The sequence below is a fragment of the Hordeum vulgare genome, chromosome 1H (assembly GCF_904849725.1).
Source record: "Hordeum vulgare subsp. vulgare chromosome 1H, MorexV3_pseudomolecules_assembly, whole genome shotgun sequence".
NCBI classification, from domain to species: Eukaryota; Viridiplantae; Streptophyta; class Magnoliopsida; order Poales; family Poaceae; genus Hordeum; species Hordeum vulgare.
The window spans coordinates 11,372,918-11,441,093 of record NC_058518.1 but is presented as its reverse complement, the minus strand read 5'-3'; the positions used below and the strand labels follow the sequence as shown (position 1 = coordinate 11,441,093).

Genomic DNA, 68,176 nt, shown 5'->3' with positions numbered 1-68,176 from the left:
AATTCCATGATGCTCACCACAGGGAGTGAGTAATTCCTTTGTAGGCTTGCTGGTCGGTGATGGGTGTGGACGGAAATGATCATGTAATCGAGTTAATTTGATAGGGCTTGATCCCTAGTATCCACTATGTTATGAGATTTATGTTGCTATGACTTTGCTATGCTTAATGCTTGTCACTAAGGCCTGAGTGCCATGATTTCAGATCTGAACCTATTATGTTTTCATGAATATAAGAGTGATTCAGATCCTATCTTGCAAGTTGTATGCATCTATTATGTGTCTTGATCCGCATACCCCAAGGTGACAATAATTGGATTCTTTCTTGTGATTGCCGTAGTTTGAGGAATTCATGTATTCACCATGTGGTAATGATTTGTTCCATTTATCTATCAAAAGGATGCCTAATATCCCTTGGTTTCCAATAGGACCCCGCTGCCATGAGAGGGTAGGACAAAATATTATGCAAGTTCTTATCGCAAGCACGTATGACTATATATGGAATACATGCCTACATCATACACTAGTGGAAAAGGGGTATTAGAACCGGTTGGTAAGGGCCTTTGGACCCGGATACACATCCGGTGCTACGTATCCGGGACTAAAGGCCCCCCCCCTTTAGCACCGGTCTCTTACAAACCGGTGCTAAAGGCCTCCACGTGGGCGCCGAAGAGTGCGCGCAGGCGGAGGACCTTTAGAACCGGTTGGTAACACCAACCGGTCCTAATGCTTTTTTTTATTTTTTTTTCCTTTTCTTTTCAGGGTTTCCGATTCTGTATTTCGGTGTTTCCGTGTTCCGTATTTTCAGGGTTTCCATTTACGTGTTTCCGGTTCCGTATTTCCCTGTTTTTCCCTATTTCCCAAGGGGAATGTCAAATTGTGTGGTTTCAAAGTCTTATGAGACAGAAAGTTTTGGAAAATGGAGCTGCCGTCTTTCCGATTCCGTATTTCCGATTCCGTGTTTCCGATTCCGTGTGTCCGTGTTCCGTTTTTTACGAACACGGAATCGGAAACACGTAATCGGAAACATGTATCCGGAAACACCGACTCCGTGTTTGCGGTTAAGTGTTTCCGATTCCGTGTTTGCGGTTAAATGTTGATGCACCAAATAAAAGTACATATATACATGTAACACGAAGTACTCGACCGATTATCATTACATAATTTGAAGTTCGTTTCCTATAGCTGTATACTTGCATAGAGAAGGGAGCTGGCTATTGGTTCATAGGATGGAAAAATTATCCGCCTTCATCTATGACTTGCGTGAGGGGAAATCCTGCCAATTCCTCTGCAACTGCCTTGCAACGTTGGATTGGTCTGAGCATCGCCCGCTTTCGTTGCAGCTTTAAAAGAAGTAGATGAAAACAATTAAGTTATGAACAAAACTAAACATAATTGATGGCAACATAAATAAAGTTGTGAAGATCCGGTTACGTACCTCTAGATTTCTGGAAGTACGGGATTTCTCATTGATAATCCTGTGAATGTACTCGCAAACGTAGTATCCACAATAATCAGTGCCCGGTGGTTGTTGCGGGACGCCCTATATACGAGAACATAATTAAGTCAAATTAATAATAATCAAAAGAATGGTAATGGTATTGAAACCAGGGTACGTAGTACTACTTACTTTGTTAATCTGAAAGTGGAGCTTGTCTGCCCATGTACCGGGTTCTTCCTTGATGAACATTTGCCAAACCCTGGCCGACAAAGAAAAATGAATAGAAGAGTTAATTATTACTTACTTGATATCAGGAAATGAACGAAAAAGAGGCCGATGAACGAAAGAGGCCGATATATATATACCTTTGAAGCATCTGACGCGCGCTCTTCCATGTGTCAGCGTCCCAGGTTAACGGGTCCCAGACTTCAACTTGTCCTTGATCGATTCTAATGATGAACAATATGAAGTGGGACCTGCGCACGTGTACACACGCAGTCATGCATACTCATTAATTACACTTAACATCAGGTAAGCAAAATGGAATGTGTACAAGACAGTAACACTCACTTGAATCCGTAGGGCCAAAGTATTTCTTTTTTGGTACTTTGTCGCTTCAAAAACCTTAGCAAATCATCCGGTGTATCCTTGTTGAACTTTTCTATTGTCTCTTGATGAAACGAATACGGGTCAATGAAACCAAAGTCCCAGATTCCTGCCAGCCTGCATTCACGAATCTTCATTCTGCATAGTAGCGTACAAAAAGAATGTCTCGTGAGTGATAATTATACGGGCAGTGAACGCGAGCTTAACTAAATAATTAAATTACACAAATAAATCACTTACAAACAGTAGCAGCTGACGATAGCTTTGTCGAGGGCACGTTGATTGTACATCTGGAAAAAATCATCGAACCCAACCTCCACACCGTACTCTCCGAAGTAGTGTTGATCCTGAACTGCCGCCATGATACATTCTCTCTTTTGCCTTGCGGCCTCCAAGTACCAAACATGTAAATTCCATAGTTGGGTTGTTAGAGCACTAGGATTTTCGACCAGAGGGTGCTCGGGCTTATATTTATATACCACATCAGCAATAGCGTAACCTACGTCGCCCATGTGTGGACCGGACACTGAAGCCTGGTCAGATAACACCTTGAGCGGGGCAATTGACTGTGCTTCTTGTTGTCCGAGCTGGGGAACTTGTTTCCCGCATTTCGTCTGCTCCGCCTGCTTCATCTGCTCCGCCTGCTTCATCTGTGCGGTGTGCATCTTTTCAATGTATCGTTCATAGTCTGAAAGGGGCGGCGGTGGCGGCGGTTCAGGATAATATAAGTTGTCGATGGTGCGCTCAATTTTCCACTTTGGTATGTTCTTCAGAGTTTCCTTCCAGATGTCTGGAGGGGGCTTCAGGGGAAACCGTTGGAACCATGCTTTGTTTTTGGCTTTCACGGCCTTGTCTAGTTCCTCCGGAGTCATCAGGCCTGGTAACTTTGGGGGAGTCTTGACTTTCTTGGGTTTCCTTTCTATCTTCTTGGGAGGAGTCACGTTTCTTCTGAACTGCAGCTTCTGCTTTGCCGTACCCGTAGTGGGCGCATCCGTCGGCTCACTAGAGTGCACGGGCGATGGACTCTCGGCCTCGGGCTCCCAATCTTTGTTGTGGGGTGGACTTGGAGGTGCGTTGGGGGGTGGACTTGGAGGTCGTGCATTCTCTGTACGAAAGTGAAAAAACTATTCAAAATAGGCTTACATGTGGTGCAACATTGAGTAATTTTTGGAGGTGGTGCATTTGTACCTGGAGGAGTCGGTGGCCTTGGCGCCGCGTTAGGAAACACGATGTGTTTCGTCTTCCACAAGATGATACCAAGCTCCATTTCTCCCAGTGTCTTCTCGCCTTCACCTCCAGGAATATCAAGCTCAATTGACTGGCATCCCGGCGTAATTGTTGACAACCCGACATGAGCATGGGATGCTGGAATCTGACCACCATGGTAGGTTGCTCCAGGTTGATTCGGTAAAGCATAGCCTGACGCCACCATGAAGGATATGTTCCCCATTGGCATATGTATCTCACAGTTTTTCTTCTCTGTGATATCATCCACGGGGTAGTGAGGCGCCGACGGTTCGACTGCAGGACCGTCTTCTAGCTGCAGCTGCGTGGAACCCACGCTGCTTCTATGCTGAGATGGGACAGCATCTGCTACAGGATCGTCTTCTAATTGCTGCTGATCAGCGTCAGGTCCAGGATCTTCTTCCTCCTCTTCAGTGTCAGGTACAGGGTGTCCCCCTTTCTTCAAGAGAAACGCCACCTTTTCTTCTAATGTTGATATCCGTTCCAGCGCGTTCCTCTTGCTTCTACCACGGCTTCTGTAAGTGCCAAGGTCCGCCGGAAACCCTTGGTTCCACGGGGTAGTGGCTCCAAAGCCTCGTGTTCGTCCCCACTTTTCGGGGTTCCCGAGTGCCTTCCTCAGCTCATCGTTCTCTCTATCGGGAACAAAAGTTCCTTTTCGAACAGCTTCTATTGCCTTCTCTAGATCTGATACGACTTGTGTTATTTTTTCCGACCATGGTCCCTCCGCAACAATCATCCCAGTCTCAGCGTCCAACGTTGCCCCATGCGCGAACAACCAGAACTTGGCTATCGGGCCAGTCATGTGTCTGTGGAATGATATTTCTTTTCAGAAGCGCATCTTCATAGCGTCGCCACCTAGGCAGGGCAGTCATGTAGCCACCTGACCCCAAAATATGGTGATATTTCTTCTTCTTCGCATTCTCCATATTTGTGGCTGATCGGGATGTAAAGACACCCGATTTCTTGTACGCCTTAAAATCAGGCCAAGCGTCTCTTATCTTCACTAGGTGCCCAGTGAAAACTGGATCTTCGTCCTTATATTTCTTCCACAAGTCTTTCTTCCACCTCTGGAATTGTGTGGCCATCTTCTTCAAAGCCCACTCCTCGACTTTCTTCTTCTTATCTTCCGCTACGCTGAAATTTAGCCAGACCATGTCGCAAAGCACTCTTTTCAATCTGTCATCGACATAAGTAGCTCCAACGTTGGCGCCGGTCTTCGGCTTATTCCATTCTATTAAGTTGATTGGGACCAGGTCTCTTACAACAACTCCGCACTGATTTACAAATTTGCGATAAGTTTCTGGGGGTTCCAGTGGTTTGCCATCAGCAGCAACTTTATCGATCGAGTACCTTGCAGTATCTTTCAACCTTGCGGCCGGGCCTCGTTTCGACTTTGTCTCAGTACTTGCGCTAGCTGTTCCGGAGGGCGCCTAAACGGGAAAATAATGATTCGTTAGTAAGTGCAATACAAATTAATTGTTGCGTCAACAGTGACTTGAGATATACATTGGCAGAGTTTGTTCCGGAGGGCACTTCTGCATCTACTACATCTTCAATATTCTCAGCTCCGTCACCGGAGTCGTTCAAAAATTGATTGCTAAACGCATGTCCACCGTCGTCATCATGATATATGGCCGTTGCATCTTCAAAAATCATCTCGCACATGTATCTTTCCTTCTCCGCCTCACCCATTTCCGCGAGCTGATCAGCGTGCGGATCATGTGGTTCTTGGGGATCCATAGCTCAACACCCTGCTAGTAACAAGAATTTAACTTAGCAAAATTATTTACGGAAAAGTTTTACGAAACCGGAAAATTTACGGAAAAGTTTTACGGAATCGTCGGAGTCGTAATCGTCGGAAAGTTTACGGAAAAGTTTTACGGAATCGTCGGAGTCGGAATCGTCGGAAAGTTTCCGACGATTCCGTAAAACTTTCCGATGATTCCGACGATTCCGTAAAACTTTCCGACGATTCCGACGATTCACTTCCCGACGATTCCGTAAAACTTTCCGACGATTCCGACGATTTACTTTCCGACGATTCCGTAAAACTTTCCGACGATTCCGACTCCGACGATTCCGTAAAACTTTCCGATTAACTTAGCAAAAAATTTCTAACTAATAATTTTCCGATTAACTTAGCAAAACTTTCTGACGATTCCGACTCCGACGATTCCGTAAAACTTTCCGATTAACTTAGCAAAAAATTTCTAACTTTCCGATTAACTTAGCAAAAAATTTCTAACTAATAATTTTCCAATTAACTTAGCAAAACTTTCCGACGATTCCGTAAAACTTTCCGATTAACTTAGCAAAAAATTTCTAACTTTCCGACGATTAACTTAGCGACGGCGGCGTGGAGGCGTCGGGGCGGTGGACGACGACGTGGGGGCGGCGGAGGCAGACGGCGTCGGGGCGGCGGACGGCGTGGGAAGGCGACGGCATGGGGCGGCGAGGAGGCGTGGGGCGGCGGACGGCATGGGACGGCGACGACGTGGGACGGCGACGGCGTGGGACGGCGACGGCGTGGGACGGCGAGGAGGCGTGGGGCGGCGGACGGCGTGGGACGGCGACGGCGGCGAGGAGGCGACGACGTGGGGCGGCGAGGAGGCGGCGCGCGGCGAGGGTCGACTCGGCGAGGAGAGAAGGAGAGAAGACGCGCGGAAAAGAGAGAAGACGACGGCACCGGGAAACAAAAAAGAAAAGTACAAGCCTTTAGCACCGGTTGGTGTTGACAACCGGTCCTATAGACCCTTTACACCGGTTGTTAACACAAACCGGTACTAAAGGTCCAAAAATTGGGCGCGCGAGCGAACCCACCTTTAGGACCGGTTGTTGTTAAAAACCGGTCCTAAAGGTTTTTTTCCTTTTTATTTTTTCCTTTTTTCTGTTTCCTGTTTTCTTTTTCTTTTTGTTTCCTTTTTCTTTTTCCTGTTTCTTCTTTTATTTTTCTTTTTTGTTTCCCTTTTCTTTTTTGTTTGACATTTATTTATAAAATCAAAGTAGACTCAAAAAGCTTTTGTAAAATCAAATATTATAACAACATATTTATATTTTCTGATAGTTTGTTTACAAATTGTCTAAATGTCATTTTAACAGTTAAAAAATAAAAATGATATTTATCAAAATGGTCAAATTTAGTGGAAATTGGTTAAATTTTTGATATTTATCAAAATGGTCAACACAATTACATAAAAGGTTTAATACATTATTACACATCACCAACAACACCCCCTATCTATTTTTCTTCTTGCCTTTCTTCTGATTGCGCCGTAACCATGGAGTATCTTCATTCGGAACAGATTGTGCGCCAGGACCCTTACCAAAGATTACTTTTATATCTTTGACCATGTCATATATATCAGTACCTTTAGGGAGGGTTGGCTTCCTCCGTGTATCTGCCTCGCCTTTGAAATGCTTTCCTTTCTTTCTTACGGGATGCCTGTCTGGAAGAAATCGACGATGCCCCGGGTACACATTCTTGCCTATATGTATACTTTCAGTCTCGCCTAAACAGTGTGTGCATGCGCTGTATCCCTTGTTTGACTGTCCTGAGATGTTACTAAGAGTGGGCCAATCATTGATGGTTACAAACAGCAACCCTCGTAGGTCAAATTCCTCCTGTTTGTACTCGTCCCACACACGTACACCTTCGTCAGCCCACAACTCTAAAAGTTCATCAACCAGTGGCCTCAGGTACACATCAATGTTGTTGCCGGGTTGCGACGGGCTTGGGATGAGCACTGGCATCATAATGAACTTACGCTTCATGCATAACCAAGGAGGAAGGTTATAGATACATAGAGTCACGGGCCAGGTGCTATGACTGCTACTCTGCTCCCCAAACGGATTCAGGCCATCTGTACTTAGACCAAACCTTAAGTTTCTTGGGTCACGTGCAAAGTCCTCGTACTTATCGTCGATGTTTCTCCACTGCGACCCATCAGCGGGTTGTCTCAGCATATCGTCTTCCTTACGGTCTTCTTTGTGCCATGGCAGCAACTTGGCATGCTCTTTGTTTCGGAACAAACGTTTCAACCGTGGTATTATAGGAGCATGCCACATCACCTTGGCAGGAACCCTCTTCCTGGGGCGATCGTCGCCCTCAACATCACTAGGGTCATCTCGCCTGATCTTATACCGAAATGCACCGCATACCGGGCAGGCATTTAAATTCTCGTGCTGACCGCGGTAGAGGATGCAGTCACTGATGCATGCATGTATCTTATGCACTTCCAATCCTAGAGGGCAGACAACCTTCTTTGCTTCGTACGTACTGCAGGGCAGCACGTTATCTCTTGGAAGCATCTTCTTCATTATTTTCAGCAACTTTTCAAATCCCTTGTCAGATATTCCATTCTCTGCCTTCCATTGTAGCAATTCCAGGGTGGTGCCCAACTTTTTCTGGCCATCTTCGCAATTTGGGTACAACAATTTTTTGTGATCTTCTAACATGGGCTCCAACTTCAACCTCTCGTTTTCACTTGCGCAGTTTATCTGTTCTTCACGAATGACCTGACGAAGATCATCATCAGACTCATCAACAATGTCCTCAAGTTCAAGCTCGTCTTCCCCCATTTCAGTATCACCGTGTTCACCGAACATAGGATAGTTATCATTATTCTCTTCTTCTTCATTGTCTTCCATTACAACCCCTCTTTCTCCGTGCTTGGTCCAACAAAAATAACTGGGCATGAAGCCTTCTTGCAACAGGTGGGTGCGTATGGTTCTTGAGTTAGGGAAATTCCTCTTATTCTGGCATTTTTTACATGGACAAAAAATAAATCCATTCTGCCTGCCAGCCACATTGAGAAAACTATGCATGCCATTAAGGAATTCGGGACGACGTCGATCACTGTACATCCATTGCCGGTTCATCTGCATTATATAAATTTATCAAAAACCATTATGCTAAATCATCATGACTAAATTAATTAATTAATACAAAAAGTTCATCACGCGTTAAAACCAAAGTATCGTAGTGACCATACATATATAGTTCTCATAAAAATACACACTAAAACCAACCATAAAAACTCTCTCTAATTAATGCATTTAAAAACAACAACAAATGCGATCAAAATCACAACAAAGGTAACAATTGACCCGACGTCATAATGATACCAAGCCTCTTTACTAATTGCATATTTTCTAATCTTTCTAATCTTCAGGCGCATTGCGTCCATCTCGCTCTTGTGACCATCGACGACACCGGCAAGAACCTTTTCCAAGGTCATCTTCTCTCTTTCAGTTTTTTTCAACCTTTCTACAGGTTTTTTCAATCTTTCTTTCAGGCCAACATTTTCTTGTTCAACTAAGTGTAACTTCTCAACAATAGGGTCGATTGGCATTTCCGGTTCCACGACCTCCTAGATAAAATAATCTATGTCAAGTTGGTCGGCGTAATTAATTGTCATATATATAATCAGGAAATGAAAATATGTAGTTATAAAAGATAATATACCACATCCGAATCATAGACTGGACGAGGGCCAACGGGGACGGATATCAAAACCATGGCGCTATACATATAAAAAAAATCTTACACAATAAGAAAATTATATACAAGTAAATATGTAAATCATACAAATCAAAATTTGTTTTGGTAAATAAAAACAATAGGCTCACCAAGGTTGTGTCGGTGACGGGGCGATCGACGGCGGTGAGGAAGGGGACAAGGCGCGCGACACTAAAAAAAACCACAAATCATAATTAAATTTGAGCTCAAATTGCATATGTATACATAACAAATGATGAACTCTCTCTAGCTTAGGCATTTCATCAAACACCTAGCTAGCACAATAAAAATGAAATGAGCAAGAAAACGAGCAAAACTTGCAATGCCGGAAGAGGGAATGTTGATGCTAACCATAGGACCGATGGGTGCCAACAATCTTGACAAATGGTGGAGAAAAATGGGGATGGATTAGAGCTCCCAAGAGGAAGGAGAGAGCAAAAATGGAGTTGAGCTCGAGCTGGAAAAAATGGAGCTGAGCTCGGGGTGGAATATAGGGGTGCTCGGGGAGGAAGGAGAGGAGGGCTTTAGGACCGGTTTGTGTTAAAAACCGGTGCTAAAGGGTCTGACAGCGGGGCCCCGCAGTTGCTGCAAAAATGAGAAAACCTTTAGCACCGGTTTGTGATACAAACCGGTTCTAAAGGGTCTGTCCATTGGGCCCCCCTCCCTGCAGCAAACGGTCCAAAAACCTTTAGGACCGGTTTGTGTTACAAACCGGTTCTAAAGGCCTTGCGGCCATTTGCTGCAGGGAGGGGGCCCAGCGGATGCCCTGTTTTCTACTAGTGATATTGATCAATTGGAGCTAGTTCTGTGTTGCTCTAGTGTGTAACTACTACATGATTGATGTCATCCATATCTTTTCATCACCGCATCATGGCCTAGGCTTTCCATATCTTTCCATCACTCCACCCGCTGTGTCCCAGGAGGCATTTTTTCGGCCTCCTCGGGTTGCCCCGACGGAATTTTTTCATTTGGGATGAGAACTTTTCCAGCCGCCCCCACCCAGCCGGACACGTGGCACTGTGCGAGGAGATGCGCGGCAAGAGTCTCCCGTACGCAACCCATACATGGCCTGTACATTAGTCGGACACAATTCAGACTATGCCCACACACGAGTCGGACACATGCAGTGGCGGAGCCAGAAATTGAATATAGAAGGGGACAAAATATGTCGTATAATGATAGAGGGGCCCAAATCACCTAAACCTAGCTAACTGTGTTTCACAAATGGAGGATTAGGACTACATATAGGTGTATTTGTGAGAGCATAGTGGGAGCCACGACCCTTGCGAGCACCCCTGCCTCCGCCACTGGTCACAGGTCAAGCCTCGGCGATGAAGACCTATGCTCATGCACACCCTGCGCATCCGCAAGGACTTCCCCGTACACGCAGTCACACACGCACAAACGCACCTGACACGCCCGAGTCACCTACCATGGCCGCACTCGATTCAGCCTCGCGCGCTCAGGCACACGCGCCCGAGCCGGCCTGGTCGTGGCTTACAAGTTTTTCCAACACCCCCCTAAGCTACGGCCTAGAGGAGCCCCAGCCCGCCGAAGTCGTCGCCGACATCTGCCTGCAACGCCTGCTCCGTTGCCGGCACCTACCACGGTTTGGGACAGTCGCGCTCGAAGTGGCCCCGCTGCCCGCAGTTGTAGTTGCGCGTGCGACTCTTCTTCTAGCTGCCCGAAGACGTGCTCGATGCCCCGTAGTCGTCGGAGCCGTCGTCCTTCTGTCGCCGCCGCGCCTCCATTGGGCTGTCGTGAGCATCAGCTGCCCGCTTGCCGCCGGCGTGTGTGCGTTGCTACCTCCTCTCCTCGAACGCTTTCAACCGCCCGAGCACCTGAACGAACGCATGAGTGTCGCAGAACTTCTCGATGGCGGCCACCGTGGTGTATAGTCGGTCTGGCACGGTGTCGAGCTGTTTCTTCACCATGGCTGCATCGTCAAGGGTCGCCCCGAGTCCCGTGTACCTTGCTGCCTCGCTGTGGCTTACAAGCTTATTCCCAATAATGCACATAGCCCTTCTCAGAATCTACTTCGACAACCAAGAAACTTCTTGGTTTATTCATTTGTATTCATAAGTTTTTCTCTAAAGCAACATGATTAGTCTCCTTTCCTCAAAGAAAACATGAATAGTCTCATACATGCAGCAGTACATGATTGGTGGTTGAAGATTGCTAAATATACAACAACCCAAAAAATGCATTCACAAATTTGGCGTACATTTTGAAGATTATATAGCTATCATAATTTCTAGAGTTGCATAAAATGCGAAGCAGACACTGTCCCAAAGAGACCATGCGAAACTCAACATAGATGCATCGTTTGATCCTTGACTCATATCAAGGTGTTTTTGGAGCGGTGATAAAGGTTAACAATGTAAAATTCATTGCAGATACAAATGGGAAGGTTGATTATAGTTATAATGCTTTTATAGTAGAGGCCCTATCCTGAAGGTTTGGTCTAAATCTTGCACATATGAGCGGATGCAATAAATTTGAGATCAATGAGGATAATATAGAAGTGATCACTACCATCAAAGAGGTGAGCTTGTCGTTCATTGCAAGTGCTATTTTTGATGACTGATATTTTACGCCCTTAGACTTTAACTCATATAATTTATGAACCCCGTTATATGGAAACCAACCATCTTTGTACATGAATTGGCTAGACTGGATATATATTCCCGTCCTAATCTTTTCTTACAGTCTACCCTTGAGGAAATTGTCCCCATGGTTGTAAAAATGCGATGATTCTTATGAATGAATAAAGGAGATTGAAGTTTCAAAAAACATCCTACATCCAACACCCATAATATATTAATTTTAGTGTGACCAACACTAATTTTAAAAAAAGCTTCCGACCATTGGGTAGCTGTACTAGGTGGACATAATTAGTCTATGGAACTTCTGTAAGTAACTTGTAATGCCACCATATTCAATCTCAAGTTTCATGTCCAAGAGAAATAGAAGGCATAAATTCAATCATCCCTTCATCTTGTCCATTTCCAAAAACTCGATATGGCGCAAGCCCATATTTTCTAATATGAGCAACCGGTCCATTTTAGAAACTATTTAAATAACTACAAAATTCAACACGAAGTCATCATCATCTCACTCCCTTCGATATAAAGCTGCTACTGAGATTTACACCGAGACCAGCGGTCGGTCACCATATGTTGCTTCATATGTCGCTCAACAATTAGAAAAATGTATATGTACAATCTAGAATCATTACAAACGATAAGGTCACACAATTCATATGGCTAGACATCGAAGGGATAATTTGCAATTATTCCTTACTCCTTATTTGCTAATAATTCAATTCAAACCAAGCTATCAACCGTTAATTATGTTAGGCTCATAGGACTTCACTTCATAAATAGGCAGATAATGGATATCACTCAAGTTGTAGTTAGGGATGAAAATCTAAATATGGCACGAATTTAATAATTACCAGCACTGTCCTTGTGACAAGAACTTTCTTTGTCTTTTATTCTCATTTGAACTAGTATAGGCCGGGGTTACACATGATGGTGCACATCACTTTATTTATCATCATTACATTAAACACTCCGTTGACTAAAGGATGATGATCCACCCATTTAGTATTACAACTTGTCGCTTCATAGGCCCCTGATGACTAGACCATACTCCAGATGGTTTGTTGTGTATATGGTTGGTGTGGCTGCAGAGGCAATGGTTGTTGAGGTTGCTGGGGAATTATTAGTTCTGCTTGTTGGCGGAATGGTTGTTGGGGCTGGGGCAATGGTTGTTGTGGTTGTTGGGGGAATGGTTGTGGTTGCAGAGGGAATGGTTGTTGGGGAATTATTTGTTCTGATCCCTGGGGAAATGGTTGTTGCGGTTGTAGGGGGGATGCTTGTTGGGGTCGCTGCTGGGGGACTGGTTGAGGTTGAGGAAATGGCTGTTGAGGTTGCACAGGGTATGATTGTTGGGGTTGCTGGAAAATTATTTGTTGTGGTTGTTGGGGAAATGGTTGTTGTGGTTGTTGGGGGAATGATTGTTGCGGTTGCAGAGGGAATGGTTGTTGTGGTTGCTGCGAGAACGAGAATGGTTGTTGTGGTTGGTGTGCAATTGGTTGTTGGGGCTGCGGAAATGGTTGTTGTGGTTGCCAGGGGAATGGTTGTTGTGGTTGCAGGGGAAATGGTTGTTGAGGCTGGGGAAATGGTTGTTGTGGTTGCCAGGGGAATGGTTGTTGGGGCTGAGGAAAAGGTTGTTGTGGTTGCTGGGGGAATGGTTGTTGTGGTTGCTGGGGTATTATTTGTTGTGGTTGCTGGTTGAATGGTTGTTGTGGTTGGTAGGGAATTGGTTGTTGGGGTTGGGGAAATGGTTGTTGTGGTTGCGAGGGGAATGGTTGTTGGGGCTGAGGAAAAGGTTGTTGTGGTTGCTGTGGGAATGGTTGTTGTGGTTGCTGTGGGAATGGTTGTTGTGGTTGCTGGGGAATTGGTTCTTGGGGCTGGGGCAATGGTTGTTGTGGTTGCCAGGGGAATGGTTGTTGGGGCTGAGGAAAAGGTTGTTGTGGTTGCTGGGGGAATGGTTGTTGTGGTTGCTGGGGTATTATTTGTTGTGGTTGCTGGTTGAATGGTTGTTGTGGTTGGTAGGGAATTGGTTGTTGGGGCTGGGGAAATGGTTGTTGTGGTTGCGAGGGGAATGGTTGTTGGGGCTGAGGAAAAGGTTGTTGTGGTTGCTGGGGGAATGGTTGTTGTGGTTGCTGTGGGAATGGTTGTTGTGGTTGCCGGGGGAATGGTTGTTGTGGTTGCTGTTTGAATGGTTGTTGTGGTTGCTGGGGAATTGGTTCTTGGGGCTGGGGAAATGGTTGTTGTGGTTGCCAGGGGAATGGTTGTTGGGGCCGAGGAAGAGGTTGTTGTGGTTGTTGGGGGAATGGTTGTTGTGGTTGTAGGGGGGTTGGTATTTGATATTGGGGAAACAATTCCTCTGGTAGATAGGGGAAATATTGTTGGGGTGTGTGAAACGGTTGCTGCACTTGAAATGGTTGTTGCGGTAGATATGGGTTTTGTGGATATGGCTGCTGCAGATATGATTGTTGTGGTGATTGCAACTCTTGGCTGCTAGGGTTTAGTTGCCTAGCGGTAGTGACGATGCTCATCACCATGGCAAGGAGGACAAAGGTGAGGAAGGTCTTCATGTTGGATTTGTGGTTACTATTGCTTTCTTGGAATTGATGTTTCTGATCTTGGTGTGTGCAGTTTGGATGATGGAGGGCAACCATGATGGTGCATGTTTATTTATAGCTGTCATGGTATGGTATAATTTCATCCTTGCCCTTTCTTTTTGAAAAAGTACTCCTAAGATTATCCAACTAATCGTTTGGTATGTTGTATTTGGTAGTACTACTTTACTTGTGTGATTTTGGATTGCTCATCATAGTTGCTTTTTGTTGCACATATCGTCTCGTTGTAAGGCATGCTTGATAATGAATGATGACTCATTTTTTCACTTTACACTACACACATTAATCCAGATTTTGCCTCTTTTTGGAATTTAGTTTGTGATGCTCTACTTTATGTAGTCATATCGAGATAGGCATAGCTTGAGTGGGATTAAGTTTGTAAGCTTGTGTGTGTTCGTTTGACATAGCACTATATAAATGAGAAGATTGTTTGAGACACTTTTTTCTCTAAAGTAACTTTGTATTTTTCTTGCCTAATATGATTATACGATGGATAATCATACTTGACTTTTCGAATAATCATATAATCCAAGTGGTAAGTTGAGGGTTGTGACGTGGAATTTTCACTAAGACACATCATATTATCGTGCATGCTCTGCAGAATTGAAACGCAAGAACAAATTCAGATGCAACTGAAACAAAAGTAGGTAGGAAAAATGAAAATGAAATGAGAATATATAGGGTATAGAACTATATTTGTTACTAACTACTAGTTATAAAATATTTTTTTTGTTGAAGTAGCACCCTATAGGGCCTAATATCGGGTCCCCGAACCGGTATTAGAATAGTAACAGAGGCGAACTGTCCCTCACGGTGCATAAAAATACAAGAATCAACTGAACCTGTCACTATCCATACGCATGCAAATTTGGATCCTTGAGCGCACCCTCCGACCCTCTTAAGTTTAACTAAATAAACTAGATTTTCTGAATTCACATCATATTTGAAATATAATTTATTTGGTTAAAATATGTAGAGTCAGATGATATCCTCAAGGCTTCAAATTTGCATCCCTAATATTCCACGTCTAATCACTCACCATCCTCTCACGTCTCCTAGGACGAAGCATTGCCGCCATCTCGTTCCATTGAGCACCACCGCTTCCTACAACCCATGGCTGCTAGCATGCCTCCCCCATACAACGACACCATGCGTCGTCGACCTCACCCCACCGTCATGCAATGCCCCGTATCCCGCTCTTCCAACTTATTCAAGCCCTGCAACCGCACCATCCTTGAAAACCATCTTTACCCTACATGTGCAATGCCTCACCCTAGCCCGTCCGCATGATGTAATGATTATCGGAGTATAATGACAGTCCAAGGGTGTTCGTGCTTGTCGATGGCATCTTCTTCCTCCAGGTAAAAATCAACTAGTACTTCCCCCTCCTGATCTTCCCCTTCCACGAAATCCTCATGCCCATGCACCACTAATACCTCCCTAAATGGTCAATGCCCATGAGTTGCATGTTGTACCGGTGCTTGCTAGCTCAAAATAAATAAATAACCGCAAGCGAAATCTGGACATGCCTCTTTATGCACCTTGGGTTCCTCTATCACCCGCTTTGAGTGGGTAGCATCCGCTAGGGGAGCCCCATGATCGCCCCCACCAGTTTCCAAGTTTGCCACAGACACCTTCGATACATACTCCAACAAGATTGTGTGCATTGACATTCTACAACCTATAGTACTCACAGTATTCATGAAAATCTAATCAAAAGCTTGCTTATGTTTAGGAGAACTCAAATGAATAGCATCTGGTCTAAAAATTACCGAATACTATCTAGAGTAGTGCATAAAAGGCCAAAGGTATGCATAGTTTGCTACCTAACCACACGACCGGGGAGATTACATGTCAGATATTATAAATAAGGTCCAAATAACTTGGCATCAACAATGACCCTGTTAATTTACTTCTTCGTACCACATGTGTTGTCCTGAGTTAAAGTTGCAAAATGACCCACCGCTATAATTTGCTCTTTACAAACATAACGTGATATATTTATTGTGTGATTCCATTGCAAAAAGACAAGCAATCAAAATAGCTATCTGAAAACGCTGAGATCAATCCAGTTCAAGGATGTCTCTCATCTATTTACGTTCGTTTGGGTCCGTGTGGAGATATAACACGACCCAACGCACCAACGCAAAATGACGGATGCCAGTTTCTTGTCTGCTTGGTCCTTTTTTCGGCTCAAATTTAGGCTGGGTTTGCGTCATCACAGACACTCAAGGGACTCTTGTGGAGTGCTCCCTTTATGCTCCCCAGGCCTGCTGATAGGTCAGCAACGTATCTACTTTTTCAAATAATTTTTGTCTTGTTTTGAAATTTAATTTGCATAATTTGAAATAAACTAATTCGGAGCGATGCTGTTTTCAATTGAACTACCATGGTGTTGTTCTTGTGTAGAAATAAAAGTTCTTTGAATCGAGCAAAACTTTTTGGAGATTTTTTATAAAATATATAGAAAATATTGGAGCGAGTGCCAATGAGAGGGGCGCCACCTATTGGTGCCCATCAAACAGGGCGTGACCACACCCCTGGACGCGCCATCTTGGCTTGTGACCACCTCGTGGCTCCGCATACCCTAATTCAGATCGTACAAATTCCTATTTCCGAAGAAAAGGTAGGAGATGAGTTTTGATTGTGTTGTACGAGACATAGCCGCTGCCACCTCATGTTCTTCCTAGAGAGGGATAATCTGGAGTCCGTTTGGGGCTCCAGAGAGGGAGATTCGTCGCCTCGTCATAACCAACTCTTCTCCATTAACTACGTCATGATGCCCACCATCGGGAGTGAGTAATACCTTTGTATGCTTGCTGGACGTTGATGGGATTGGATGCTATTTGTCATGTAATCGAGTTACTTTGACACGGCTTGATCCCTAGTATCCACAATGTTCTCAGATTGATATTGCTATGACCTTGGCATGCTTAATGCTTGCCATTAGGGCCCAAGGGCCATCATTTCAGATCTGAACCATCTTCACCCAACATATGCAGTGCCTCAGCCTAGCTGTCCGCATCACGTAACAATTATCAAACCATAATGACAGTCTAGGGGTGTTCCTGCTTGTCGATGGTTGATACATCTCCAATGTATCTACTTCTCCAAACACTTTTACTCTTGTTTTGGACTCTATTTTTCATGATTTGAATGAAACTAACCCGAACTGACGCTGTTTTCAGCAGAACTACCGGAATTGGACGGAAGTTTTTATGAAATTGTACTAGGAATTATAATGATTTATGAAGCAAAGACCCACCGAGGGTCCCTGTGGCCATGAGGCAACATGGTGAGGCCGCCCCCTAGGCTGCGCCCTGTTGCTTGGTGGGGCCCACGAGGCTCCCCCGACAATATCTCCGGTTCTATAAGTTAACATATTCGGAGAAAAATCAAAGAGAAGTTTTCATTGCGATCTACGAGACGGAGCCGTGGCCACCTCCTGTTCCTCTTCCGGAGGGCTGATGTGTAGTCTGTTTAGGGCTCCAGAGAGGGGGATTCATCGCAGTAGTCATGCTCACCACAGGGAGTGAGTAATTCCTTTGTAGGCTTGCTGGTCGGTGATGGGTGTGGATGGAAATGATCATGTAATCGAGTTAATTTGATAGGGCTTGATCCCTAGTATCCACTATGTTATGAGATTTATGTTGCTATGACTTTGCTATGCTTAATGCTTGTCACTAAGGCCTGAGTGCCATGATTTCAGATCTGAACCTATTATGTTTTCATGAATATAAGAGTGATTCAGATCCTATCTTGCAAGTTGTATGCACCTATTATGTGTCTTGATCCGCATACCCCAAGGTGACAATAGTTGGGATTCTTTCTCGTGATTGCCGTAGTTTGTGGAATTCATGTATTCACCATGTGGTAATGATTTGTTCCATTTATCTATCAAAAGGATGCCTTAATATCCCTTGGTTTCCAGTAGGACCCCGCTGCCATGAGAGGGTAGGACAAAAAATTATGCAAGTTCTTATCGCAAGCACGTATGACTATATATAGAATACATGCCTACATTATATTGATGAATTGGAGCTAGTTTTGTGTTGCTCTAGTTTGTAACTACTACATGATTGATGTCCTCCATATCTTTTCATCACCGCATCATGGCCTACGCTTTCCATATCTTTCCATCACTCCACCCGCTGTGTCCCAGGAGGCATTTTTTCGGCCTCCTCGGGTTGCCCCGACGGAATTTTTTCATTTGGGAGGAGAATTTTTTCAGCCGCCCCCACCCAGCCGGACACGTGGCACTGTGCGAGGAGACGCGCGGCAAGAGGCTCCCGTATGCAACCCATACGTGGCCTGTACATTAGTCGGATACAATTCAGATTATGCCCACACACGAGTCGGACACATGCAGTGGCGGAGCCAGAAATTGAATATAGAAGGGGCCAAAATATGTAGAGGGGCCCAAATCACCTAAACCTAGCTAATTGTGTTTGACAAATGGAGGATTAGGACTACATATAGGTGTATTTGTGAGAGCATAGTGGGAGCCACGACCCTGGCGAGCACCCCTGCCTCCGCCACTGGACACAGGTCAAGCCTCGGCGATGGAGACCTATGCTCACGCACACCCTCCGCATCCGCAAGGACTTCCCCGTACGCGCAGTCATACACGCATGCACGCACCCGACACGCCCGAGTCACCTACCATGGCCGCACTCGATTCAGCCTGGCGCGCTCACGCACACGCGCCTGAGTCGGCCTGGTCGTGGCTTACAAGTTTTTCCAACACCCCCCTAAGCTACTGCATAGAGGAGCCCCAGCCCGCCGAAATCGTCGCCGACATCTGCCTGCAACGCCAGCTCCGCTGCCGGCACCTACCACGGTTTGGGACAGTCGCGCTCGAAGTGGCCCCGCTGCCCGCAGTTGTAGTTGCGCGTGCGACTCTTCTTCCAGCTGCCCGAAGACGTGCTCGATGCCCCGTAGTCGTCGGAGCCGTCGTCCTTCTGTCGCCGCCGCGCCTCCCATTGGGCTGTCGTGAGCATCAGCTGCCCGCTTGCCGCCGGCGTGTGTGCGTTGCTACCTCCTCTCCTCGAACGCTTTCAACCGCCCGAGCACCTGAACGAACGCATGAGTGTCGCAGAACTTCTCGATGGCGGCCACCGCGGTGTATAGCCGGTCTGGCACGGTTTCGAGCAGTTTCTTCACCATGGCTGCATCGTCAAGGGTCGCCCCGAGTCCCGTGTACCTTGCTGCCTCGCTGTGGCTTATAAGCTTATTCCCAATAATGCACATAGCCCTTCTCAGAATCTACTTCGACAACCAAGAAACTTCTTGGTTTATTCATTTGTATTCATAAGTTTTTCTCTAAAGCAACATGATTAGTCTCCTTTCCTCAAAGAAAACATGAATAGTCTCATACATGCAGCAGTACATGATTCGTGGTTGAAGATTGCTAAATATACAACAACCCAAAAAATGCATTCACAAATTTGGCGTACATTTTGAAGATTATATAGCTATCATAATTTCTAGAGTTGCATAAAATGCGAAGCAGACACTGTCCCAAAGAGACCATGCGAAACTCAACATAGATGCATCGTTTGATCCTTGACTCATATCAGGGTGTTTTTGGAGCGGTGATAAAGGGTAACAATGTAAAATTCATTGGAGATACAAATGGGAAGGTTGATTCCAGTTATAATGCTTTTATAGTAGAGGCCCTATCCTGAAGGTTTGGTCTAAATCTTGCACATATGAGCGGATGCAATAAATTTGAGATCAATGAGGATAATATAGAAGTGATCACTACCATCAAAGAGGGGAGCTTGTCGTTCATTGCAAGTGCTATTTTTGATGACTGATATTTTACGCCCTTAGACTTTAACTCATATAATTTATGAACCCCGTTATATGGAAACCAACCATCTTTGTACATGAATTGGCTAGACTGGATATATATTCCCGTCCTAATCTTTTCTTACAGTCTACCCTTGAGGAAATTGTCCCCATGGTTGTAAAAATGCGATGATTCTTATGAATGAATAAAGGAGATTGAAGTTTTAAAAAACATCCTACATCCAACACCCATAATATATTAATTTTAGTGTGACCAACACTAATTTTAATAAAAGCTTCCGACCATTGGGTAGCTATACTAGGTGGACATAATTAGTCTATGGAACTTCTGTAAGTAACTTGTAATGCCACCATATTCAATCTCAAGTTTCATGTGCAAGAGAAATAGAAGGCATAAATTCAATCATCCCTTCATCTTGTCCATTTCCAAAAACTCGATATGGCGCAAGCCCATATTTTCTAATATGAGCAACCGGTCCATTTTAGAAACTATTTAAATAACTACAAAATTCAACACGAAGTCATCATCATCTCACTCCCTTCGATATAAAGCTGCTACTGAGATTTACACCGAGACCAGTGGTCGGTCACCATATGTTGCTTCATATGTCGCTCAACAATTAGAAAAATGTATATGTACAATCTAGAATCATTACAAACGATAAGGTCACACAATTCATATGGCTAGACATCGAAGGGATAATTTGCAATTATTCCTTACTCCTTATTTGCTAATAATTCAATTCAAACCAAGCTATCAACCGTTAATTATGTTAGGCTCATAGGACTTCACATCATAAATAGGCAGATAATGGATATCACTCAAATTGTAGTTAGGGATGAAAATCTAAATATGGCACGAATTTAATAATTACCAGCACTGTCCTTGTGACAAGAACTTTCTTTGTCTTTTATTCTCATTTGAACTAGTATAGGCCGGGGTTACACATGATGGTGCACATCACTTTATTTATCATCATTACATTAAACACTCCGTTGACTAAAGGATGATGATCCACCCATTTAGTATTACAACTTGTCGCTTCATAGGCCCCTGATGACTAGACCATACTCCAGATGGTTTGTTGTGTATATGGTTGGTGTGGCTGCAGAGGGAATGGTTGTTGAGGTTGCTGGGGAATTATTAGTTCTGCTTGTTGGCGGAATGGTTGTTGGGGCTGGGGCAATGGTTGTTGTGGTTGTTGGGGGAATGGTTGTGGTTGCAGAGGAAATGGTTGTTGGGGAATTATTTGTTCTGATCCCTGGGGAAATGGTTGTTGCGGTTGTAGGGGGGATGCTTGTTGGGGTCGCTGCTGGGGGACTGGTTGAGGTTGAGGAAATGGCTGTTGAGGTTGCACAGGGTATGATTGTTGGGGTTGCTGGAAAATTATTTGTTGTGGTTGTTGGGGAAATGGTTGTTGTGGTTGTTGGGGGAATGGTTGTTGCGGTTGCAGAGGGAATGGTTGTTGTGGTTGCTGCGAGAACGAGAATGGTTGTTGTGGTTGGTGCGCAATTGGTTGTTGGGGCTGCGGAAATGGTTGTTGTGGTTGCCAGGGGAATGGTTGTTGTGGTTGCAGGGGAAATGGTTGTTGAGGCTGGGGAAATGGTTGTTGTGGTTGCCAGGGGAATGGTTGTTGGGGCTGAGGAAAAGGTTGTTGTGGTTGCTGGGGGAATGGTTGTTGTGGTTGCTGGGGTATTATTTGTTGTGGTTGCTGGTTGAATGGTTGTTGTGGTTGGTAGGGAATTGGTTGTTGGGGTTGGGGAAATGGTTGTTGTGGTTGCGAGGGGAATGGTTGTTGGGGCTGAGGAAAAGGTTGTTGTGGTTGCTGTGGGAATGGTTGTTGTGGTTGCTGGGGGAATGGTTGTTGTGGTTGCTGTGGGAATGGTTGTTGTGGTTGCTGGGGGAATGGTTGTTGTGGTTGCTGTGGGAATGGTTGTTGTGGTTGCTGGGGAATTGGTTCTTGGGGCTGGGGAAATGGTTGTTGTGGTTGCCTGGGGAATTGTTGTTGGGGCCGAGGAAGAGGTTGTTGTGGTTGATGGGGGAATGGTTGTTGTGGTTGTAGGGGGGTTGGTATTTGATATTGGGGAAACAATTCCTCTGGTAGATAGGGGAAATATTGTTGGGGTGTGTGAAACGGTTGCTGCACTGGAAATGGTTTTTGCGGTAGATATGGGTTTTGTGGATATGGCTGCTGCAGATATGATTGTTGTGGTGATTGCAACTCTTGGCTGCTAGGGTTTAGTTGCCTAGCGGTAGTGACGATGCTCATCACCATGGCAAGGAGGACAAAGGTGAGGAAGGTCTTCATGTTGGATTTGTGGTTACTATTGCTTTCTTGGAATTGATGTTTCTGATCTTGGTGTGTGCAGTTTGGATGATGGAGGGCAACCATGATGGTGCATGTTTATTTATAGCTGTCATGGTATGGTATAATTTCATCCTTGCCCTTTCTTTTTGAAAAAGTACTCCTAAGATTATCCAACTAATCGTTTGGTATGTTGTATTTGGTAGTACTACTTTACTTGTGTGATTTTGGATTGCTCATCATAGTTGCTTTTTGTTGCACATATCGTCTCGTTGTAAGGCATGCTTGATAATGAATGATGACTCATTTTTTCACTTTACACTACACACATTAATCCAGATTTTGCCTCTTTTTGGAATTTAGTTTGTGATGCTCTACTTTATGTAGTCATATCGAGATAGGCATAGCTTGAGTGGGATTAAGTTTGTAAGCTTGTGTGTGTTCGTTTGACATAGCACTATATAAATGAGAAGATTGTTTGAGACACTTTTTCTCTAAAGTAACTTTTTATTTTTCTTGCCTAATATGATTATACGATGGATAATCATACTTGACTTTTCGAATAATCATATAATCCAAGTGGTAAGTTGAGGGTTGTGACGTGGAATTTTCACTAAGACACATCATATTATCGTGCATGCTCTGCAGAATTGAAACGCAAGAACAAATTCAGATGCAACTGAAACAAAAGTAGGTAGGAAAAATGAAAATGAAATGAGAATATATAGGGTATAGAACTATATTTGTTACTAACTACTAGTTATAAAATATATTTTTTGTTGAAGTAGCACCCTATAGGGCCTAATATCGGGTCCCCGAACCGGTATTACAATAGTAACAGAGGCGAACTGTCCCTCACGGTGCATAAAAATGCAAGAATCAAACTGAACCTGTCACTATCCATACGCATGCAAATTTGGATCCTTGAGCGCACCCTCCGACCCTCTTAAGTTTAACTAAATAAACTAGATTTTCTGAATTCACATCATATTTGAAGTATAATTTATTTGGTTAAAATATGTAGAGTCAGATGATATCCTCAAGGCTTCAAATTTGCATCCCTAATATTCCACGTCTAATCACTCACCATCCTCTCACGTCTCCTAGGACGAAGCATTGCCACCATCTCGTTCCATTGAGCACCACCGCTTCCTACAACCCATGGCTGCTAGCATGCCTCCCCCATACAACGACAGCATGCGTCGTCGACCTCACCCCACCGTCATGCAATGCCCCGTATCCCGCTCTTCCAACTTATTCAAGCCCTGCAACCGCACCATCCTTGAAAACCATCTTTACCCTACATGTGCACTGCCTCACCCTAGCCCGTCCGCATGATGTAATGATTATCGGAGTATAATGACAGTCCAAGGGTGTTCGTGCTTGTCGATGGCATCTTCTTCCTCCAGGTAAACATCAACTAGTACTTCCCCCTCCTGATCTTCCCCTTCCACGAAATCCTCATGCCCATGCACCACTAATACCTCCCTAAATGGTCAATGCCCATGAGTTGCATGTTGTACCGGTGCTTGCTAGCTCAAAATAAATAAATAACCGCAAGCGAAATCTGGACAGGCCTCTTTATGCACCTTGGGTTCCTCTATCACCCTCTTTGAGTGGGTAGCATCCGCTAGGGGAGCCCCATGATCGCCCCCACCAGTTTCCAAGTTTGCCACAGACACCTTCGATACATACTCCAACAAGATTGTGTGCATTGACATGCTACAACCTATAGTACTCACAGTATTCATGAAAATCTAATCAAAAGCTTGCTTATGTTTAGGAGAACTCAAATGAATAGCATCTGGTCTAAAAATTACCGAATACTATCTAGAGTAGTGCATAAAAGGCCAAAGGTATGCATAGTTTGCTACCTAACCACACGACCGGGGAGATTACATGTCAGATATTATAAATAAGGTCCAAATAACTTGGCATCAACAATGACCCTGTTAATTTACTTCTTCGTACCACATGTGTTGTCCTGAGTTAAAGTTGCAAAATGACCCACCGCTATAATTTGCTCTTTACAAACATAACGTGATATATTTATTGTGTGATTCCATTGCAAAAAGACAAGCAATCAAAATAGCTATCTGAAAACGCTGAGATCAATCCAGTTCAAGGATGTCTCTCGTCTATTTACGTTCGTTTGGGTCCGTGTGGAGATATAACACGACCCAACGCACCAACGCAAAATGACGGATGCCAGTTTCTTGTCTGCTTGGTCCTTTTTTCGGCCCAAATTTAGGCTGGGTTTGCGTCATCACAGACACTCAAGGGACTCTTGTGGAGTGCTCCCTTTATGCTCCCCAGGCCTGCTGATAGGTCAGCAACGTATCTTCTTTTTCAAATAATTTTTGTCTTGTTTTGAAATTTAATTTGCATAATTTGAAATAAACTAATTCGGAGCGATGCTGTTTTCAACTGAACTACCATGGTGTTGTTCTTGTGTAGAAATAAAAGTTCTTTGAATCGAGCAAAACTTTTTGGAGATTTTTTATAAAATATATAGAAAATATTGGAGCGAGCGCCAATGAGAGGGGCGCCACCTATTGGTGGCCATCAAACAGGGCGTGACCACACCCCTGGACGCGCCATCTTGGCTTGTGACCACCTCGTGGCTCCGCATACCCTAATTCAGATCGTACAAATTCCTATTTCCGAAGAAAAGGTAGGAGATGAGTTTTGATTGTGTTGTACGAGACATAGCCGCTGCCACCTCATGTTCTTCCTAGAGAGGGATAATCTGGAGTCCGTTTGGGGCTCCAGAGAGGGAGATTCGTCGCCTCGTCATAACCAACTCTTCTCCATTAACTCCGTCATGATGCCCACCATCGGGAGTGAGTAATACCTTTGTATGCTTGCTGGACGTTGATGGGATTGGATGCTATTTGTCATGTAATCGAGTTACTTTGACACGGCTTGATCCCTAGTATCCACAATGTTCTCAGATTGATATTGCTATGACCTTGGCATGCTTAATGCTTGCCATTAGGGCCCAAGGGCCATCATTTCAGATCTGAACCATCTTCACCCTACATATGCAGTGCCTCAGCCTAGCCGTCCGCATCACGTAACAATTATCAAACCATAATGACAGTCTAGGGGTGTTCCTGCTTGTCGATGGTTGATACATCTCCAATGTATCTACTTCTCCAAACACTTTTACTCTTGTTTTGGACTCTATTTTTCATGATTTGAATGAAACTAACCCGAACTGACGCTGTTTTCAGCAGAACTACCGGAATTGGACGAAAGTTTTTATGAAATTGTACTAGGAATTATAATGATTTATGAAGCAAAGACCCACCGAGGGTCCCTGTGGCCATGAGGCAACATGGTGAGGCCGCCCCCTAGGCTGCGCCCTGTTGCTTGGTGGGGCCCACGAGGCTCCCCCGACAATATCTCCGGTTCTATAAGTTAACATATTCGGAGAAAAATCAAAGAGAAGTTTTCATTGCGATCTACGAGACGGAGCCGTGGCCACCTCCTGTTCCTCTTCCGGAGGGCTGATGTGTAGTCTGTTTAGGGCTCCAGAGAGGGGGATTCATCGCAGTAGTCATGCTCACCACAGGGAGTGAGTAATTCCTTTGTAGGCTTGCTGGTCGGTGATGGGTGTGGATGGAAATGATCATGTAATCGAGTTAATTTGATAGGGCTTGATCCCTAGTATCCACTATGTTATGAGATTTATGTTGCTATGACTTTGCTATGCTTAATGCTTGTCACTAAGGCCTGAGTGCCATGATTTCAGATCTGAACCTATTATGTTTTCATGAATATAAGAGTGATTCAGATCCTATCTTGCAAGTTGTATGCACCTATTATGTGTCTTGATCCGCATACCCCAAGGTGACAATAATTGGGATTCTTTCTCGTGATTGCCGTAGTTTGTGGAATTCATGTATTCACCATGTGGTAATGATTTGTTCCATTTATCTGTCAAAAGGATGCCTTAATATCCCTTGGTTTCCAATAGGACCCCGCTGCCATGAGAGGGTAGGACAAAAAATTATGCAAGTTCTTATCGCAAGGACGTATGACTATATATAGAATACATGCCTACATTATATTGATGAATTGGAGCTACTTTTGTGTTGCTCTAGTTTGTAACTACTACATGATTGATGTCCTCCATATCTTTTCATCACCGCATCATGGCCTACGCTTTCCATATCTTTCCATCACTCCACCCGCTGTGTCCCAGGAGGCATTTTTTCGGCCTCCTCGGGTTGCCCCGACGGAATTTTTTCATTTGGGAGGAGAATTTTTCCAGCCGCCCCCACCCAGCCGGACACGTGGCACTCTGCGAGGAGACGCGCGGCAAGAGGCTCCCGTAGGCAACCCATACGTGGCCTGTACATTAGTCGGACACAATTCAGATTATGCCCACACACGAGTCGGACACATGCAGTGGCGGAGCCAGAAATTGAATATAGAAGGGGCCAAAATATGTAGAGGGGCCCAAATCACCTAAACCTAGCTAATTGTGTTTGACAAATGGAGGATTAGGACTACATATAGGTGTATTTGTGAGAGCATAGTGGGAGCCACGACCCTTGCGAGCACCCCTGCCTCCGCCACTGGACACAGGTCAAGCCTCGGCGATGGAGACCTATGCTCACGCACACCCTCCGCATCCGCAAGGACTTCCCCGTACACGCAGTCATACACGCATGCACGCACCCGACACGCCCGAGTCACCTACCATGGCCGCACTCGATTCAGCCTGGCGCGCTCACGCACACGCGCCTGAGTCGGCCTGGTCGTGGCTTACAAGTTTTTCCAACACCCCCCTAAGCTACTGCATAGAGGAGCCCCAGCCCGCCGAAGTCGTCGCCGACATCTGCCTGCAACGCCAGCTCCGCTGCCGGCACCTACCACGGTTTGGGACAGTCGCGCTCGAAGTGGCCCCGCTGCCCGCAGTTGTAGTTGCGCGTGCGACTCTTCTTCCAGCTGCCCGAAGACGTGCTCGATGCCCCGTAGTCGTCGGAGCCGTCGTCCTTCTGTCGCCGCCGCGCCTCCCATTGGGCTGTCGTGAGCATCAGCTGCCCGCTTGCCGCCGGCGTGTGTGCGTTGCTACCTCCTCTCCTCGAACGCTTTCAACCGCCCGAGCACCTGAACGAACGCATGAGTGTCGCAGAAATTCTCGATGGCGGCCACCGCGGTGTATAGCCGGTCTGGCACGGTTTCGAGCAGTTTCTTCACCATGGCTGCATCGTCAAGGGTCGCCCCGAGTCCCGTGTACCTTGCTGCCTCGCTGTGGCTTATAAGCTTATTCCCAATAATGCACATAGCCCTTCTCAGAATCTACTTCGACAACCAAGAAACTTCTTGGTTTATTCATTTGTATTCATAAGTTTTTCTCTAAAGCAACATGATTAGTCTCCTTTCCTCAAAGAAAACATGAATAGTCTCATACATGCAGCAGTACATGATTCGTGGTTGAAGATTGCTAAATATACAACAACCCAAAAAATGCATTCACAAATTTGGCGTACATTTTGAAGATTATATAGCTATCATAATTTCTAGAGTTGCATAAAATGCGAAGCAGACACTGTCCCAAAGAGACCATGCGAAACTCAACATAGATGCATTGTTTGATCCTTGACTCATATCAGGGTGTTTTTGGAGCGGTGATAAAGGGTAACAATGTAAAATTCATTGGAGATACAAATGGGAAGGTTGATTCCAGTTATAATGCTTTTATAGTAGAGGCCCTATCCTGAAGGTTTGGTCTAAATCTTGCACATATGAGCGGATGCAATAAATTTGAGATCAATGAGGATAATATAGAAGTGATCACTACCATCAAAGAGGGGAGCTTGTCGTTCATTGCAAGTGCTATTTTTGATGACTGATATTTTACGCCCTTAGACTTTAACTCATATAATTTATGAACCCCGTTATATGGAAACCAACCATCTTTGTACATGAATTGGCTAGACTGGATATATATTCCCGTCCTAATCTTTTCTTACAGTCTACCCTTGAGGAAATTGTCCCCATGGTTGTAAAAATGCGATGATTCTTATGAATGAATAAAGGAGATTGAAGTTTTAAAAAACATCCTACATCCAACACCCATAATATATTAATTTTAGTGTGACCAACACTAATTTTAATAAAAGCTTCCGACCATTGGGTAGCTATACTAGGTGGACATAATTAGTCTATGGAACTTCTGTAAGTAACTTGTAATGCCACCATATTCAATCTCAAGTTTCATGTGCAAGAGAAATAGAAGGCATAAATTCAATCATCCCTTCATCTTGTCCATTTCCAAAAACTCGATATGGCGCAAGCCCATATTTTCTAATATGAGCAACCGGTCCATTTTAGAAACTATTTAAATAACTACAAAATTCAACACGAAGTCATCATCATCTCACTCCCTTCGATATAAAGCTGCTACTGAGATTTACACCGAGACCAGTGGTCGGTCACCATATGTTGCTTCATATGTCGCTCAACAATTAGAAAAATGTATATGTACAATCTAGAATCATTACAAACGATAAGGTCACACAATTCATATGGCTAGACATCGAAGGGATAATTTGCAATTATTCCTTACTCCTTATTTGCTAATAATTCAATTCAAACCAAGCTATCAACCGTTAATTATGTTAGGCTCATAGGACTTCACATCATAAATAGGCAGATAATGGATATCACTCAAATTGTAGTTAGAGATGAAAATCTAAATATGGCACGAATTTAATAATTACCAGCACTGTCCTTGTGACAAGAACTTTCTTTGTCTTTTATTCTCATTTGAACTAGTATAGGCCGGGGTTACACATGATGGTGCACATCACTTTATTTATCATCATTACATTAAACACTCCGTTGACTAAAGGATGATGATCCACCCATTTAGTATTACAACTTGTCGCTTCATAGGCCCCTGATGACTAGACCATACTCCAGATGGTTTGTTGTGTATATGGTTGGTGTGGCTGCAGAGGGAATGGTTGTTGAGGTTGCTGGGGAATTATTAGTTCTGCTTGTTGGCGGAATGGTTGTTGGGGCTGGGGAAATGGTTGTTGTGGTTGTTGGGGGAATGGTTGTGGTTGCAGAGGGAATGGTTGTTGGGGAATTATTTGTTCTGATCCCTGGAGAAATGGTTGTTGCGGTTGTAGGGGGGATGCTTGTTGGGGTCGCTGCTGGGGGACTGGTTGGGGTTGAGGAAATGGCTGTTGAGGTTGCACAGGGTATGATTGTTGGGGTTGCTGGAAAATTATTTGTTGTGGTTGTTGGGGAAATGGTTGTTGTGGTTGTTGGGGGAATGGTTGTTGCGGTTGCAGAGGGAATGGTTGTTGTGGTTGCTGCGAGAACGAGAATGGTTGTTGTGGTTGGTGCGCAATTGGTTGTTGGGGCTGCGGAAATGGTTGTTGTGGTTGCCAGGGGAATGGTTGTTGTGGTTGCAGGGGAAATGGTTGTTGAGGCTGGGGAAATGGTTGTTGTGGTTGCCAGGGGAATGGTTGTTGGGGCTGAGGAAAAGGTTGTTGTGGTTGCTGGGGGAATGGTTGTTGTGGTTGCTGGGGTATTATTTGTTGTGGTTGCTGGTTGAATGGTTGTTGTGGTTGGTAGGGAATTGGTTGTTGGGGCTGGGGAAATGGTTGTTGTGGTTGCGAGGGGAATGGTTGTTGGGGCTGAGGAAAAGGTTGTTGTGGTTGCTGGGGGAATGGTTGTTGTGGTTGCTGTGGGAATGGTTGTTGTGGTTGCTGGGGGAATGGTTGTTGTGGTTGCTGTGGGAATGGTTGTTGTGGTTGCTGGGGAATTGGTTCTTGGGGCTGGGGAAATGGTTGTTGTGGTTGCCAGGGGAATGGTTGTTGGGGCCGAGGAAGAGGTTGTTGTGGTTGTTGGGGGAATGGTTGTTGTGGTTGTAGGGGGGTTGGTATTTGATATTGGGGAAACAATTCCTCTGGTAGATAGGGGAAATATTGTTGGGGTGTGTGAAACGGTTGCTGCACTTGGAATGGTTGTTGCGGTAGATATGGGTTTTGTGGATATGGCTGCTGCAGATATGATTGTTGTGGTGATTGCAACTCTTGGCTGCTAGGGTTTAGTTGCCTAGCGGTAGTGACGATGCTCATCACCATGGCAAGGAGGACAAAGGTGAGGAAGGTCTTCATGTTGGATTTGTGGTTACTATTGCTTTCTTGGAATTGATGTTTCTGATCTTGGTGTGTGCAGTTTGGATGATGGAGGGCAACCATGATGGTGCATGTTTATTTATAGCTGTCATGGTATGGTATAATTTCATCCTTTCCCTTTCTTTTTGAAAAAGTACTCCTAAGATTATCCAACTAATCGTTTGGTATGTTGTATTTGGTAGTACTACTTTACTTGTGTGATTTTGGATTGCTCATCATAGCTGCTTTTTGTTGCACATATCGTCTCGTTGTAAGGCATGCTTGATAATGAATGATGACTCATTTTTTCAGTTTACACTACACACATTAATCCAGATTTTGCCTCTTTTTGGAATTTAGTTTGTGATGCTCTACTTTATGTAGTCATATCCAGATAGGCATAGCTTGAGTGGGATTAAGTTTGTAAGCTTGTGTGTGTTCGTTTGACATAGCACTATATAAATGAGAAGATTGTTTGAGACACTTTTTTCTCTAAAGTAACTTTGTATTTTTCTTGCCTAATATGATTATACGATGGATAATCATACTTGACTTTTCGAATAATCATATAATCCAAGTGGTAAGTTGAGGGTTGTGACGTGGAATTTTCACTAAGACACATCATATTATCGTGCATGCTCTGCAGAATTGAAACGCAAGAACAAATTCAGATGCAACTGAAACAAAAGTAGGTAGGAAAAATGAAAATGAAATGAGAATATATAGGGTATAGAACTATATTTGTTACTAACTACTAGTTATAAAATATATTTTTTGTTGAAGTAGCACCCTATAGGGCCTAATATCGGGTCCCCGAACCGGTATTAGAATAGTAACAGAGGCGAACTGTCCCTCACGGTGCATAAAAATACAAGAATCAACTGAACCTGTCACTATCCATACGCATGCAAATTTGGATCCTTGAGCGCACCCTCCGACCCTCTTAAGTTTAACTAAATAAACTAGATTTTCTGAATTCACATCATATTTGAAATATAATTTATTTGGTTAAAATATGTAGAGTCAGATGATATCCTCAAGGCTTCAAATTTGCATCCCAAATATTCCACGTCTAATCACTCACCATCCTCTCACGTCTCCTAGGACGAAGCATTGCCGCCATCTCGTTCCATTGAGCACCACCGCTTCCTACAACCCATGGCTGCTAGCATGCCTCCCCCATACAACGACACCATGCGTCGTCGACCTCACCCCACCGTCATGCAATGCCCCGTATCCCGCTCTTCCAACTTATTCAAGCCCTGCAACCGCACCATCCTTGAAAACCATCTTTACCCTACATGTGCACTGCCTCACCCTAGCCCGTCCGCATGATGTAATGATTATCGGAGTATAATGACAGTCCAAGGGTGTTCGTGCTTGTCGATGGCATCTTCTTCCTCCAGGTAAACATCAACTAGTACTTCCCCCTCCTGATCTTCCCCTTCCACGAAATCCTCATGCCCATGCACCACTAATACCTCCCTAAATGGTCAATGCCCATGAGTTGCATGTTGTACCGGTGCTTGCTAGCTCAAAATAAATAAATAACCGCAAGCGAAATCTGGACAGGCCTCTTTATGCACCTTGGGTTCCTCTATCACCCGCTTTGAGTGGGTAGCATCCGCTAGGGGAGCCCCATGATCGCCCCCACCAGTTTCCAAGTTTGCCACAGACACCTTCGATACATACTCCAACAAGATTGTGTGCATTGACATGCTACAACCTATAGTACTCACAGTATTCATGAAAATCTAATCAAAAGCTTGCTTATGTTTAGGAGAACTCAAATGAATAGCATCTGGTCTAAAAATTACCGAATACTATCTAGAGTAGTGCATAAAAGGCCAAAGGTATGCATAGTTTGCTACCTAACCACACGACCGGGGAGATTACATGTCAGATATTATAAATAAGGTCCAAATAACTTGGCATCAACAATGACCCTGTTAATTTACTTCTTCGTACCACATGTGTTGTCCTGAGTTAAAGTTGCAAAATGACCCACCGCTATAATTTGCTCTTTACAAACATAACGTGATATATTTATTGTGTGATTCCATTGCAAAAAGACAAGCAATCAAAATAGCTATCTGAAAACGCTGAGATCAATCCAGTTCAAGGATGTCTCTCGTCTATTTACGTTCGTTTGGGTCCGTGTGGAGATATAACACGACCCAACGCACCAACGCAAAATGACGGATGCCAGTTTCTTGTCTGCTTGGTCCTTTTTTCGGCCCAAATTTAGGCTGGGTTTGCGTCATCACAGACACTCAAGGGACTCTTGTGGAGTGCTCCCTTTATGCTCCCCAGGCCTGCTAATAGGTCAGCAACGTATCTTCTTTTTCAAATAATTTTTGTCTTGTTTTGAAATTTAATTTGCATAATTTGAAATAAACTAATTCGGAGCGATGCTGTTTTCAACTGAACTACCATGGTGTTGTTCTTGTGTAGAAATAAAAGTTCTTTGAATCGAGCAAAACTTTTTGGAGATTTTTTATAAAATATATAGAAAATATTGGAGCGAGCGCCAATGAGAGGGGCGCCACCTATTGGTGGCCATCAAACAGGGCGTGACCACACCCCTGGACGCGCCATCTTGGCTTGTGACCACCTCGTGGCTCCGCATACCCTAATTCAGATCGTACAAATTCCTATTTCCGAAGAAAAGGTAGGAGATGAGTTTTGATTGTGTTGTACGAGACATAGCCGCTGCCACCTCATGTTCTTCCTAGAGAGGGATAATCTGGAGTCCGTTTGGGGCTCCAGAGAGGGAGATTCGTCGCCTCGTCATAACCAACTCTTCTCCATTAACTCCGTCATGATGCCCACCATCGGGAGTGAGTAATACCTTTGTATGCTTGCTGGACGTTGATGGGATTGGATGCTATTTGTCATGTAATCGAGTTACTTTGACACGGCTTGATCCCTAGTATCCACAATGTTCTCAGATTGATATTGCTATGACCTTGGCATGCTTAATGCTTGCCATTAGGGCCCAAGGGCCATCATTTCAGATCTGAACCATCTTCACCCTACATATGCAGTGCCTCAGCCTAGCCGTCCGCATCACGTAACAATTATCAAACCATAATGACAGTCTAGGGGTGTTCCTGCTTGTCGATGGTTGATACATCTCCAATGTATCTACTTCTCCAAACACTTTTACTCTTGTTTTGGACTCTATTTTTCATGATTTGAATGAAACTAACCCGAACTGACGCTGTTTTCAGCAGAACTACCGGAATTGGACGGAAGTTTTTATGAAATTGTACTAGGAATTATAATGATTTATGAAGCAAAGACCCACCGAGGGTCCCTGTGGCCATGAGGCAACATGGTGAGGCCGCCCCCTAGGCTGCGCCCTGTTGCTTGGTGGGGCCCACGAGGCTCCCCCGACAATATCTCCGGTTCTATAAGTTAACATATTCGGAGAAAAATCAAAGAGAAGTTTTCATTGCGATCTACGAGACAGAGCCGTGGCCACCTCCTGTTCCTCTTCCGGAGGGCTGATGTGTAGTCTGTTTAGGGCTCCAGAGAGGGGGATTCATCGCAGTAGTCATGCTCACCACAGGGAGTGAGTAATTCCTTTGTAGGCTTGCTGGTCGGTGATGGGTGTGGATGGAAATGATCATGTAATCGAGTTAATTTGATAGGGCTTGATCCCTAGTATCCACTATGTTATGAGATTTATGTTGCTATGACTTTGCTATGCTTAATGCTTGTCACTAAGGCCTGAGTGCCATGATTTCAGATCTGAACCTATTATGTTTTCATGAATATAAGAGTGATTCAGATCCTATCTTGCAAGTTGTATGCACCTATTATGTGTCTTGATCCGCATACCCCAAGGTGACAATAATTGGGATTCTTTCTCGTGATTGCCGTAGTTTGTGGAATTCATGTATTCACCATGTGGTAATGATTTGTTCCATTTATCTATCAAAAGGATGCCTTAATATCCCTTGGTTTCCAGTAGGACCCCGCTGCCATGAGAGGGTAGGACAAAAAATTATGCAAGTTCTTATCGCAAGCACGTATGACTATATATAGAATACATGCCTACATTATATTGATGAATTGGAGCTAGTTTTGTGTTGCTCTAGTTTGTAACTACTACATGATTGATGTCCTCCATATCTTTTCATCACCGCATCATGGCCTACGCTTTCCATATCTTTCCATCACTCCACCCGCTGTGTCCCAGGAGGCATTTTTTCGGCCTCCTCGGGTTGCCCCGACGGAATTTTTTCATTTGGGAGGAGAATTTTTCCAGCCGCCCCCACCCAGCCGGACACGTGGCACTCTGCGAGGAGACGCGCGGCAAGAGGCTCCCGTATGCAACCCATACGTGGCCTGTACATTAGTCGGATACAATTCAGATTATGCCCACACACGAGTCGGACACATGCAGTGGCGGAGCCAGAAATTGAATATAGAAGGGGCCAAAATATGTAGAGGGGCCCAAATCACCTAAACCTAGCTAATTGTGTTTGACAAATGGAGGATTAGGACTACATATAGGTGTATTTGTGAGAGCATAGTGGGAGCCACGACCCTTGCGAGCACCCCTGCCTCCGCCACTGGACACAGGTCAAGCCTCGGCGATGGAGACCTATGCTCACGCACACCCTCCGCATCCGCAAGGACTTCCCCGTACACGCAGTCATACACGCATGCACGCACCCGACACGCCCGAGTCACCTACCATGGCCGCACTCGATTCAGCCTGGCGCGCTCACGCACACGCGCCTGAGTCGGCCTGGTCGTGGCTTACAAGTTTTTCCAACACCCCCCTAAGCTACTGCATAGAGGAGCCCCAGCCCGCCGAAGTCGTCGCCGACATCTGCCTGCAACGCCAGCTCCGCTGCCGGCACCTACCACGGTTTGGGACAGTCGCGCTCGAAGTGGCCCCGCTGCCCGCAGTTGTAGTTGCGCGTGCGACTCTTCTTCCAGCTGCCCGAAGACGTGCTCGATGCCCCGTAGTCGTCGGAGCCGTCGTCCTTCTGTCGCCGCCGCGCCTCCCATTGGGCTGTCGTGAGCATCAGCTGCCCGCTTGCCGCCGGCGTGTGTGCGTTGCTACCTCCTCTCCTCGAACGCTTTCAACCGCCCGAGCACCTGAACGAACGCATGAGTGTCGCAGAAATTCTCGATGGCGGCCACCGCGGTGTATAGCCGGTCTGGCACGGTTTCGAGCAGTTTCTTCACCATGGCTGCATCGTCAAGGGTCGCCCCGAGTCCCGTGTACCTTGCTGCCTCGCTGTGGCTTATAAGCTTATTCCCAATAATGCACATAGCCCTTCTCAGAATCTACTTCGACAACCAAGAAACTTCTTGGTTTATTCATTTGTATTCATAAGTTTTTCTCTAAAGCAACATGATTAGTCTCCTTTCCTCAAAGAAAACATGAATAGTCTCATACATGCAGCAGTACATGATTCGTGGTTGAAGATTGCTAAATATACAACAACCCAAAAAATGCATTCACAAATTTGGCGTACATTTTGAAGATTATATAGCTATCATAATTTCTAGAGTTGCATAAAATGCGAAGCAGACACTGTCCCAAAGAGACCATGCGAAACTCAACATAGATGCATCGTTTGATCCTTGACTCATATCAGGGTGTTTTTGGAGCGGTGATAAAGGGTAACAATGTAAAATTCATTGCAGATACAAATGGGAAGGTTGATTCCAGTTATAATGCTTTTATAGTAGAGGCCCTATCCTGAAGGTTTGGTCTAAATCTTGCACATATGAGCGGATGCAATAAATTTGAGATCAATGAGGATAATATAGAAGTGATCACTACCATCAAAGAGGGGAGCTTGTCGTTCATTGCAAGTGCTATTTTTGATGACTGATATTTTACGCCCTTAGACTTTAACTCATATAATTTATGAACCCCGTTATATGGAAACCAACCATCTTTGTACATGAATTGGCTAGACTGGATATATATTCCCGTCCTAATCTTTTCTTATAGTCTACCCTTGAGGAAATTGTCCCCATGGTTGTAAAAATGCGATGATTCTTATGAATGAATAAAGGAGATTGAAGTTTTAAAAAACATCCTACATCCAACACCCATAATATATTAATTTTAGTGTGACCAACACTAATTTTAATAAAAGCTTCCGACCATTGGGTAGCTATACTAGGTGGACATAATTAGTCTATGGAACTTCTGTAAGTAACTTGTAATGCCACCATATTCAATCTCAAGTTTCATGTGCAAGAGAAATAGAAGGCATAAATTCAATCATCCCTTCATCTTGTCCATTTCCAAAAACTCGATATGGCGCAAGCCCATATTTTCTAATATGAGCAACCGGTCCATTTTAGAAACTATTTAAATAACTACAAAATTCAACACGAAGTCATCATCATCTCACTCCCTTCGATATAAAGCTGCTACTGAGATTTACACCGAGACCAGTGGTCGGTCACCATATGTTGCTTCATATGTCGCTCAACAATTAGAAAAATGTATATGTACAATCTAGAATCATTACAAACGATAAGGTCACACAATTCATATGGCTAGACATCGAAGGGATAATTTGCAATTATTCCTTACTCCTTATTTGCTAATAATTCAATTCAAACCAAGCTATCAACCGTTAATTACGTTAGGCTCATAGGACTTCACATCATAAATAGGCAGATAATGGATATCACTCAAATTGTAGTTAGGGATGAAAATCTAAATATGGCACGAATTTAATAATTACCAGCACTGTCCTTGTGACAAGAACTTTCTTTGTCTTTTATTCTCATTTGAACTAGTATAGGCCGGGGTTACACATGATGGTGCACATCACTTTATTTATCATCATTACATTAAACACTCCGTTGACTAAAGGATGATGATCCACCCATTTAGTATTACAACTTGTCGCTTCATAGGCCCCTGATGACTAGACCATACTCCAGATGGTTTGTTGTGTATATGGTTGGTGTGGCTGCAGAGGCAATGGTTGTTGAGGTTGCTGGGGAATTATTAGTTCTGCTTGTTGGCGGAATGGTTGTTGGGGCTGGGGCAATGGTTGTTGTGGTTGTTGGGGGAATGGTTGTGGTTGCAGAGGGAATGGTTGTTGGGGAATTATTTGTTCTGATCCCTGGGGAAATGGTTGTTGCGGTTGTAGGGGGGATGCTTGTTGGGGTCGCTGCTGGGGGACTGGTTGAGGTTGAGGAAATGGCTGTTGAGGTTGCACAGGGTATGATTGTTGGGGTTGCTGGAAAATTATTTGTTGTGGTTGTTGGGGAAATGGTTGTTGTGGTTGTTGGGGGAATGATTGTTGCGGTTGCAGAGGGAATGGTTGTTGTGGTTGCTGCGAGAACGAGAATGGTTGTTGTGGTTGGTGTGCAATTGGTTGTTGGGGCTGCGGAAATGGTTGTTGTGGTTGCCAGGGGAATGGTTGTTGTGGTTGCAGGGGAAATGGTTGTTGAGGCTGGGGAAATGGTTGTTGTGGTTGCCAGGGGAATGGTTGTTGGGGCTGAGGAAAAGGTTGTTGTGGTTGCTGGGGGAATGGTTGTTGTGGTTGCTGGGGTATTATTTGTTGTGGTTGCTGGTTGAATGGTTGTTGTGGTTGGTAGGGAATTGGTTGTTGGGGTTGGGGAAATGGTTGTTGTGGTTGCGAGGGGAATGGTTGTTGGGGCTGAGGAAAAGGTTGTTGTGGTTGCTGTGGGAATGGTTGTTGTGGTTGCTGTGGGAATGGTTGTTGTGGTTGCTGGGGAATTGGTTCTTGGGGCTGGGGAAATGGTTGTTGTGGTTGCCAGGGGAATGGTTGTTGGGGCCGAGGAAGAGGTTGTTGTGGTTGTTGGGGGAATGGTTGTTGTGGTTGTAGGGGGGTTGGTATTTGATATTGGGGAAACAATTCCTCTGGTAGATAGGGGAAATATTGTTGGGGTGTGTGAAACGGTTGCTGCACTGGAAATGGTTTTTGCGGTAGATATGGGTTTTGTGGATATGGCTGCTGCAGATATGATTGTTGTGGTGATTGCAACTCTTGGCTGCTAGGGTTTAGTTGCCTAGCGGTAGTGACGATGCTCATCACCATGGCAAGGAGGACAAAGGTGAGGAAGGTCTTCATGTTGGATTTGTGGTTACTATTGCTTTCTTGGAATTGATGTTTCTGATCTTGGTGTGTGCAGTTTGGATGATGGAGGGCAACCATGATGGTGCATGTTTATTTATAGCTGTCATGGTATGGTATAATTTCATCCTTGCCCTTTCTTTTTGAAAAAGTACTCCTAAGATTATTCAACTAATCGTTTGGTATGTTGTATTTGGTAGTACTACTTTACTTGTGTGATTTTGGATTGCTCATCATAGTTGCTTTTTGTTGCACATATCGTCTCGTTGTAAGGCATGCTTGATAATGAATGATGACTCATTTTTTCACTTTACACTACACACATTAATCCAGATTTTGCCTCTTTTTGGAATTTAGTTTGTGATGCTCTACTTTATGTAGTCATATCGAGATAGGCATAGCTTGAGTGGGATTAAGTTTGTAAGCTTGTGTGTGTTCGTTTGACATAGCACTATATAAATGAGAAGATTGTTTGAGACACTTTTTCTCTAAAGTAACTTTTTATTTTTCTTGCCTAATATGATTATACGATGGATAATCATACTTGACTTTTCGAATAATCATATAATCCAAGTGGTAAGTTGAGGGTTGTGACGTGGAATTTTCACTAAGACACATCATATTATCGTGCATGCTCTGCAGAATTGAAACGCAAGAACAAATTCAGATGCAACTGAAACAAAAGTAGGTAGGAAAAATGAAAATGAAATGAGAATATATAGGGTATAGAACTATATTTGTTACTAACTACTAGTTATAAAATATTTTTTTTGTTGAAGTAGCACCCTATAGGGCCTAATATCGGGTCCCCGAACCGGTATTAGAATAGTAACAGAGGCGAACTGTCCCTCACGGTGCATAAAAATGCAAGAATCAAACTGAACCTGTCACTATCCATACGCATGCAAATTTGGATCCTTGAGCGCACCCTCCGACCCTCTTAAGTTTAACTAAATAAACTAGATTTTCTGAATTCACATCATATTTGAAGTATAATTTATTTGGTTAAAATATGTAGAGTCAGATGATATCCTCAAGGCTTCAAATTTGCATCCCTAATATTCCACGTCTAATCACTCACCATCCTCTCACGTCTCCTAGGACGAAGCATTGCCACCATCTCGTTCCATTGAGCACCACCGCTTCCTACAACCCATGGCTGCTAGCATGCCCCCCCCCATACAACGACAGCATGCGTCGTCGACCTCACCCCACCGTCATGCAATGCCCTGTATCCCGCTCTTCCAACTTATTCAAGCCCTGCAACCGCACCATCCTTGAAAACCATCTTTACCCTACATGTGCACTGCCTCACCCTAGCCCGTCCGCATGATGTAATGATTATCGGAGTATAATGACAGTCCAAGGGTGTTCGTGCTTGTCGATGGCATCTTCTTCCTCCAGGTAAACATCAACTAGTACTTCCCCCTCCTGATCTTCCCCTTCCACGAAATCCTCATGCCCATGCACCACTAATACCTCCCTAAATGGTCAATGCCCATGAGTTGCATGTTGTACCGGTGCTTGCTAGCTCAAAATAAATAAATAACCGCAAGCGAAATCTGGACATGCCTCTTTATGCACCTTGGGTTCCTCTATCACCCGCTTTGAGTGGGTAGCATCCGCTAGGGGAGCCCCATGATCGCCCCCACCAGTTTCCAAGTTTGCCACAGACACCTTCGATACATACTCCAACAAGATTGTGTGCATTGACATGCTACAACCTATAGTACTCACAGTATTCATGAAAATCTAATCAAAAGCTTGCTTATGTTTAGGAGAACTCAAATGAATAGCATCTGGTCTAAAAATTACCGAATACTATCTAGAGTAGTGCATAAAAGGCCAAAGGTATGCATAGTTTGCTACCTAACCACACGACCGGGGAGATTACATGTCAGATATTATAAATAAGGTCCAAATAACTTGGCATCAACAATGACCCTGTTAATTTACTTCTTCGTACCACATGTGTTGTCCTGAGTTAAAGTTGCAAAATGACCCACCGCTATAATTTGCTCTTTACAAACATAACGTGATATATTTATTGTGTGATTCCATTGCAAAAAGACAAGCAATCAAAATAGCTATCTGAAAACGCTGAGATCAATCCAGTTCAAGGATGTCTCTCATCTATTTACGTTCGTTTGGGTCCGTGTGGAGATATAACACGACCCAACGCACCAACGCAAAATGACGGATGCCAGTTTCTTGTCTGCTTGGTCCTTTTTTCGGCCCAAATTTAGGCTGGGTTTGCGTCATCACAGACACTCAAGGGACTCTTGTGGAGTGCTCCCTTTATGCTCCCCAGGCCTGCTGATAGGTCAGCAACGTATCTTCTTTTTCAAATAATTTTTGTCTTGTTTTGAAATTTAATTTGCATAATTTGAAATAAACTAATTCGGAGCGATGCTGTTTTCAACTGAACTACCATGGTGTTGTTCTTGTGTAGAAATAAAAGTTCTTTGAATCGAGCAAAACTTTTTGGAGATTTTTTATAAAATATATAGAAAATATTGGAGCGAGCGCCAATGAGAGGGGCGCCACCTATTGGTGCCCATCAAACAGGGCGTGACCACACCCCTGGACGCGCCATCTTGGCTTGTGACCACCTCGTGGCTCCGCATACCCTAATTCAGATCGTACAAATTCCTATTTCCGAAGAAAAGGTAGGAGATGAGTTTTGATTGTGTTGTACGAGACATAGCCGCTGCCACCTCATGTTCTTCCTAGAGAGGGATAATCTGGAGTCCGTTTGGGGCTCCAGAGAGGGAGATTCGTCGCCTCGTCATAACCAACTCTTCTCCATTAACTCCGTCATGATGCCCACCATCGGGAGTGAGTAATACCTTTGTATGCTTGCTGGACGTTGATGGGATTGGATGCTATTTGTCATGTAATCGAGTTACTTTGACACGGCTTGATCCCTAGTATCCACAATGTTCTCAGATTGATATTGCTATGACCTTGGCATGCTTAATGCTTGCCATTAGGGCCCAAGGGCCATCATTTCAGATCTGAACCATCTTCACCCTACATATGCAGTGCCTCAGCCTAGCCGTCCGCATCACGTAACAATTATCAAACCATAATGACAGTCTAGGGGTGTTCCTGCTTGTCGATGGTTGATACATCTCCAATGTATCTACTTCTCCAAACACTTTTACTCTTGTTTTGGACTCTATTTTTCATGATTTGAATGAAACTAACCCGAACTGACGCTGTTTTCAGCAGAACTACCGGAATTGGACGAAAGTTTTTATGAAATTGTACTAGGAATTATAATGATTTATGAAGCAAAGACCCACCGAGGGTCCCTGTTGCCATGAGGCAACATGGTGAGGCCGCCCCCTAGGCTGCGCCCTGTTGCTTGGTGGGGCCCACGAGGCTCCCCCGACAATATCTCCGGTTCTATAAGTTAACATATTCGGAGAAAAATCAAAGAGAAGTTTTCATTGCGATCTACGAGACGGAGCCGTGGCCACCTCCTGTTCCTCTTCCGGAGGGCTGATGTGTAGTCTGTTTAGGGCTCCAGAGAGGGGGATTCATCGCAGTAGTCATGCTCACCACAGGGAGTGAGTAATTCCTTTGTAGGCTTGCTGGTCGGTGATGGGTGTGGATGGAAATGATCATGTAATCGAGTTAATTTGATAGGGCTTGTTCCCTAGTATCCACTATGTTATGAGATTTATGTTGCTATGACTTTGCTATGCTTAATGCTTGTCACTAAGGCCTGAGTGCCATGATTTCAGATCTGAACCTATTATGTTTTCATGAATATAAGAGTGATTCAGATCCTATCTTGCAAGTTGTATGCACCTATTATGTGTCTTGATCCGCATACCCCAAGGTGACAATAATTGGGATTCTTTCTCGTGATTGCCGTAGTTTGTGGAATTCATGTATTCACCATGTGGTAATGATTTGTTCCATTTATCTATCAAAAGGATGCCTTAATATCCCTTGGTTTCCAGTAGGACCCCGCTGCCATGAGAGGGCAGGACAAAAAATTATGCAAGTTCTTATCGCAAGCACGTATGACTATATATAGAATACATGCCTACATTATATTGATGAATTGGAGCTAGTTTTGTGTTGCTCTAGTTTGTAACTACTACATGATTGATGTCCTCCATATCTTTTCATCACCACATCATGGCCTACGCTTTCCATATCTTTCCATCACTCCACCCGCTGTGTCCCAGGAGGCATTTTTTCGGCCTCCTCGGGTTGCCCCGATGGAATTTTTTCATTTGGGAGGAGAATTTTTCCAGCCGCCCCCACCCAGCCGGACACGTGGCACTGTGCGAGGAGACGCGCGGCAAGAGGATCCCGTAGGCAACCCATACGTGGCCTGTACATTAGTCGGACACAATTCAGATTATGCCCACACACGAGTCGGACACATGCAGTGGCGGAGCCAGAAATTGAATATAGAAGGGGCCAAAATATGTAGAGGGGCCCAAATCACCTAAACCTAGCTAATTGTGTTTGACAAATGGAGGATTAGGACTACATATAGGTGTATTTGTGAGAGCATAGTGGGAGCCACGACCCTTGCGAGCACCCCTGCCTCCGCCACTGGACACAGGTCAAGCCTCGGCGATGGAGACCTATGCTCACGCACACCCTCCGCATCCGCAAGGACTTCCCCGTACACGCAGTCATACACGCACGCACGCACCCGACACGCCCGAGTCACCTACCATGGCCGCACTCGATTCAGCCTGGCGCGCTCACGCACACGCGCCCGAGCCGGCCTGGTCATGGCTTACAAGTTTTTCCAACACCCCCCTAAGCTACGGCATAGAGGAGCCCCAGCCCGCCGAAGTCGTCGCCGACATCTGCCTGCAACGCCTGCTCCGCTGCCGGCACCTACCACGGTTTGGGACAGTCACGCTTAAAGTGGCCCCGCTGCCCGCAGTTGTAGTTTTACGTGTGACTCTTCTTCCAGCTGCCCGAAGACGTGCTCGATGCCCCGTAGTCGTCGGAGCCGTCGTCCTTCTGTCGCCGCCGCGCCTCCCATTGGGCTGTCGTGAGCATCAGCTGCCCGCTTGCCGCCGGCGTGTGTGCGTTGCTACCTCCTCTGCTCGAACGCTTTCAACCGCCCGAGCACCTGAACGAACGCACGAGTGTCGCAGAACTTCTCGATGGCGGCCACCGCGGTGTATAGCCGGTCTGGCACGGTTTCGAGCAGTTTCTTCACCAGGGCTGCATCGTCAAGGGTCGCCCCGAGTCCCGTGTACCTTGCTGCCTCGGTGTGGCTTATAAGCTTATTCTCAATAATGCACATAGCCCTTCTCAGAATCTACTTCGACAACCAAGAAACTTCTTGGTTTATTCATTTGTATTCATAAGTTTTTCTCTAAAGCAACATGATTAGTCTCCTTTCCTCAAAGAAAACATGAATAGTCTCATACATGCAGCAGTACATGATTGGTGGTTGAAGATTGCTAAATATACAACAACCCAAAAAATGCATTCACAAATTTGGCGTACATTTTGAAGATTATATAGCTATCATAATTTCTAGAGTTGCATAAAATGCGAAGCAGACACTGTCCCAAAGAGACCATGCGAAACTCAACATAGATGCATCGTTTGATGCTTGACTCATATCAGGGTGTTTTTTGAGCGGTGATAAAGGGTAACAATGTAAAATTCATTGCAGATACAAATGGGAAGGTTGATTCCAGTTATAATGCTTTTATAGTAGAGGCCCTATGTTGAAGGTTTGGTCTAAATCTTGCACATATGAGCGGATGCAATAAATTTGAGATCAATGAGGATAATATAGAAGTGATCACTACCATCAAAGAGGGGAGCTTGTCGTTCATTGCAAGTGCTATTTTTGATGACTGATATTTTACGCCCTTAGACTTTAACTCATATAATTTATGAACCCCGTTATATGGAAACCAACCATCTTTGTACATGAATTGGCTAGACTGGATATATATTCCCGTCCTAATCTTTTCTTACAGTCTACCCTTGAGGAAATTGTCCCCATGGTTGTAAAAATGCGATGATTCTTATGAATGAATAAAGGAGATTGAAGTTTTAAAAAACATCCTACATCCAACACCCATAATATATTAATTTTAGTGTGACCAACACTAATTTTAATAAAAGCTTCCGACCATTGGGTAGCTATACTAGGTGGACATAATTAGTCTATGGAACTTCTGTAAGTAACTTGTAATGCCACCATATTCAATCTCAAGTTTCATGTGCAAGACAAAATAGAAGGCATAAATTCAATCATCCCTTCATCTTGTCCATTTCCAAAAACTCGATATGGCGCAAGCCCATATTTTCTAATATGAGCAACCGGTCCATTTTAGAAACTATTTAAATAACTACAAAATTCAACACGAAGTCATCATCATCTCACTCCCTTCGATATAAAGCTGCTACTGAGATTTACACCGAGACCAGTGGTCGGTCACCATATGTTGCTTCATATGTCGCTCAACAATTAGAAAAATGTATATGTACAATCTAGAATCATTACAAACGATAAGGTCACACAATTCATATGGCTAGACATCGAAGGGATAATTTGCAATTATTCCTTACTCCTTATTTGCTAATAATTCAATTCAAACCAAGCTATCAACCGTTAATTATGTTAGGCTCATAGGACTTCACATCATAAATAGGCAGATAATGGATATCACTCAAATTGTAGTTAGGGATGAAAATCTAAATATGGCACGAATTTAATAATTACCAGCACTGTCCTTGTGACAAGAACTTTCTTTGTCTTTTATTCTCATTTGAACTAGTATAGGCCGGGGTTACACATGATGGTGCACATCACTTTATTTATCATCATTACATTAAACACTCCGTTGACTAAAGGATGATGATCCACCCATTTAGTATTACAACTTGTCGCTTCATAGGCCCCTGATGACTAGACCATACTCCAGATGGTTTGTTGTGTATATGGTTGGTGTGGCTGCAGAGGGAATGGTTGTTGAGGTTGCTGGGGAATTATTAGTTCTGCTTGTTGGCGGAATGGTTGTTGGGGCTGGGGAAATGGTTGTTGTGGTTGTTGGGGGAATGGTTGTGGTTGCAGAGGGAATGGTTGTTGGGGAATTATTTGTTCTGATCCCTGGAGAAATGGTTGTTGCGGTTGTAGGGGGGATGCTTGTTGGGGTCGCTGCTGGGGGACTGGTTGGGGTTGAGGAAATGGCTGTTGAGGTTGCACAGGGTATGATTGTTGGGGTTGCTGGAAAATTATTTGTTGTGGTTGTTGGGGAAATGGTTGTTGTGGTTGTTGGGGGAATGGTTGTTGCGGTTGCAGAGGGAATGGTTGTTGTGGTTGCTGCGAGAACGAGAATGGTTGTTGTGGTTGGTGCGCAATTGGTTGTTGGGGCTGCGGAAATGGTTGTTGTGGTTGCCAGGGGAATGGTTGTTGTGGTTGCAGGGGAAATGGTTGTTGAGGCTGGGGAAATGGTTGTTGTGGTTGCCAGGGGAATGGTTGTTGGGGCTGAGGAAAAGGTTGTTGTGGTTGCTGGGGGAATGGTTGTTGTGGTTGCTGGGGTATTATTTGTTGTGGTTGCTGGTTGAATGGTTGTTGTGGTTGGTAGGGAATTGGTTGTTGGGGCTGGGGAAATGGTTGTTGTGGTTGCGAGGGGAATGGTTGTTGGGGCTGAGGAAAAGGTTGTTGTGGTTGCTGGGGGAATGGTTGTTGTGGTTGCTGTGGGAATGGTTGTTGTGGTTGCTGGGGGAATGGTTGTTGTGGTTGCTGTGGGAATGGTTGTTGTGGTTGCTGGGGAATTGGTTCTTGGGGCTGGGGAAATGGTTGTTGTGGTTGCCAGGGGAATGGTTGTTGGGGCCGAGGAAGAGGTTGTTGTGGTTGTTGGGGGAATGGTTGTTGTGGTTGTAGGGGGGTTGGTATTTGATATTGGGGAAACAATTCCTCTGGTAGATAGGGGAAATATTGTTGGGGTGTGTGAAACGGTTGCTGCACTTGAAATGGTTGTTGCGGTAGATATGGGTTTTGTGGATATGGCTGCTGCAGATATGATTGTTGTGGTGATTGCAACTCTTGGCTGCTAGGGTTTAGTTGCCTAGCGGTAGTGACGATGCTCATCACCATGGCAAGGAGGACAAAGGTGAGGAAGGTCTTCATGTTGGATTTGTGGTTACTATTGCTTTCTGGGAATTGATGTTTCTGATCTTGGTGTGTGCAGTTTGGATGATGGAGGGCAACCATGATGGTGCATGTTTATTTATAGCTGTCATGGTATGGTATAATTTCATCCTTGCCCTTTCTTTTTGAAAAAGTACTCCTAAGATTATCCAACTAATCGTTTGGTATGTTGTATTTGGTAGTACTACTTTACTTGTGTGATTTTGGATTGCTCATCATAGTTGCTTTTTGTTGCACATATCGTCTCGTTGTAAGGCATGCTTGATAATGAATGATGACTCATTTTTTCACTTTACACTACACACATTAATCCAGATTTTGCCTCTTTTTGGAATTTAGTTTGTGATGCTCTACTTTATGTAGTCATATCCAGATAGGCATAGCTTGAGTGGGATTAAGTTTGTAAGCTTGTGTGTGTTCGTTTGACATAGCACTATATAAATGAGAAGATTGTTTGAGACACTTTTTTCTCTAAAGTAACTTTGTATTTTTCTTGCCTAATATGATTATACTATGGATAATCATACTTGACTTTTCGAATAATCATATAATCCAAGTGGTAAGTTGAGGGTTGTGACGTGGAATTTTCACTAAGACACATCATATTATCGTGCATGCTCTGCAGAATTGAAACGCAAGAACAAATTCAGATGCAACTGAAACAAAAGTAGGTAGGAAAAATGAAAATGAAATGAGAATATATAGGGTATAGAACTATATTTGTTACTAACTACTAGTTATAAAATATATTTTTTGTTGAAGTAGCACCCTATAGGGCCTAATATCGGGTCCCCGAACCGGTATTAGAATAGTAACAGAGGCGAACTGTCCCTCACGGTGCATAAAAATACAAGAATCAACTGAACCTGTCACTATCCATACGCATGCAAATTTGGATCCTTGAGCGCACCCTCCGACCCTCTTAAGTTTAACTAAATAAACTAGATTTTCTGAATTCACATCATATTTGAAATATAATTTATTTGGTTAAAATATGTAGAGTCAGATGATATCCTCAAGGCTTCAAATTTGCATCCCTAATATTCCACGTCTAATCACTCACCATCCTCTCACGTCTCCTAGGACGAAGCATTGCCGCCATCTCGTTCCATTGAGCACCACCGCTTCCTACAACCCATGGCTGCTAGCATGCCTCCCCCATACAACGACACCATGCGTCGTCGACCTCACCCCACCGTCATGCAATGCCCCGTATCTCGCTCTTCCAACTTATTCAAGCCTTGCAACCGCACCATCCTTGAAAACCATCTTTACCCTACATGTGCACTGCCTCACCCTAGCCCGTCCGCATGATGTAATGATTATCGGTGTATAATGACAGTCCAAGGGTGTTCGTGCTTGTCGATGGCATCTTCTTCCTCCAGGTAAACATCAACTAGTACTTCCCCCTCCTGATCTTCCCCTTCCACGAAATCCTCATGCCCATGCACCACTAATACCTCCCTAAATGGTCAATGCCCATGAGTTGCATGTTGTACCGGTGCTTGCTAGCTCAAAATAAATAAATAACCGCAAGCGAAATCTGGACAGGCCTCTTTATGCACCTTGGGTTCCTCTATCACCCGCTTTGAGTGGGTAGCATCCGCTAGGGGAGCCCCATGATCGCCCCCACCAGTTTCCAAGTTTGCCACAGACACCTTCGATACATACTCCAACAAGATTGTGTGCATTGACATGCTACAACCTATAGTACTCACAGTATTCATGAAAATCTAATCAAAAGCTTGCTTATGTTTAGGAGAACTCAAATGAATAGCATCTGGTCTAAAAATTACCGAATACTATCTAGAGTAGTGCATAAAAGGCCAAAGGTATGCATAGTTTGCTACCTAACCACACGACCGGGGAGATTACATGTCAGATATTATAAATAAGGTCCAAATAACTTGGCATCAACAATGACCCTGTTAATTTACTTCTTCGTACCACATGTGTTGTCCTGAGTTAAAGTTGCAAAATGACCCACCGCTATAATTTGCTCTTTACAAACATAACGTGATATATTTATTGTGTGATTCCATTGCAAAAAGACAAGCAATCAAAATAGCTATCTGAAAACGCTGAGATCAATCCAGTTCAAGGATGTCTCTCGTCTATTTACGTTCGTTTGGGTCCGTGTGGAGATATAACACGACCCAACGCACCAACGCAAAATGACGGATGCCAGTTTCTTGTCTGCTTGGTCCTTTTTTCGGCCCAAATTTAGGCTGGGTTTGCGTCATCACAAACACTCAAGGGACTCTTGTGGAGAGCTCCCTTTATGCTCCCCAGGCCTGCTGATAGGTCACCAACGTATCTACTTTTTCAAATAATTTTTCTCTTGTTTTGAAATTTAATTTGCATAATTTGAAATAAACTAATCCGGAGCGATGCTGTTTTCAACTGAACTACCATGGTGTTGTTCTTGTGTAGAAATAAAAGTTCTTTGAATCGAGCAAAACTTTTTGGAGATTTTTTATAAAATATATAGAAAATATTGGAGCGAGCGCCAATGAGAGGGGCGCCACCTATTGGTGCCCATCAAACAGGGTGTGGCCACACCCCTGGATGCGCCATCTTGGCTTGTGACCACCTCGTGGCTCCGCATACCCTAATTCAGATCGTACAAATTCCTATTTCTGAAGAAAAGGTAGGAGAGGAGTTTTGATTGTGTTGTATGAGACATAGCCGCTGCCACCTCATGTTCTTCCTAGAGAGGGATAATCTGGAGTCCGTTTGGGGCTCCAGAGAGGGAGATTCGTCGCCTCGTCATAACCAACTCTTCTCCATTAACTCCGTCATGATGCCCACCATCGGGAGTGAGTAATTCCTTTGTATGCTTGCTGGACGTTGATGGGATTGGATACTATTTGTCATGTAATCGAGTTACTTTGACGCGGCTTGATCCCTAGTATCCACAATGTTCTCAGATTGATATTGCTATGACCTTGGCATGCTTAATGCTTGCCATTAGGGCCCAAGGGCCATCATTTCAGATCTAAACCATCTTCACCCTACATATGCAGTGCCTCAGCCTAGCCGTCCGCATCACGTAACAATTATCAAACCATAATGACAGTCTAGGGGTGTTCCTGCTTGTCGATGGTTGATACATCTCCAATGTATCGACTTTTCCAAACACTTTTACTCTTGTTTTGGACTCGATTTTTCATGATTTGAATGAAACTAACCTGAACTGACGCTGTTTTCAGCAGAGCTACCGGAATTGGACGAAAGTTTTTATGAAATTGTACTAGGAATTATAATGATTTATGAAGCAAAGACCCACCGAGGGGTCCTTGTGGCCACGAGGCAACATGGTGAGGCCACCCCCTAGGCTGCGCCCTGTTGCTTGGTGGGGCCCACGAGGCTCCCCCGACAATATCTCCGGTTCTATAAGTTAACATATTCGGAGAAAAATCAAAGAGAAGTTTTCATTGCGATCTACGAGACGGAGCCGTGGCCACCTCCTGTTCCTCTTCCGGAGGGCTGATGTGTAGTCTGTTTAGGGCTCCAGAGAGGGGGATTCATCACAGTCATCATCACCAACCCTTATCCATTAAAAATTCCATGATGCTCACCACAGGGAGTGAGTAATTCCTTTGTAGGCTTGCTGGTCGGTGATGGGTGTGGATGGAAATGATCATGTAATCGAGTTAATTTGATAGGGCTTGATCGCTAGTATCCACTATGTTATGAGATTTATGTTGCTATGACTTTGCTATGCTTAATGCTTGTCACTAAGGCCTGAGTGCCATGATTTCAGATCTGAACCTATTATGTTTTCATGAATATAAGAGTGATTCAGATCCTATCTTGCAAGTTGTATGCACCTATTATGTGTCTTGATCCGCATACCCCAAGGTGACAATAATTGGGATTCTTTCTCGTGATTGCCGTAGTTTGTGGAATTCATGTATCACCATGTGGTTATGATTTGTTCCATTTATCTATCAAAAGGATGCCTTAATATCCCTTGGTTTCCAATAGGACCCCGCTGCCATGAGAGGGTAGGACAAAAAATTATGCAAGTTCTTATCGCAAGCACGTATGACTATATATAGAATACATGCCTACATTATATTGATGAATTGGAGCTAGTTTTGTGTTGCTCTAGTGTGTAACTACTACATGATTGATGTCATCCATATCTTTTCATCACCGCATCATGGCCTACGCTTTCCATATCTTTCCATCACTCCACCCGCTGTGTCCCAAGAGGCATTTTTTCGGCCTCCTCGGGTTGCCCCGACGGAATTTTTTCATTTGGGAGGAGAATTTTTCCAGCCGCCCCGACCCAGCCGGACACGTGGCACTGTGCGAGGAGACGCGCGGCAAGAGGCTCCCGTAGGCAACCCATACGTGGCCTGTACATTAGTCGGACACAATTCAGATTATGCCCACACACGAGTCGGACACATGCAGTGGCGGAGCCAGAAATTGAATATAGAAGGGGCCAAAATATGTAGAGGGGCCCAAATCACCTAAACCTAGCTAATTGTGTTTGACAAATGGAGGATTAGGACTACATATAGGTGTATTTGTGAGAGCATAGTGGGAGCCACGACCCTTGCGAGCACCCCTGCCTCCGCCACTGGACACAGGTCAAGCCTCGGCGATGGAGACCTATGCTCACGCACACCCTCCGCATCCGCAAGGACTTCCCCGTACACGCAGTCATACACGCACGCACGCACCCGACACGCCCGAGTCACCTACCATGGCCGCACTCGATTCAGCCTGGCGCGCTCACGCACACGCGCCCGAGCCGGCCTGGTCATGGCTTACAAGTTTTTCCAACACCCCCCTAAGCTACGGCCTAGAGGAGCCCCAGCCTGCCGAAGTCGTCGCCGACATCTGCCTGCAACGCCTGCTCCGCTGCCGGCACCTACCACGGTTTGGGACAGTCACGCTCGAAGTGGCCCCGCTGCCTGCAGTTGTAGTTGCGCGTGCGACTCTTCTTCCAGCTGCCCGAAGACGTGCTCGATGCCCCGTAGTCGTCGGAGCCGTCGTCCTTCTGTCGCTGCCGCGCCTCCCATTGGGCTGTCGTGAGCATCAGCTGCCCGCTTGCCGCCGGCGTGTGTGCGTTGCTACCTCCTCTCCTCGAACGCTTTCAACCGCCCGAGCACCTGAACGAACGCATGAGTGTCGCAGAACTTCTCGATGGCGGCCACCGCTGTGTATAGCCGGTCTGGCACGGTGTCGAGCAGTTTCTTCACCATGGCTGCATCGTCAAGGGTCGCCCGAGTCCCGTGTACCTTGCTGCCTCGCTGTGGCTTACAAGCTTATTCCCAATAATGCACATAGCCCTTCTCAGAATCTACTTCGACAACCAAGAAACTTCTTGGTTTATTCATTTGTATTCATAAGTTTTTCTCTAAAGCAACATGATTAGTCTCCTTTCCTCAAAGAAAACATGAATAGTCTCATACATGCAGCAGTACATGATTGGTGGTTGAAGATTGCTAAATATACAACAACCCAAAAAATGCATTCACAAATTTGGCATACATTTTGAAGATTATATAGCTATCATAATTTCTAGAGTTGCATAAAATGCGAAGCAGACACTGTCCCAAAGAGACCATGCGAAACTCAACATAGATGCATCGTTTGATCCTTGACTCATATCAGGGTGTTTTTGGAGCGGTGATAAAGGGTAACAATGTAAAATTCATTGCAGATACAAATGAGAAGGTTGATTCCAGTTATAATGCTTTTATAGTAGAGGCCCTATCCTGAAGGTTTGGTCTAAATCTTGCACATATGAGCGGATGCAATAAATTTGAGATCAATCAGGATAATATAGAAGTGATCTCTACCATCAAAGAGGGGAGCTTGTCGTTCATTGCAAGTGCTATTTTTGATGACTGATATTTTACGCCCTTAGACTTCAACTCATATAATTTATGAACCCCGTTATATGGAAACCAACCATCTTTGTACATGAATTGGCTAGACTGGATATATATTCCCGTCCTAATCTTTTCTTACAGTCTACCCTTGAGGAAATTGTCCCCATGGTTGTAAAAATGCGATGATTCTTATGAATGAATAAAGGAGATTGAAGTTTTAAAAAACATCCTACATCCAACACCCATAATATATTAATTTTAGTGTGACCAACACTAATTTTAATAAAAGCTTCCGACCATTGGGTAGCTATACTAGGTGGACATAATTAGTCTATGTAACTTCTGTAAGTAACTTGTAATGCCACCATATTCAATCTCAAGTTACATGCGCAAGAGAAATAAAAGGCATAAATTCAATCATCCCTTCATCTTGTCCATTTCCAAAAACTCGATATGGCGCAAGCCCATATTTTATAATATGAGCAACCGGTCCATTAAAGAAACCATTTAAATAACTACAAAATTCAACACGAAGTCATCATCATCTCACTCCCTTCGATATAAAGCAGCTACTGAGATTTACACCGAGACCAGTGGTCGGTCACCATATGTTGCTTCATATGTCGCTCAACAATTAGAAAAATGTATATGTACAATCTAGAATCATTACAAACGATAAGGTCACACAATTCATATGGATAGACATCGAAGGGATAATTTGCAATTATTCCTTACTCCTTATTTGCTAATAATTCAATTCAAACCAAGCTATCAACCATTAATTATGTTAGGCTCATAGGACTTCACATCATAAATAGGAAGATAATGGATATCACTCAAATTGTAGTTAGGGATGAAAATCTAAATATGGCACGAATTTAATAATTACCAGCACTGTCCTTGTGACAAGAACTTTCTTTGTCTTTTATTCTCATTTGAACTAGTATAGGTCGGGGTTACACATGATGGTGCACATCACTTTATTTATCATCATTACATTAAACACTCCGTTGACTAAAGGATGATGATCCACCCATTTAGTATTACAACTTGTCGCTTCATAGGCCCCTGATGACTAGACCATACTCCAGATGGTTTGTTGTGTATATGGTTGGTGTGGCTGCAGAGGGAATGGTTGTTGAGGTTGCTGGGGAATTATTAGTTCTACTTGTTGGCGGAATGGTTGTTGGGGCTGGGGAAATGGTTGTTGTGGTTGTTGGGGGAATGGTTGTGGTTGCAGAGGGAATGGTTGTTGGGGAATTATTTGTTCTGATCCCTGGGGAAATGGTTGTTGCGGTTGTAGGGGGGATGCTTGTTGGGGTCGCTGCTGGGGGACTGGTTGGGGTTGAGGAAATGGCTGTTGAGGTTGCACAGGGTATGATTGTTGGGGTTGCTGGAAAATTATTTGTTGTGGTTGTTGGGGAAATGGTTGTTGTGGTTGTTGGGGGAATGGTTGTTGCGGTTGCAGAGGGAATGGTTGTTGTGGTTGCTGCGAGAACGAGAATGGTTGTTGTGGTTGGTGCGCAATTGGTTGTTGGGGCTGCGGAAATGGTTGTTGTGGTTGCCAGGGGAATGGTTGTTGTGGTTGCAGGGGAAATGGTTGTTGAGGCTGGGGAAATGGTGGTTGTGGTTGCCAGGGGAATGGTTGTTGGGGCTGAGGAAAAGGTTGTTGTGGTTGCTGGGGGAATGGTTGTTGTGGTTGCTGGGGTATTATTTGTTGTGGTTGCTGGTTGAATGGTTGTTGTGGTTGGTAGGGAATTGGTTGCTGGGGCTGGGGAAATGGTTGTTGTGGTTGCGAGGGGAATGGTTGTTGGGGCTGAGGAAAAGGTTGTTGTGGTTGCTGGGGGAATGGTTGTTGTGGTTGCTCGAGAATTATTTGTTGTGGTTGCTGTGGGAATGGTTGTTGTGGTTGCAGGGGAATTGGTTCTTGGGGCTGGGGAAATGGTTGTTGTGGTTGCCAGGGGAATGGTTGTTGGGGCCGAGGAAGAGGTTGTTGTGGTTGTTGGGGGAATGGTTGTTGTGGTTGTAGGGGGGTTGGTATTTGATATTGGGGAAACAATTCCTCTGGTAGATAGGGGAAATATTGTTGGGGTGTGGGAAACGGTTGCTGCACTGGAAATGGTTGTTGCGGTAGATATGGGTTTTGTGGATATGGCTGCTGCAGATATGATTGTTGTGGTGATTGCAACTCTTGGCTGCTAGGGTTTAGTTGCCTAGCGGTAGTGACGATGCTCATCACCATGGCAAGGAGGACAAAGGTGAGGAAGGTCTTCATGTTGGATTTATGGTTACTATTCCTTTCTTGGAATTGATGTTTCTGATCTTGTTGTGTGCAGTTTGGATGATGGAGGGCAACCATGATGGTGCATGTTTATTTATAGCTGTCATGGTATGGTATAATTTCATCCTTGCCCTTTCTTTTTGAAAAAGTACTCCTAAGATTATCCAACTAATCGTTTGGTATGTTGTATTTGGTAGTACTACTTTACTTGTGTGATTTTGGATTGCTCATCATAGTTGCTTTTTGTTGCACACATCATCTCGTTGTAAGGCATGCTCGATAATGAATGATGACTCATTTTTTCACTTTACACTACACACATTAATCCAGATTTTGCCTCTTTTTGGAATTTAGTTTGTGATGCTCTACTTTATGTAGTCATATCCAGATAGGCATAGCTTGAGTGGGATTAAGTTTGTAAGCTTATGTGTGTTCGTTTGACATAACACTATATAAATGAGAAGATTGTTTGAGACACTTTTTTCTCTAAAGTAACTTTGTATTTTTCTTGCCTAATATGATTATACGATGGATAATCATACTTGACTTTTCGAATAATCATATAATCCAAGTGGTAAGTTGAGGGTTGTGACGTGGAATTTTCTCTAAGACACATCATATTACCGTGCATGCTCTGCAGAACTGAAAGGCAAGAACAAATTCAGATGCAACTGAAACAAAAGTAGGTAGGAAAAATGAAAATGAAATGAGAATATATAGGGTATAGAACTATATTTGTTACTAACTACTAGTAATAAAATATTTTTTTGTTGAAGTAGCACCCTATAGGGCCTAATGTCGGGTCCCCGAACCGGCATTAAAATAGTTACAGAGGCGAACTGTCCCTCATGGTGCATAAAAATGCAAGAATCAAACTGAACCTGTCACTATCCATACGCTTGCAAATTTGGATCCTTGAGCGCACCCTCCGACCCTCTTAAGTTTAACTGAATAAACTATATTTTCTGAATGCACATCATATTTGAAATATAATTTATTTGGTTAAAATTTGTAGAGTCAGATGATATCCTCAAGGCTTCAAATTTGCATCCCTAATATTCCACGTCTAATCACTCACCATCATCTCACCTCTCCTAGGATGAAGCATTGCCGCCATCTCGTTCCATTGAGCACCACCGCTTCCTACACCCCATGGCTGCTAGCATGCCTCCCCCATACAACGACACCATGCGTCGTCAACCTCACCCCACCGTCATGCACTGCCCCGTATCCCGCTCTTCCAACTTATTCAAGCACTGCAACCGCACCATCCTTGACAACCATCTTTACCCTACATGTGCACTGCCTCACCCTAGCCCGTCCGCATGATGTAATGATTATCGGAGTATAATGACGGTCTAGGCGTGGTCCGGCTTGTCAATGCATCTTCTTCCTCCAGGTAAACATCAACTAGTACTTCCTGTTGGAATTATGCCCTAGAGGCAATAATAAATATAGTTATTATTATAATTCCTATATCAAGATAAACGTTTATTATCCATGCTATAATTGTATTGAATGAAGACTGATTTACATGTGTGGATACATAGACAAAACACCGTCCCTAGCAAGCCTCTAGTTGGCTAGCCAGTTGATCAAAGATAGTCAGTGTCTTCTGATTATGAACAAGGTGTTGTTGCTTGATAACTGGATCACGTCATTAGGAGAATCACGTGATGGACTAGACCCAAACTAATAGACGTAGCATGTTGATCGTGTCATTTTGTTGCTACTGTTTTCTGCGTGTCAAGTATTTATTCCTATGACCATGAGATCATATAACTCACTGACACCGGAGGAATACTTTGTGTGTATCAAACGTCGCAACGTAACTGGGTGACTATAAAGATGCTCTACAGGTATCTCCGAAGGTGTTAGTTGAGTTAGTATGGATCAAGACTGGGATTTGTCACTCCGTGTGACGGAGAGGTATCTCGGGGCCCACTCGGTAATACAACATCACACACAAGCCTTGCAAGCAATGCAGCTTAGTGTAAGTTGCGGGATCTTGTATTACGGAACGAGTAAAAGAGACTTGCCGGTAAACGAGATTGAAATAGGTATGCGGATACTGACGATCGAATCTCGGGCAAGTAACATACCGAAGGACAAAGGGAATGACATACGGGATTATATGAATCCTTGGCACTGAGGTTCAAACGATAAGATCTTCGTAGAATATGTAGGATCCAATATGGGCATCCAGGTCCCGCTATTGGATATTGACCGAGGAGTCTCTTGGGTCATGTCTACATAGTTCTCGAACCCGCAGGGTCTGCACACTTATGGTTCGACGTTGCTTTATGCGTATTTGAGTTATATGGTTGGTTACCGAATGTTGTTCGGAGTCCCGGATGAGATCACGGACGTCACGAGGGTTTCCGGAATGGTCCGGAAACGAAGATTGATATATAGGATGACCTCATTTGATTACCGGAAGGTTTTCGGAGTTACCGGGAATGTACCGGGAATGACGAATGGGTTCCGGGAGTTCACCGGGGGGGGGGGGGGAACCCACCCCGGGGAAGCCCATAGGCCTTGAGGGTGGCACACCAGCCCTTAGTGGGCTGGTGGGACAGCCCAAAAGGCTCTATGCGCCAAGGAGAAGAAAATCAAGAGAGAAAGAAAAAAAAAGGAGGAGGTGGGAAGGAAGGGGGACTCCCTCCCACCAAACCAAGTCCAACTCGGTTTGGGGGGGGGGGGAGTTCTCCCCCCTTTGGCTCGGCCGACCCCCTTGGGGCTCCTTGAGCCCCAAGGCAAGGTCCCCTCCCTCCCACCTATATATACAGAGGTTTTAGGGCTGATTTGAGACGACTTTTCCACGGCAGCCCGACCACATACCTCCACGGTTTTTCCTCTAGATCGCGTTTCTGCGGAGCTCGGGCGGAGCCCTACTGAGACAAGGTCATCACCAAACTCCGGAGCGCCGTCATGCTGCCGGAGAACTCTTCTACCTCTCCGCCTCTCTTGCTGGATCAAGAAGGCCGAGATCATCGTCGAGCTGTACGTGTGCTGAACGCGGAGGTGCCGTCCGTTCGGTACTAGATCGTGGGACTGATCGCGAGATTGTTAGCGGGGCGGATCGAGGGACGTGAGGACGTTCCACTACATCAACCGCGTTCTCTAACGCTTCTGCTGTATGATCTACAAGGGTACGTAGATCACTCATCCCCTCTCGTAGATGGGCATCACCATGATAGGTCTTCGTGCGCGTAGGAAATTTTTTGTTTCCCATGCGACGTTCCCCGACAGTGGCATCATGAGCTAGGTTCATGCGTAGATGTCTTCTCGAGTAGAACACAAAAGGTTCTGTGGGCGGTGATGTGCGTTTTGCTGCCCTCCTTGGTCTTTTCTTGATTCCGCGGTATTGTTGGATTGAAGCGGCTTGGACCGACATTACTCGTACGCTTACGAGAGACTGGTTTCATCGTTACGAGTAACTCCGTTGCTCAAAGATGACTGGCAAGTGTCAGTTTCTCCAACTTTAGTTGAATCAGATTTGACCGAGGAGGTCCTTGGATGAGGTTAAATAGCAACTCATATATCTCCGTTGTGGTGTTTGAGTAAGTAAGATGCGATCCTACTAGATACCCATGGTCACCATGTAAAACATGCAACAACAAAATTAGAGGACGTCTAACTTGTTTTTGCAGGGTATGCTTGGGATGTGATATGGCCAATGATGTGATGTGATATATTGGATGTATGAGATGATCATGTTGTAATAGAAATATCGACTTGCACGTCGATGGTAAGGCAACCGGCAGGAGCCATAGGGTTGTCTTTATACTAATGTTTGTGCTTGGAGATGCGTTTACTATTTTGCTAGGATGTAGCTTTAGTAGTAATAGCATGAGTAGCACGACAACCCCGATGGCAACACGTTGATCGAGATCATGGCGTGGCGCCGGTGACAAGAAGATCGTGCCGGTGCTTTGGTGATGGAGATCAAGAAGCACGTGATGATGGTCATATCATGTCACTTATGAATTGCATGTGATGTTAATCCTTTTATGCACCTTGTTTTGCTTAGAATGACGGTAGCATTATGAGGTGATCTCTCACTAAAATTTCAAGACGAAATTGTGTTCTCCCCGACTGTGCACCGTTGCTACAGTTCGTCGTTTCGAGACACCACGTGATGATCGGGTGTGATAGACTCAACGCTCACATACAACGGGTGCAAAACAGTTGCGCACGCGGAACACTCGGGTTAAGCTTGACGAGCCTAGCATGTGCAGACATGGCCTCGGAACACATGAGACCGAAAGGTCGATCATGAATCATATAGATGATATGATTAGCATAGGGATGCTTACCACTGAAACTATACTCAACTCACGTGATGATCGGACTTGAGCTAGTGTAAGTGGATCATGAACCACTCAAATGACTAGCGAGATGTACTTTTTGAGTGGGAGTTTAGCGAATAATTTGATTAAGTTAAACTCTAATTATCTTGAACATAGTCTAAGTCCACTTTGAATATATTTGTGTTGTAGATCATGGCTCACGCGACTGTCATCCTGAATTTTAATACGTTCCTAGAGAAAGCTAAAGTTGAAAGATGATGGAAGCAACTTTGTAGACTGGGCTCGTAATCTTAAGCTAATCTTACAAGCTGGGAAGAAGGATTATGTCCTTAATGCTGCGTTAGGAGATGAACCACCCGCTACGGCTGATCAGGATGTTAAGAACGCTTGGTTAGCGCGTAAGGAGTACTACTCAATAGTTCAATGTGCAGTCTTGTATGGCTTAGAACCGGGACTTCAACGTCGCTTTGAGCATCATGGAGCATTTAAGATGTTCCAGGAGTTGAAGTTTATCTTTCAGAAGAACGCCCGAATCGAGAGGTATGAGACCTCCGATAAAGTCTATGCTTGCAAGATGGAGGAAAACTCGTCTGTCAGTGAACATGTGCTCAAAATGTCTGGGTACTCAAACCGTCTAGCTGAGCTAGGGATTGAACTCCCGCAAGAGGCTATCACTGACAGAATCCTTCAATCACTGCTGCCAAGCTATAAAGGCTTTGTGTTGAACTACAACATGCAAGGGATGAACAAGTCTCCCGGCGAGTTGTTTGTGATGCTGAAAGTCGCAGAGTCTGAACTCCGTAAAGAGCACCAAGTGTTGATGGTGAGCAAGACCACTAGTTTCAAGAGAAACGGCAAAGGCAAGAAGGGCAATTCGAAGAAGAGCGGCAAGCCTCTTGCCAATCCGACGAAGAAACCCAAAGCTGGACCTAAGCCTGAAACGGAGTGTTTCTATTGCAAGGGTATGGGTCACTGGAAGTGCAATTGCCCCAAGTATCTGGCAGATAAGAAGGCGGGCAAAGAAAAATCAGGTATATTTGATATACATGTTATTGATGTGTACTTAACCGGCTCTCGTAGTAGTGCCTGGGTATTCGATACCGGTTCTCTTGCTCATATTTGCAACTCGAAACAGGAACTGCGGAATAGGCGAAGGCTGGCGAAAGATGAAGTGACGATGCGCGTAGGAAATGGTTCCAAGGTTGATGCAATCGCCGTCGGCACAGTGTCACTTCAGTTACCGTCAGGATTAGTGATGAACTTAAATCATTGTTATTTAGTGCCTGCGTTGAGCATGAACATTATATCTGGATCTTGTTTATTGCGAGACGGTTACTCTTTTAAGTCAGAGAATAATGGTTGTTCTATTTCTATGAGTAACATCTTTTATGGTCATGAACCGAATGTGAGAGGATTGTTCATATTGAATCTTGATAACGATACGCATATACATAACATTGAGACCAAAAGAGTTAGAGTTAACAATGATAGCGCCATATTTTTGTGGCACTGCCGCTTAGGTCATATTGGTATAAAGCGCATGAAGAAACTCCATGCTGATGGACTTTTGGAGTCACTTGACTTTGATTCACTTGACACGTGCGAACCATGCCTCATGGGCAAGATGACTAAAACTCCGTTCTCAGGAACAATGGAGCGTGCAAGTGACTTGTTGGAAATCATACATACCGATGTGTGTGGTCCGATGAGCGTGGAGGCATGCGGCGGATATCGTTATTTTCTCACCTTCACTGACGATTTAAGTAGATATGGTTATGTCTACTTGATGAAGCACAAGTCTGAGACATTTGAAATGTTCAAGCAATTTCAGAGTGAAGTGGAAAATCATCGTAACAAGAAGATCAAGTTCCTACGGTCTGATCGTGGGGGTGAATATCTGAGTTTCGAGTTTGGTGCTCACTTAAGACAATGTGGAATTGTTTCACTGTTAACACCGCCTGGAACACCACAGCGTAATGGTGTGTCCGAACGTCGTAATCGTACTCTATTAGAGATGGTGCGATCTATGATGTCTCTTACTGATTTGCCGTTATCTTTTTGGGGCTGTGCATTAGAATCAGCTGCATTCACTTTAAATAGGGCACCATCAAAATCAGTTGAGATGACACCATACGAGCTGTGGTATGGCAAAAGACCAAAGTTGTCGTTTCTTAAAGTTTGGGGATGTGATGCTTATGTCAAAAAGCTTCAACCTGAAAAGCTGGAACCCAAAGCGGAAAGGTGCGTCTTCATAGGTTACCCAAAAGAGACAGTTGGGTACACCTTCTATCTCAAATCCGAGGGCAAAGTGTTTGTTGCTAAAAACAAAGCTTTTCTCGAGAAGGAGTTTCTCTCGAGAGAATTGAGTGGGAGGAAGATAGAACTTGACGAGGTTGTCGAACCTCTCATCCCTCTGGATGGTGGCGCAGGGCAAGGGGAAACCTCTGTCATTGCGACGCCGGTTGAGGAGGAAGTTAATGATGATGATCATGAAACTCCAGTTCATGTTTCTGTCGAACCACGCAGGTCGACGAGACCACGTGCTGCTCCAGAGTGGTACGGGAATCCCGTCTAATCAATCATGTTGTTAGACAACAATGAGCCTGCAAATTATGAAGAAGCAATGGTGGGCCCAGATTCCAACAAATGGCTAGAAGCCATGAAGTCCGAGATAGGATCCATGTATGAGAACAAAGTGTGGACTTTGGAGGTACTACCTAAGGGCCGCAAGGCTATTCAGAACAAATGGATCTTTAAGAGGAAGACGGACGCTGACGGTAAGGTGACTGTTTATAAAGCTCGACTTGTGGCAAAGGGTTTTTCCCAAGTTCAAGGAGTTGACTACGATGAGACTTTCTCACCCGTAGCGATGCTTAAGTCCGTCAGAATCATGTTAGCAATAGCTGCATTTTTCGATTATGAAGTCTGGCAGATGGATGTCAAAACGGCGTTCCTTAACGGTTTCCTTAAGGAAGAGTTGTATATGATACAACCTAAAGGTTTTGTCGATCCTAAGAATGCTAACAAGGTGTGCAAGCTCCAGCGATCCATTTATGGACTGGTGCAAGCATCTCGGAGTTGGAACAAACGCTTTGATGAGGTGATCAAAGCATTTGGGTTTATACAAGTGGTTGGAGAATCTTGTATTTACAAGAAAGTGAGTGGGAGCTCTGTGGCGTTTCTAATATTATATGTGGATGACATATTGCTGATTGGAAACAACGTGGAGCTTTTAGAGAGCGTAAAAGATTACTTGAATAAAAGTTTCTCTATGAAGGACCTAGGAGAAGCTGCTTACATTCTAGGCATTAAGATCTATAGGGATATATCAAAACGCCTGATAGGACTTTCACAAAGCACATACCTTGATAAAGTTTTGAAAAAGTTCAACATGGAACAGTCGAAGAAAGGGTTCTTGCCAGTTCTACAAGGTACGAGATTGAGTAAGACTCAGTGCCCAGCAACTGATGAAGATAGAGAGCATATGCGCTCCGTCCCCTATGCTTCAGCCATAGGTTCTATCATGTATGCAATGCTGTGCACTAGACCGGATGTTAGACTGGCCATAAGTATGGCAGGTAGGCTCCAGAGTAATCCAGGAGTGGATCACTGGACAGCGGTCAAGAATATCCTGAAGTACCTGAAAAGGACTAAGGAGATGTTTCTCGTGTATGGAGGTGACGAAGAGCTCGCCGTAAAAGGTTACGTCGATGCAAGCTTTGACACAGATCCGGACGACTCTAAGTCACAAACCGGATACGTATTTATTCTTAATGGGGGTGCAGTAAGCTGGTGCAGTTCCAAGCAAAGCGTCGTAGCAGATTCTACATGTGAAGCGGAGTACATGGGTGCCTCAGAGGCGGCTAAGGAGGGTGTCTGGATGAAGCAGTTCATGACGGATCTTGGAGTGGTGCCAAGTGCACTGAATCCAATAACCTTGTTCTGTGACAACACTGGTGCCATTGCCTTAGCAAAGGAACCACGGTTTCACAAGAAGACCAGACACATCAAACGACGCTTCAACCTCATCCGCGACTATGTCGAGGGAGAGGACGTGAATATATGCAAAGTGCACGCGGATCTGAATGTAGCAGACCCGCTGACTAAACCTCTTCCACAACCAAAGCATGATCAACACCAGAACTGTATGGGTGTTAGATTTATTACAATGTAATTCACATGGTGATGTGAGGGCTAGATTATTGACTCTAGTGCAAGTGGGAGACTGTTGGAATTATGCCCTAGAGGCAATAATAAATATAGTTATTATTATAATTCCTGTATCAAGATAATCGTTTATTATCCATGCTATAATTGTATTGAATGAAGACTCATTTACATGTGTGGATACATAGACAAAACACCGTCCCTAGCAAGCCTCTAGTTGGCTAGCCAGTTGATCAAAGATAGTTAGTGTCTTCTGATTATGAACAAGGTGTTGTTGCTTGATAACTGGATCACGTCATTAGGAGAATCACGTGATGGACTAGACCCAAACTAATAGACGTAGCATGTTGATCGTGTCATTTTGTTGCTACTTTTTTCTGCGTGTCAAGTATTTATTCCTATGACCATGAGATCATATAACTCACTGACACCGGAGGAATACTTTGTGTGTATCAAACGTCGCAACGTAACTGGGTGACTATAAAGATGCTCTACAGGTATCTCCGAAGGTGTTAGTTGAGTTAGTATGGATCAAGACTGGGATTTGTCACTCCGTGTGACGGAGAGGTATCTCGGGGCCCACTCGGTAATACAACATCACACACAAGCCTTGCAAGCAATGCAACTTAGTGTATGTTGCGGGATCTTGTATTACGGAACGGGTAAAATAGACTTGCCGGTAAACGAGATTGAAATAGGTATGCGGATACTGACGATCGAATCTCGGGCAAGTAACATACCGAAGGACAAAGGGAATGACATACGGGATTATATGAATCCTTGGCACTGAGGTTCAAACGATAAGATCTTCGTAGAATATGTAGGATCCAATATGGGCATCCAGGTCCCGCTATTGGATATTGACCGAGGAGTCTCTTGGGTCATGTCTACATAGTTCTCGAACCCGCAGGGTCTGCACACTTAAGGTTCGACGTTGTTTTATGCGTATTTGAGTTATATGGTTGGTTACCGAATGTTGTTCGGAGTCCCGGATGAGATCATAGACGTCATGAGGGTTTCCGGAATGGTCCGAAAACGAAGATTGATATATAGGATGACCTCATTTGATTACCGGAAGGTTTTCGGAGTTACCAGGAATGTACCGGGAATGACGAATGGGTTCCGGGAGTTCACCGGGGGGGGGGGGCAACCCACCCCGGGGAAGCCCATAGGCCTTGAAGGTGGCACACCAGCCCTTAGTGTATGGTCCCAAAAGGCTCTATGCACCAAGGAGAAGAAAATCAAGAGAGAAAGAAAAAAAAGGAGGAGGTGGGAAGGAAGGGGGACTCCCTCCCACCAAACCAAGTCCAACTCGGTTTGGGGGGGGAGTCCTCCCCCCTTTGGCTCGGCCGACCCCCTTGGGGCTCCTTGAGCCCCAAGGCAAGGTCCCCTCCCTCCCACCTATATATACGGAGGTTTTAGGGCTGATTTGAGACGACTTTTCCACGGCAGCCCGACCACATACCTCCACGGTTTTTCCTCTAGATCGCGTTTGTGCGGAGCTCGGACGGAGCCCTGCTGAGACAAGGTCATCACCAAACTCCGGAGCGCCGTCACGCTGCCGGAGAACTCTTCTACCTCTCCGTCTCTCTTGCTGGATCAAGAAGGCCGAGATCATCGTCGAGCTGTACGTGTGCTGAACGCGGAGGTGCCGTCCGTTCGGTACTAGATCGTGGGATTGATCGCGGGATTGTTCGCGGGGCGGATCGAGGGACGTGAGGACGTTCCACTACATCAACCGTGTTCTCTAACGCTTCTGCTGTACGGTCTACAAGGGTACGTAGATCACTCATCCCCTCTCGTAGATGGGCATCACCATGATAGGTCTTCGTGCGCGTAGGAAATTTTTTGTTTCCGATGCGACGTTCCCCAACACTTCCCCCTCCTGATCTTCCCCTTCCACGAAATCCTCATGCCCATGCACCACTAATAACTCCTTAAATGGTCAATGCCCATGAGTTGCATGTTGTACCGGTGCTTGCTAGCTCAAAAAAAAATGACCGCAAGCGAAATTTGGACAAGCCTTTTTATGCACCTTGGTTCCCTCTATCACTGGCTTTGAGTGGGTAGCATCTGCTAGGGGAGCCCCATGATCGCCCCCACCAGTTTCCAAGTGTGCCACAGACACCTTCGATATATACTACAACAAGATTGTGTGCATTGACATGCTACAAGCTATAGTACTCACAGTATTCATGAAAATCTAATCTAAAGCTTGCTTATGTTTAGGAGAACTCAAATGACTAGCATCTGGTCGAAAAATTACGGATACTATCTAGAGTAGTGCATAAAAGGCCAAAGGTATGCATAGTTTGCTACCTAACCACACGACCGGGGAGATTACATGTCAGATATTATAAATAAGGTCCAAATAACTTGGCATCAACAATGACCCTGTTAATTTACTTTTTCGTACCACATGTGTTGTCCTGAGTTAAAGTTGCAAAATGACCTACCGCTATAATTTGCTCTTTACAAACATAAAGTGATATATTTATTGTGTGATTCCATTGCAAAAAGACAAAGCAATCAAAATAGCTATCTGAAAACGTTGAGATCAATCCAGTTCAAGGATGTCACTCGTCTATTTACGTTCGTTTGGGTCCATGTAGAGATATAACACGGCCCAACGCACCAACGCAAAATGACGGATGCCAGTTTCTTGTCTACTTGGTCCTTTTCGGCCCAAATTTAGGTTGGGTTTGCGTCATCGCAGACACTCAAGGGACTCTTGTAGAGTGATCCCTTTATCCTCCCCAGGCCCGCTGATAGGTCACCAACGTATCTACTTTTTCAAATAATTTTTCTCTTGTTTTGAAATTTAATTTGCATAATTTGAAATAAACTAATCCGGACCGACGATGTTTTCAACTGAACTACCATGGTGTTATTCTTGTGTAGAAATAAAAGTTCTTGAATCGAGCGAAACTTTTTGGAGATTTTTTATAAAATATATAGAAATTTTTTGAGCGATCGCCAATGAGAGGGGGGGGGGCACCTATTGGTGCCAAGCAAAAAGGGCGCGACCACACCCCTGGGCTCGCCATCTTGGCTTGTGACCACCTCGTGGCTCCGCATACCCTAATTCAGACCCTACAAATTCCTATTTCCGAAGAAAAGGTAGGAGAGGAGTTTTGATTGTGTTCTACGAGACGGAGCCGCTGCCACCTCATGTTCTTCCTCGAGAGGGATAATCTGGAGTCCGTTTGGGGCTCCGGAGAGGGAGATTCGTTGCCTCGTCATAACCAACTCTTCTCCATTAACTCCGTCATGATGCTTACCACAGGGAGTGAGTAATTCCATTGTATGCTTGCTGGACGTTGATGGGATTGGATGCTATTTGTCATGTAATCGAGTTACTTTGACACGGCTTGATCCCTAGTATCCACAATGTTCTCAGATTGATATTGCTATGACCTTGGCATGCTTAATGCTCGCTATTAGGGCCCGAGGGCCATCATTTCAGATCTGAACTATCTTCAGCCTACATATGCAATGCCTCAGCCTAGCCGTCCGCATCATGTAACAATTTTCAAACCATAATGACAGTCTAGGGGTGTTCCTGCTTGTCGATGGCTGATACATCTCCAATGTATCTACTTTTCCAAACACTTTTATTCTTGTTTTGGATTCTATTTTTCATGATTTGAATGAACCCGAATTGACGTTGTTTTCAGCAGAACTACCTTGGTGTTATTTTTGTGCATGAATAAAAGTTCTCGGAATTGGACGGAACTTTTTATGAAATTGTACTAGGAATTCTAATGATTTATGAAGCAAAGACCCACCGAGGGGTCCCTGTGGCCACGAGGCAACATGGTGAGGCCGCCCCCTAGGATGCGTCCTGTTGCTTGGTGGGACCCACGAGGCTTCCCCGACCATATCTCCGATTATATAAGTTAACATATTCAGAGAAAAATCAAAGAGAAGTTTTCATTGCGATCTACAAGACGGAGTCGTGGCCACCTCCTGTTCCTCTTCCGGAGGGCTGATGTGTAGTCTGTTTAGGGCTCCAGAGAGGGCAATTCATCGCAGTCTTCATCACCAACCCTTATACATTAACCATTCCATGATGCTCACCATCGGGAGTGAGTAATTCCTTTGTAGGCTTTCTGGTCTGTGATGGGTGTGGATGGAATTGATCATGTAATCGAGTTAATTTGATAGGGCTTGATCCCTAGTATCCACTATGTTATGAGATTTATGTTGCTATGACTTTGCTATGCTTAATGCTTGTCACTAAGCCCCGAGTGCCATGATTTGAGATCTGAACCTATTATGTTTTCATGAATATAAGAGTGGTTAAGATCCTATCTTGCAAGTTGTATGCACCTATTATGTGTCTTGATCCGCATACCCCAAGGTGACAATAATTGGGATTCTTTCTGGTGATTGCCGTAGTTTGAGGAATTCATGTATTCACCATGTGGTAATGATTTGTTCCATTTATCTATCAAAAGGATGCCTTAATTGTTGGAAATATGCCCTAGAGGCAATAATAAATTAGTTATTATTATATTTCTTAGTTCATGATAATCGTTTATTATCCATGCTATAATTGTATTGATTGGAAACACAATACTTGTGTGGATACATAGACAAAACACTGTCCCTAGTAAGCCTCTAATTGACTAGCTCGTTGATCAAAGATGGTCAAGGTTTCCTGGCCATAGGCAAGTGTTGTCACTTGATAATGGGATCACATCATTAGGAGAATCATTTGATGGACTAGACCCATACTAATAGACGTAGCATGTTGATCGTGTCATTTTGTTGGTACTGTTTTCTGCGTGTCAAGTATTTGTTCCTATGACCATGAGATCATATAACTCACGGACACCGGAGGAATGCTTTGTGTCTATCAAACGTTGCAACGTAACTGGGTGACTATAAAGATGCTCTACAGGTATCTCCGAAGGTGTTAGTTGAGTTAGTATGGATCAAGACTGGGATTTGTCACTCCGTGTGACGGAGAGGTATCTCGGGGCCCACTCGGTAATACAACATCACA

General features: G+C 44.5%; 5 protein-coding genes across 6 annotated transcripts; all 5 read right to left on the bottom strand.

Moving 5' to 3' along the window:
* Window positions 1-12,450: 12,450 nt before the first annotated feature.
* On the bottom strand, window positions 12,451-14,059 carry LOC123395272 (gamma-gliadin-like). Its single transcript, XM_045090246.1, has one exon. The coding sequence runs from the start codon at window positions 14,056-14,058 to the stop codon at window positions 12,451-12,453; it is 1,608 nt and encodes a 535-aa protein (XP_044946181.1). The 5' UTR covers window position 14,059.
* A 6,660-nt stretch (window positions 14,060-20,719) lies between these two features.
* Window positions 20,720-27,353, bottom strand: LOC123395266 (gamma-gliadin-like). Its single transcript, XM_045090232.1, has 2 exons — window positions 27,226-27,353; window positions 20,720-21,726 (listed from the first exon to the last, which is right to left on the bottom strand). The coding sequence occupies exons 1-2, from the start codon at window positions 27,351-27,353 to the stop codon at window positions 20,895-20,897; spliced, it is 960 nt and encodes a 319-aa protein (XP_044946167.1). The 3' UTR covers window positions 20,720-20,894.
* Window positions 27,354-28,887: 1,534 nt separating this feature from the next.
* On the bottom strand, window positions 28,888-38,466 carry LOC123443526 (gamma-gliadin-like). 2 transcript variants are annotated; one of them, XM_045120031.1, is made up of 3 exons: window positions 38,179-38,466; window positions 37,608-38,064; window positions 28,888-29,676 (listed from the first exon to the last, which is right to left on the bottom strand). In XM_045120031.1, the coding sequence occupies exons 1-3, from the start codon at window positions 38,464-38,466 to the stop codon at window positions 29,063-29,065; spliced, it is 1,359 nt and encodes a 452-aa protein (XP_044975966.1). In that variant the 3' UTR covers window positions 28,888-29,062. The 2 variants fall into 2 exon arrangements, with proteins under 2 accessions (XP_044975966.1, XP_044975896.1); XM_045119961.1 differs by lacking the exons at window positions 37,608-38,064; window positions 38,179-38,466 and adding an exon at window positions 29,807-30,370 and having other exon boundaries at window positions 28,888-29,761.
* Window positions 38,467-45,129: 6,663 nt separating this feature from the next.
* On the bottom strand, window positions 45,130-46,598 carry LOC123443634 (gamma-gliadin B-like). Its single transcript, XM_045120144.1, has one exon. The coding sequence runs from the start codon at window positions 46,526-46,528 to the stop codon at window positions 45,305-45,307; it is 1,224 nt and encodes a 407-aa protein (XP_044976079.1). The 5' UTR covers window positions 46,529-46,598; the 3' UTR covers window positions 45,130-45,304.
* A 6,706-nt stretch (window positions 46,599-53,304) lies between these two features.
* On the bottom strand, window positions 53,305-54,751 carry LOC123443447 (gamma-gliadin-like). Its single transcript, XM_045119849.1, has one exon. The coding sequence runs from the start codon at window positions 54,677-54,679 to the stop codon at window positions 53,480-53,482; it is 1,200 nt and encodes a 399-aa protein (XP_044975784.1). The 5' UTR covers window positions 54,680-54,751; the 3' UTR covers window positions 53,305-53,479.
* Between the last annotated feature and the right edge of the window lie 13,425 nt (window positions 54,752-68,176).

Bases quoted from the DNA above. Each gene is read 5' to 3' on its own strand.
- LOC123395272 (XM_045090246.1), bottom strand. From the start codon at position 14,058: ATGGTTGCCCTCCATCATCCAAACTGCACACACCAAGATCAGAAACAT.
- LOC123443634 (XM_045120144.1), bottom strand. From the start codon at position 46,528: ATGAAGACCTTCCTCACCTTTGTCCTCCTTGCCATGGTGATGAGCATC.
- LOC123395266 (XM_045090232.1), bottom strand. From the start codon at position 27,353: ATGGTGAAGAAACTGCTCGAAACCGTGCCAGACCGGCTATACACCGCG. The intron at 21,727-27,225 runs GTAGCAACGCAC...CCCCCAGCAACC, and splicing joins AAAGCGTTCGAGGAGAGGAG to ACAACAACCATTCCCACAGC.
- LOC123443526 (XM_045120031.1), bottom strand. From the start codon at position 38,466: ATGGTTGCCCTCCATCATCCAAACTGCACACACCAAGATCAGAAACAT. The intron at 38,065-38,178 runs CTACCAGAGGAA...CCATTCCCCTGG, and splicing joins CCCAACAATATTTCCCCTAT to CAACCACAACAACCATTTCC. The intron at 29,677-37,607 runs CATTCCCTCTGC...AACCACAACAAC, and splicing joins CTCGCAGCAACCACAACAAC to CATTCCCCCAGCAACCACAA.
- LOC123443447 (XM_045119849.1), bottom strand. From the start codon at position 54,679: ATGAAGACCTTCCTCACCTTTGTCCTCCTTGCCATGGTGATGAGCATC.